Source organism: Corvus kubaryi, unplaced genomic scaffold (assembly GCF_017639235.1).
Source record: "Corvus kubaryi isolate FWS band 111438036 unplaced genomic scaffold, C.kubaryi_AGA036_p1.0 69, whole genome shotgun sequence".
In the NCBI taxonomy this organism is placed as follows: Eukaryota; Metazoa; Chordata; class Aves; order Passeriformes; family Corvidae; genus Corvus; species Corvus kubaryi.
Genome location: NW_024582057.1, coordinates 6855640 through 6927488, shown reverse-complemented (window position 1 = coordinate 6927488; position 71849 = coordinate 6855640). Strand labels below are relative to the sequence as shown.

Genomic DNA, 71849 nt, shown 5'->3' with positions numbered 1-71849 from the left:
GTGCCAAGTGATTTGCTAGTTCAGCTAATCTGAATTGGCTGTGGGTACCCGAATGCCAAATAAGCACTCTCCCCTCTTTAATTATAGTCTTTATGTTTCATGATTTAGGTTGCTCCTGTCATTGTTTGCAAGGAGGATGGAGTTGCATAACAGTGTGTAACACGATACAGCTGCAGACAGGGCTGCTCAACCAGCACAAGCCCGAATAGAGAACAGCTTCTTCTGTTAACCAGCAGCTGAACAACAGCAGGGAAATCTCACCCATCCCTTTTTCACTGGTAGGGGAAAGGGAAGGCTTGTGGGCTGTCCCTTTACTCTTATGTCCAGCTCATTACAGCTACCAGCATATCACTGAGATTCAACAAAATTCTCTCTGGTGAGTTCTGCCTAGAAAAGGAACCCAAACTGATTCTGTGTGGAGAGTTGCTTTTGGTGAGAGTTTTGCCATCTTTATTTGAAGAAAATGGGAAACTCACCCCAATAATTTCACTTTTCACTCACCAAGTGTCAAAGCTAGTAGGTCTCCCTCAGGCAAAAATCCAATCTGTGTCAGCAGGACTGTTGGGTTAGTCTGTTTTGTTTTGTTTTATTTTGTTTTGTTTTGTACAAGGCCTGTAGGATCCAGTCCAGCAACTCTTCAGCCATCACGTTTGGGCCCAGGATTAGTCCATACTTGACCAGATCCTTGTACTTCTGAGGGAAATTCAAGAAGGGACAGCATTACTTTACACTTTTCTGTGGCCTACAGGAGGATCTGAGATCAGAGTCTGGGACCAAATTTTTTTCTTGCATTCTTCAATGTAGTCCCTCTGAAGCCACTGTGAGCAGATAAGCTACGGAACAGAGCACAGCCTTATGTGGACGCTTGGACTGAGTGACTTATTTTTAGCTCAATGCTCTACCTTAATGCTTGTCTCTTTTAACAATGCAGAATAGCCCTTGCGGGTACCTGAGAAAATAAATGAGTTTAAAATCCTACAACCGCTTTGGAGTGTTGCAGATGTGTGTGGATGTTCATGTTAGTTTGTAAGGCACCTTGAATCCCAGTTTTTTAACAAAGGAAGCTGCACAGATGTTGCCATTTTTAAAATCAGTGCAGCTTCTGAGGTAAAAATTACACTGCAACTTCCTGGTTTCACTGTTGTACCCAAAATAGAAATTTTAAGTATGTTCATTGTGATTCTGGAATATGAAGTGTAGGATTTGTCAAGTGAAATGAACAGCTGCACATGTTCTTTGCTGTGCAGACACAGACTGAGGAATTTAGAGGCCGATGAGTGCTACTAGATATAGAAAGACCACCTGAAAACCCCACGGGTGCAAATGCTCAGCAACAGAGATGTGACCTAGAAATCCTTTCACACATGGCTCCTAGTTCAGTGTGTTGCACTGACCTGTAATGGCAGCTTAGGAAAAGCAACCCGTTTAACAGAGCAGTTTTTTAACTTGGTGCATGCCCAAACCTGATCCAAGCACATCCCATAGCACTTTGGCTACCAAGTGCGGATTGCTATTAAACAGACTGCTGCCTACATTAGTCAGGAACATTGCTTACTAAGTATGTTCAGACTTCTGGTTGTCTTGCACCAGCCTATTATCTGATCTTAAAAAGCTACCCGGCATTCCCCTGCCGGTGAAGGCATTGCAGATGGCTACGTGTCAGAACTGCAGCCATCTGCAGATCAGGTTGGTCTGCAGCTCATCATTCACAGTTCAGGCAGCGAGAAAGGAGATGGAGAGCACAACAAAAGCATCCAAAACACGGCCAGCTAAACATGACTTCTATGCCAGTTCAATTTCCTTGGGACTTTCCCAGCATTCTTACCCCAACTGTTCGCAGCAGTGTTAAGATTCAAGATTTCTTTTTCTGGCCCAGGCATCCTAATAGTTCTTCAGCCTGGCTGCAAAACTATATAAACAAGGATGAAATTCTGGCCCCTGCAAATCATGGCAAAACTCCCACTGATTTGAATGAAGCCAGGCTTTCTCCAGACCACCCCCCTCCACCTTCCAAAATGTATGAACCCAGATTTAAAATACATTTTATAAATAGAGCACTGAAACTGTACTTTCCAGGCTGAATAGAAGAGGGAATATCAAAGATTGTATCCTTGCTGTTTTCATTAAACTTTCACTGCAGCTGGTTAACTGTGGTGGAACAACAGTTGTGATCCTGTGTTCTCACCGAGATTGTTACCAAAAATTAGCAAAAGTAGTTAAGTCAAGAGAGAAAGCTGTGAACAAAGTCAGGCCCCAGCTCCCGGAACTTTTTTCCAAGTGTTCTCAGAGTGCCTGTTTGTCTGCTTAACTGCAATTCATCTTTCATTCTTCTCTGTTGCTTATGGACTCCAGTCCTCAGTAGGATGCTAGATTCCTTGGCAAAGAGATGCAGGCTGTGTCGGTACCATTCTTTAAACTCCACTGATCATTAACTCATCTGCAAAATTCCTTCCAGCTATCTTACTGCTTCCCCTGTGCTGCTCCAGTACATCAGCGTACCTCCAGACAGTCTTAAAGATTTTGGTTCTGGGGAAAAAAACAGAACTCTACAACACTCAGTGAGTACCAGGCTTTTCAGGGAGCCTGTGTTCATTCAGGGAATGCTCCCAAGGGAGCAACATGCTGTACCTTGCCCGCTGATAAGCAGCAGCAAGCCATTCAGCAGGGAACTGCATGGTCCCACTTCCCAAGAAACGTAATCCCTCTAAGTCAACAAGGCAGGCAGGGCACAGATAATTTTCTCCAAACAGAGCAGACATTATTACAGGTCTGGTAAAAAGCAAGCAGAAGTTGACACTATGTGTCTTCGTTACCACAGAAGAACTTTTCACAAATAGAGCTGTCTGAACTCTGTCCAAGTGTTTGGGCAAGTCCAGAGCAGTGTCTCTCTGACCAGGTCGCCTGTGGTCTGCAGAAAGCTGATGGAATTCAAGGGATCTGCTGTTGCTATTCTTTGTCCACCCTCTAAATCACATCTAAAGCTGTTAGGAAAGGCAAGTATTTCCCTAACAGGAATCAAAGCAGGATGGGATGTGGCAGAAGCAAGGAGCAAATGATGGGGCTTGCACCAAGTGCAGGGAAGAGGCACATTAAACCATGAAGAGTAGAGAAGAGATCTCGCCACACTTTCTCTCCAGAGATTTGTCCCATGCTATAAAAACACTGGAAAAAGCTCTGAGCTAAGCAGATTTCTTTCATTGAATGCACAAAACCCGTGCTGTTCCAAGGCTCACAGGGACCGACAGCCATTAGAGGGCAGCAGGTATCTAACGCAGGCATTGGTGGATCCCTTTCTGATACAGGATGACCCAGCCTGCAGAACTCACTGGGCAAAACAAGAGAAAAGGTATTTACTTTAAAAAAAATCTCCTTAAAGAAGCATTGTCAGCCAAGCACCTACCCACAGGCAGTACAGCCACATACCATCCTATGCCAGGAATAAAAGTGTTGTAATGTCTCATCCTGAATGAGCCATCCACCATCCTACCCAGCTATTATCCTGGAGATATAAGAAAGAACCGCATTTCTGGCAAACATCCTGACTTAACAGCTGAATGGAAGTCTGGAGTGAAATATTCATCCCATGGGCTGCCCTTGGCTTCCAGCAATGAAAATAGAAAGGGGAGGAGGGGGAAAGCCCCGAAACACTTGAGCTGGGATACTTGTGACTTGAGCTGAGATACTTGTGACTGTGACGTTATTTGTTTTGCAAGGAGGAATAAAAGCTGACCCTGCCACATAGGTACAATCTCCATTGCTTTATGTCACCTGGTTCTCAGGTGAGTGACCTGGCCACTGAAGGCGGGGCATACTCAGAGCACTTTATCAGCAGAGCATCCTGAGAGCAAGCAGCAGCATCTGCCTGGGGAGGAGAGGCAGGGCTCTGCCCCTTGCTGAGCATGCTTCAGCAGGAGGCACAGTTTCACTGGCAGCTCCTCTCCATCCCACTGATCCAAAGGTGAAGCCTCTCAGCAAGCATATGGCGTAGAGTGGAAATAAAACCGGCCTGGCAAGCCAACAGGCACCCCGCTCCCATCACTGAGAGCAACTCACTCATCTGCTCACGTTGCCAACACTGAGGCAGCAAGGGCTTAAGCCCAAGTCAGAGACTTGAAGCACAACATGATGCCGGTGATTTCAAGTGACAGACACACCCAAAGAACTCCTCAGCCATGGCCCGACTCCAGCAGCCAGCCACGCACAGGCACAAAATGTCTGCAGGACCCTGGAGATGCCCCGAGCTGTTGCAGCACTGCCCTGGGGAGCCGACCGTACTCCTGGGCCCCAGCCCGGCAGCCAGCAGCCAGCCAGGGAACTGCCTCCTAACATACCCCAAGATTACCCTGGTTTTAACAGGGGAAACTCCTCCTCCCCTGGCCATGAAACAAAATGGGTGCCCTGTCTCAGTGGAGCTTCCTTCCTCTCCAGGCAGGCGATTTGAGACTACTGTGGCTGCTGTAACCCACAGGCCGGTGAGAGTCCTGCGTAGAGATCAGGACAGCCCTGCCAGCAGGACTAACATGGCTCGTGGGGGTCTGCCCACGACTGTGCCAGCCCCAGGCATCTCCTGTAGGGCAGGGCTGTGAGGAGCTGGAGACAGGCCCTGCTGCCACATTGTTTGGGTCAGAGCTGATGGCCCTGGCGGCTGACATGGGGTCCCGACTGTGAGGGAGGCCTGGTCGGCCAGGCAGGACCTCAGAGCTGGCACTGCCCCCAGGGTCCAAGCGGGTGGGAGCTTTGGATCCGCTGGGCCTCCTGCCCGGCATGGCACCGAACAGCCTTGGGCAGGTGTCTCCTGCGGGATCTGGCAAGCCCATGGCTGCTGCGCCCAGCCTGCTTGCACAGGCAGGGACAGCCATGCACCCTTCCTGCGAGCTGCCTGAGCCCCCTGCCCTCAGCCTGCCAGCGGCAATGCCTGACATCGACCTCACTTCCCATCTCGGTTTCTGCATGCCAGGTTTATGATGGCCATTTGCTTTTGTGTCAGCATTGTCCTTTAACTGAAATAGCTCCTCTTCCTCCTTAGCATTAACCTCCAGGATGTATTTATAGAGAGCGATCATATCCCTCTCTCAGCCTTTGTGGTGCTGGACTAAATAAGCCAAGCTCTTTTAGTCTACTTTTATAACCTCAGCTCTCCAACACCCTAATCCTCCCGCTGTCTTTCTTTGCACCTGTTCCAGCATGAATCAATCTTTTTGAACATGAATGACCATAACTGCCCCTCATTGTGCACATGGCATGTCACATTGCTTTCTACAACAGAATTAGTATTTTCCTCTCTTGAGCACCAGAGCTCTACATCAGGCAGCTGGGGACCTTGCCTGCCTTCCTTCCTCATGGATGCAGAGTCATCCTGAATAACAAACTAAGTTTTGAGAAGACCATGATATGCTGGGGCAAAATACCGCTGGGTAACAATGATATGGAAAAGCACATGATATAAACCCAGGAGCATCATATTGTAACAACTAGAAAAAAATACTTTGGACCAATGCTGTGGACAAGATTTTTTATAAGTTCAGGAGATGGAAAAATCCAAAACTCTTTTTCTGTGGCAATCTTGCACTTAAAAAATCTATCAAGTTTAATATGGAACAAAACATTGTGAAAGGGCTGCATGGAAAAGGACTGTCACAAAAACTGTTCACAGGTGGTAAAATTATCCTTATAACAGAAGAACTAACCAAGTAAAATGTGTCCTATATAGAGCAAATTATGGCCACTGTCCCACATGTCTTTTGCAGCATCTCTCAGTGCCTGTATTACTGTTCCTGTGTGGCTGCTCTACTCCTTTATCTTCCAGCATCTCTTTTGGCACCCATAACAATCAATCCCAGTATTACTATCTTTAATCTTTCCACACTCTGGTGATAGGAGACGTTTTGATCTCTGTATGTGCAGGATTCTGAAAACCCATTACTTAGAGCAACTCCAGGGCTTTTCTGTACTCCAGTCTTCTGTGGTGACCAGCTAGGGATGCCAGTCACAGCCCAGATACACCACATTGGAGCCCGTATCACATCTGACCACACAGCTCTGTTCCTTTCTGAGCCCCCCAAACACCAGATGCCTGTACTGATAAAGGAGGATGACCGTTCCATATGCTTTCAGCTTCTGTCTTTATGCTATCCATCAGGATGTTTTCAAAGCCATGCAACACATGGGCTTTGCTCTCCAGCAGTGCTGGAGAGGAAATGGGGCAAGGGAACTTCTGCCCAGCCTCCTGGAGGCCTCCCTGCACCAGGAAACAGTCTTAGTGCCACCAAAAGCATTTAAAGGTAAAGCGAAAAGCCACAAATCTTCAGGCTCTGCAATTGAATAATCAACCCTTTCACTTCTCCTATTTGTTTTCTGTGCTAGATGGGCCTCCTCCGTTTACAGAAGGTGGCCCCAGGGAGCGGGCGCTGATCTCCCGAGGGGAAGCCGGTGTTCTGCCGTGTGGCCATCCGTGCCCAACGCACTCTGCTGCTGGGCACTAGGGGCCACTCTCAGAGCTGCTGAGTGCGGCCAGCAGCTGTGTCTTGTCACTGTCCTCCCCTCCCGCCCCTGCCTGCTGCCCTGCTCACTGGAGCTTAGCTGGGAACCGAAGGGGAGAGCTAGGAGGGAGGCAGAGACAACTGGCAGGGACGAGAACCTGGGCTGGTACTGGTTGGGAGCGGTGGGAGGGGGGAAAGGAGATGAGCGGAGCCTGGGAGAGGAAGAAGAAAAACATGCTGGGCAGGTCCTTCCCCCATGGAGTCTGAAGAGAAGAAAGCTGATTGCTGACAGAGAAGATTAGGATGCCCTCCCTTGCTCATGCCAGCCCATCCCTGCGAAAAGCTGCCACTTGGGTCCTACCCTGGGACTTGGTGTCAGAGCACAGAGCTGGGCCAAAGTGTGGGAACAGGGGTGCCTCCAGTTCGCTTGAAACAGACGGGGCACAAGCTTCATACACCCAGGATTCATCTTCCCCCGGATTCCAGCTTGAGGTAGCATCCCTTGGGCCTTGCATCACCCCACAGCTTCCTCAGAGAGGGAGGACCTGTAAGGGAGATAAGGGCAGAAGAGGAGGAGGTGCTGGGGAAGGCAGAGAGCAAGTGAGGCCAAGACAGACCCTTGCCCCTGGAGAATCCCAGCAGACAATTCTGAGATGCTCTTCCCTTAATTTAGCACCATCTGACCAGCTATTTTCTCCTCTGGCTCACGCACAGGGATCTCCACATTGCAATCAGTGTGTCTGGCATACTTGAGCTAGCTGCAGCCCAGCGGGGTCAGGCAGGGAGCGATCACAGCAGGGGCACAGCAGCCAGCCCTTCAGCCTGGGCTCACAAAGGCAGCCAGTTCGCCAGGCCCCTGAACTGCTTTTTGCTGAAGGCCATGCTGCTCCCTCTCCCCTGCTTTGACCTGTACTGACTAGATCAGCCAGTATGTGCTGCCTTGCAACGATTTCAGAGCAGCCTGGTCCCTGGGGAGCATGGCTCCATGCAGCAGGGGCTGGTATGCTGGATAAAGAAGAACGGGTACACCTGGGCACTGCTCTGAGAAACAGTTTGGCAGGTCTCATGATTTTGTCACAAGTCACGTTATTCCATATTTTTTCATTACACCTCAGAGACAAGAGCTTCATTCTTCAACACAAACCTGACCTTGCATAAGAAGCCAGTAAGAATACCACTTTTGTACTCACTGCTTATTTACTTCTCTGAGCTTTGCAGTTAGGAAGGTGAATTAATTTTTCTCTGGTTCAGGATGGTGGTAGAAGGAATTTTAAGAGACAACACATCTGTTCTCAAAGGGTGTCCTTGCCTACCTCTTTTTCTATCTTTTTGTGTTCTTTATCTACACAGGCTTTGTGGTCTCTGATGCAGAACCAGGGCTTCACCGGATACTGTTTTTCACAGAGTTTGGGCTGCCATGCAAATAATAATTACAACCATTTATATGGCTGAGCAAAAGCCTTATTTTTTCTTTTCCCTGAAATGGGTGTGACACAGGGACAGACTGGGCAAAGTTTGCAGAACATTTTGTACTGTGTGCTGATTGCTCCAACTTTTAGACCAAGTTAAGGCTCCTGAGAAGAGAGGGAATTTGCCAGGGCAGATCCAACGAGGACCAGTGACTCCCCTGGCACAGTAGAGGCCTGTGCTTTCCCTGCAAAGACAGCACGATGTCCATCTATGTACCCTGAAACCAAACCCAGTGATAAATTTCCTCCCCTATGAAGCAATCCTACAGCACAAATCAAGATTAATTGACATCCTCGTGCCTTCCACAGCTGCACAAATGGTTGGTACAGCACAAGTGGGGCCTGTTCGCTAATCGTGAAGTAGCTAAGAGCAGACCTTGGATTACTGTGGTCTATAGTAATATATCACTTTCCATAAAAAGAAAAGAACATTGTGCTCTCTTTCCCAACACTCTTTCACCCCAGCTCATCAGTTGCCCAGCAATCACTCTCCTCTCCCAACACTTGCATAGCAGACAGAGTGGCTTTTAATCCTGGAGAAGTTCTGCTGTGCTGAACTAAAGCAAAAGGAGCAGGGAGAAGCAGCTGGGTGCAGGGGGAGGAGTTCTTTTTGACAAGAGCAAAAAGAATGCAGTACTAGGGGAGTTTCCAGGTTAACAGAAGTCTAAAGGCCACTCTGTCTTTCCTAATGGCTCCAAAGTGCTTAACTGCCACAGGGAGAGGGAGAATATCTGACGGAGGGAGCAGACTCCTCTCTCTTCAGATGAATTCCATCTCTCACTGCACACTCAAAGGTGCTGTTGAGTTATGCTTTGTTTCAGTTGCAGGAGCCTTCTAAGGCACATACGTTATGTTCTCTGTTGTGAAACCTGTCATTTCGCAAACTGGCTGAAGTTTTCAGTCATTTTGCAAAATGCCAGGAGATGATAGGTATGCACATGAAATCCTCACCCTCTGGCTATTACTAACTCCCTAACTCAAAGAGAGATGCAAAACTATTCTTATGTTCATTTCTACAACCAGGCAATCTTTTGTAATTACTTTTAAAGCCAGTCAGCAACACCCACCCCCTGACAAAGCTAACTAGTATTTTCACAACTGAGCATTGTAACATCAGCCATTACATGTCAGTCTTGCCAGTAACATCTGCCTCTGACTCCCAGTGCTCTGGTCCACCACAACTCCACCGCCCAAGCCAGCCTCCCTCAAACGAATATTGATCAACTGTCTGAGTTCAACAATAAAAGTTCCTTTCCATTAATCAAAGGAAAAATAAAGAAATGGTCACAGATAGAATTTCAAGCAGCACAGCACTATATGCTATGGGAAATACATCAGTTCCCAGATCAGAATGGTGACATCACTGTCTCGGTACACATTCTGCAGAGGAAGATCAGGGTCATATGCAGAAAGTCAGTCAACAGTGCACACCACTAGGAAAAAGGCAAACAGTGTGCTGAATGTATAAACAGGAGAATACCCCTCAGGACAAGTGAAGTAATCCTTCCATCCAGGACTATCCAGGCTGGAGCTGGACTGCTCTCTGGTTTTGGAGACAACTCTTCAACACCAAACAGCTGGAAAAAGTCCAGAAGAGAGCTGTGAGATAGACAAGAGGCCTAGAAAACATGATCAAGAACTGTGTCTGAGAGCATCCCAGTCAATACAAAGTTGATGCAAGCACAGCTGCCCACAGACTAACCTATTTCTGATAGCTGTAATAGCTGTAGTGCGCCAGGGTGCCCAGGATGCCAATTTTAGCACAAGCAGTGCAACAGGCAGCTTGCAAATGACTCCAACTTTCCATCACTTGGCATATTGATGGAGAAGAGAAATAAGGCAGTGAAGTAAAATGTCTGCAATTCCTATTCCAAAAAGACTAAACTTTTAGTCATCTTGTGAATAAAACATGTTGCAAAGTAAAAAAACCTGCAGTCATTCCATGAAATTATTTTACAGGATGAGTAACTCCCATATGAAAATATTTTTTAAAATCATTCTAACCAACTAGGCCACGCTGTCATAATACGTGAACAGCGTGCAGTCTCAGGGCCCTACGAAGACTACCAAGAGCTGCTCACTTCTTTTGAAAAAGGGCAGAAGGCTCCAAAAATGGTTTATATGATTTGACCACAGAAACCACAGGACTCTTTGGCTGAATCAAGATCCAAAATGAGATCGTGTAAGTTCAAGGCCATAGCCCTGTCTGTGCAGTCCCCATTTTTCATGCTGGTTTTGCTCTTGCTCACCCCTTAGTACAACTAGAGCCATACCTATATATTACCTAGCACAGGAAACTACCCGAATCCTATGGGAAATAACACAGTTAATTCCCCCAAAATAGGGCTAAACCCAGTCACTTTTGATCTTGCAGGGAAATTCAGATTCAGAATCCAGGCTTGAGGCTGAAATCACCTCCTAACCTAGGCCCTGCAAGGCTGAAGTCACCTCCCACCCCATACAGTCTGCATCAGATCAGGGAAAGCCTTTCCTCTCTGTTAACAGGCAGAAAAATAGCATGGAAATATCAAGAAATATCAAGAAAAAATATCCAGTTATCACAATTCTTGTTGTACAGGGCAGAGAAGGCCTGGCTGCTTTCTGTTAAAACCCTTGTTTGGCTCAAGGCCTGTGTGTACACAATTTTCATTTCCTCTTCTCCATCTTTGTGTTCACCCAAGCTCACATTTCCCTGGAAGAGGGCTGCCTGGCACTCCTTGTAGTTGTTTTTTGATTACCACGAGCAGCCTCTCCTATACGAAAAGGATAGGACTGTAGACCAGTTTTCCTAGCAGCTCTCCTCTGGTGCCAGGTGGACCCTCTGATCAGAACTACTTCTCTGCGGCTACTGGCACGGCACTGCAGTGCAGCGGTACCCAGGTCGGGTGCGTGAGGTGTCAGGGAGGTGTAGCTGCAGTGGCAAAGGGCAGAAAGGGCTGAAAAACCCTGTCTGGAAAGCCAGGTGAATGCCCTGGCAGCAAGTCCTCACCCCTGTGCTGTGCTGCCCTGGCTGTGCTGGCAGGTGAGCCTGTTCTGGGAAGGATGAAGTTAACTCCACTCCCTCAGCACAGCCTGCAGCATAGATTGATTGCAGTGCAAAGGCATCCCAAATTTCTAAGCCTGCTGGTCAGCCTCAGGACTCGGCACTGATGCATCCCCAGAGAAATCTGAAAAAATAACTGATTCCATAAAAGTAGCCTATCAACGTTAACTTCTCGAAGGCTTTTTCCTCCAGTTTCCTCCATTTGCTGACAAATATGAAGATTCTTCCCCCTCAGCTATTGCAACGGTCTTGTGCAGTCAGGACCCTCTGCTGCTGAGGCAGAAGTGTGGATTTATAGCACTGGCTTTTGCATAGTATAATGCTGAGCCTCAGGGATCAAGGGTTATGACATTTTTATGGCCTCTCTTCTCCTCCCTCATATGAATATGAAGCAACTGTAAGGAAAAACATCTGGTTTCACTTTTCTTTTCTCCACCACTGTTCCCATCTGACAAAACCTTAAAAACTTGCCAGTGCTCTAGTGAGCTGTGTGTGCCAGCAGCCTGCAAGGAGCCAAAGATTTTCTGGTGTCATCACAAGCGAGAGTACACTGGTCTGGAAGCACTGGCTCCATCATTGCTAGAAGGCAAGACTACCCAGATTTTGTCTCACTGACAGATGCACTGGCAGCCCTCCTCCTTTGCTAGAGCAGGCTGAAGGGTTGTTAAAAGACAGTCCCTCCATCTTGATCTCATTACAGGCAGCATCTCCATGGGGAAATGTGGGCCACTGTGGAGAACACTGTGAGACGAGCCAACCCCTGCTGTGGGCAGGGAAAACAAGGTGCAAGGAGAAGTTCTGCCTCACCTCAGAGTCTTCAGAGGGATTCTTCTGGGGTAGAAAAACAGTCTTGCTCAATTTCTGAACAGTGGCATGCTGAGAAAGGCTTGTGCCTGGCTCTGTGCTCAGGGCTAGGCTGCACCAGAAAAGAGAGATGAGCCCAAAAATCCCAAAAGCTCCTAGGTCCAGGTGGGACCCACACTGTCAGTCAGGAGGAGAAGCACAAAATACTACAAACTCCAAGGCCAGTCTGGCAAAGGTGGCCAATAGCTGGCCAATAGCCTGTTTCCACAGCTGGACACTAAGAAATATAATCAGTTCCCTCATGTTATCTTACTTATCCAAGGAAAGACAAAATTGAACTGTTTCCAGGAATCTGAAAGCATTTCTCCTTTATCTATAGAAAAGGAAGGCATCTATGCAACAGGCGGTGTTGTGGCTCTGGAAAACCTCCAGAAATAATCTCTTCTCAAGATCCCCCATCTTTAAATCCCTAGAGGAAACCAAGTGGACTGTTTGGACTCATCTTACAATAGAGGGACAACTGCTGAGTGCTGGCCCCAGGGACATGCTGCTGAGTACTACTGCCATGGAGGCCATGAGATGTGAAGGTGCTTTATGGGGATGAAGTCCCAGGACTGTGTAGCAACCAGGATCATATGTGAGGCATTAGAAACAAATCCTAAGACTGGAGCACCCAAATAAACAACACAAAATAAACAAATAAACAACCAAGAAATGTCTCCAAGGGACAGGAACCAAAAGTGCTCATGGCAAAGGATATTGAACATGAAGGCGCACAAAGAAAATGTTCTGTGCTGTGGGCTGCAAGAGAAGACCCAGGGTATTGTTTTCCAGTTTCTTTCTCTCTTTTTGACTGTCCTTCTTGACTATGCCAATAAAAAAACCACCACTCCCTCCTCTTATTCTTTTTCTTTGTTTACTTAACTTCTTTTCCTCGTAGCAACTGCATAAAGCTGAAGCCATCTGATATTTCCAAGTAACCAAGACCATTATTCACTGAAGGCACTGGCCTGGATCCTAGTTGCTGCTGGTTTCATACTCAATACAAGCCTTGCAAACAGCTGTAAATATCTCTGTACAGTACTCCACTCATGTCAAGCCGACCCTAATTCTTACAAGTCCCCTGGGATGCAAATAAAAGTGCTGCCAGAGAAAATAGGTGTGCTAGGTACACTTTGGAAGGACAAACAGCAGCAAAAGAGGAGACATTGTAGAAATACCATTTTATACCCTTTTCCAAGGCATGCAAAGGGGAAGCAGGTGAAAGGAGTTGGTGGTGACCAGTGTTTGCAGGCCATGTGATGGTATGAAGAGACCTTACATCTGAGTGAAACTAGGACAATGAAGACTTTCTGGATCATATCCTAGCACCCAGAGGATGTTTGAGAAGGAAGCTGGAGCATCCCCTTCCCACTTACTCTTCCAAGCCTTTGTTCCAAGAATGCAATTATTCTGGCATTACCCAATTTACTCATCTTCTTTCCTTCTGTTCACACAAAAGGCCTGTGTTTCATGTGAACCTTTGTTTAAGGTTTAAGAGCACCATAAGAGCCAGGTAGCAACATTGCATTACACGGATGATGAGGTCAGGGTAAAATCCCTGTTAAGGAAGAGAAGTCTGTGCTTTGCACCTCTCCTTGCCAGAGTCACAGAAAGGAGAAAAGGACAGGGCACAAAAGCATGTGACAAAGTGCAAAATATGGTACTTTGGGGATTTTTTTTTAATCTGCTTCACTCCCATAACCAGAGGAATGCAAAAAAAAAAAAAAAAAACCAAAAAAACAACACAGTGCACCAACCTGTTTCACTTAAAAAAAAAAAATAGTCACTAAAATATCTTTTGAGTTTCTTTTCATTTCAAAATACAGTTCAAGTCAGAGATGGGGGTGGGAGGGACATCCAATCTCTTGAAAGCTCCCCAGAGAGTTAGGCACTCATAACACTCCCTCACCTTTTATTGCCCCTATTCCTCAAATCCTGCCCATCCCCTGTGTGATTTTATGCTGCCCTTCTGCTTTCCTTCCCATCTATCATATGGTATCTCCCTTTTCCGCTCATTTCCTCCTCTTCTCTGATCCACTCATGCATTCCAGCTTCCCTCACTCATCCCAAAGGTTTTTGGAACATCAACAGTCCTCCGATGCCTTCGGCCCCTCATCCCACATGGCTGGCTGCCCACTGCCAAGGGGCTACCCTCCTGACAGCAGGGCTGCAGGGGGCTAAATCCTCTGCTTCTCATGGCCAAGTCAGTTCCTCCACAAAGGAGAGCAGAAACTGTGGGGAGAAATTTCAGCCTAGCTGGGGGAGGCGAAGAAGGCACAGTGTGAAAGTCCACAGCTACATACCAGGAGATGGAAATCAGTACAGCTGGTACTGTGTGTTCAGCTCGCAGCCAAAGTCCTTTCTCTCAAGGTTGTGCTGACAGACTACAAAAACAACGGCTGAAAGCACAGCATGAAAGCGAGCAATGGGGAACTTGCCCCAGCAGAAAGAATCCGTGAAGAGGAAGGTTTAATATGTTTGTTTAGATGTCATCCCTTGGCAGGGGCTTGTCAGGAGGGGCAATGAAAGGTGTTAATCCAATGCACACCTAGTGCTTCTTGATGCACATGTGTATTTCTCCCAGCCTTTCCACCTAAGTGCTCTCCTTAAGACTCAGCCCTTTCAGAGTGACATTTAAGGACACCCCAGACCACCCCCCATCTGCTCCAAGACATGAGATATGCTGCAAATGAAGACATGTGGCAAGCAAATTTTTTCCAGGAACAAATATTTGCCATCGTTCTGGATGGCTGCTACGTCACACTACATTCTTCCTGGCACACTAGGGTGGACAAATATTCTTGGAAAAGTAAGTAGATTTCTGCCATCAGAAAGGGCTGACAAACACTTCAGGCCACTGCACGCCAGGTCTTCATTTCTTGTCAAGCTGGGGGCCCTACCACAGGTAGGACTATGCACACAGCTGGGTTCTCTTGTGTGCTGGTGAGATGAAAGAGCCAGAGGGTCAGGTAAATACTAGTTAGAATGATATGGACACCCAGCACAGTGAAACCTGCACTAAGGGTTGCAGATACATGCCCTGTGCTAACCAGCCACCTCTTAAGATCTTTCAAGATTTCCACTGCCATTTCATTTATTCTCTTGCTCAAGTGCCACGTCTACCTGGCAAACTAATTCCCTCTTTTCCCTTATGCCAAGTTTCACTCCAGCATGTCAAAACCACTGCCCTACACTGCAGCATTCCTTTCCAAGTGAACTATTCCCCCCCTCCCTCCCACAGGTCCTGCTGATGGCAGCTCAAGGTTGTATAACTGTGCGCTCCCTCCTTGATAATAGCGAGAACCAGGATTTCCTGGTATGCCAGAAATGGTTTTGCCACTCCTGCCTGTGTGAAAGGGGTGGGACAGGAGGCGAAGCAGCCATCGTGTGCTACAGCTCTGGGTCGTGTCTGTGCACCTTGACATCCCGCCAGGCTACAAAAAGAGAGACCTGCAGGGAGCAACATATGTCAAAGTTGGTAATTTTCCTTCCTGCCTTCACTCCTCAAAACCGCCTCAACTGGATCAACGCCCGCCCAGTTCCTTCTTTGGACAGCCAACGAAGCATGCACACTGCAGGAGCAGCTGCCAGCTCTGCTGGAAAATGTACAGACCAAAAGATCACCTGTGAGCACGCAGCCTTGGCATGAGCTGTTCTGCACGTCTGCAGCTCGACAATGCTGCTGTGGCTTTGGGAGGCAACAGCAGCCGACCGCAGCGCCGGCCGGCCACTCGCAATCCACAGCCAGAGGCACCTCTGAAAACATGCTCCCTTCAGCAGGGAGACTTTGCAGAAGCCTCACAAACCTCCCCTCATTTTTATGCAGAACCAGGTCAATAATCCTCTCTGTGTCCCTCCCCCAGCAATTTTTAGCTTCCCTGGACAGCCATGGTGTCAGTCCACATCTGGAAAGGGCATTGCTGGGCCATTTGCAGCTGGATTGGAACCAGATGCAGGAAAGATTTGAAAAGTCCTTTGCACTGTCTTCCTTCAGACTTTCTTAGTGCTGCACTAACACCAAGACTGCAGGTGACTTCAAGTGCTGCCTACTTGTGCTCCCTGCCATGCCAGGCATTCAGCTGAGATGCAGCCCTGGCACTGGGCAGCTGGGCTTGGAGAACTAAGTGGTCTGTGGGGCCCACAAAGTTGGCCTCCCTCCCAAGAAGAATCATCAAAAATTGCACAAAAACCCCCCAGTTTCTTTAGGTTTGCAGAGGTTTTGATAACTCCTATAGCAGCCAGGTTTTTAACTGCTTCTATGGACATAATTCAGATGCTGCATTGTCTGAGGCTGTCCCATCCCTCATCAGGGCCAATCTGGCTTAAGATTCTTTCTGAAGAAAAACTATAAACTCACCTGGCCAGCGATCTTTGAGCTCCCAGAATTGCCAAAGCAGTTCTGCTTTGTCTTTCCTCCTTCCTCTTGCCTCCCTTCCCTCCAGCTACTTCACAGATGCATGTGGCCCACTTCACAGTTTCTAAGCCCCTACCTGAATATGGGATTTGCAGGCTGTTTATTTTTGTGACGTTCGTTTCAGGGAAAATGGGAGCATCAGTGTCATCACATTACCGAGCTCACCACATTTTCTGCATTGAGCACAGGCAGCCTGGCAGCGCTGCTTGACACTGGGGCACTCCTTTGACAGGAGCAGGAAAGACCATGTACTCACACCAACTAATTAAGCTGATTTATTTTTAAATGCTGTAATAAGGCAGGCACGGAGTGAATGGAGAAGTGCAAACCCATTGAGATCTAGAAGGCTCTCAGAGCTGTCTGTTGCTTTATGCCTCTGCCTTCCTCTCAGTTGTCCCTGCAAGTGATTCAGAAAACCCTGTTTAATCAGATTCAGCTCCTGCCATCTGTTAAGTGAGACACTATAGGGACTGAGTATTGTAACAAAATGCATATCAGAATTGCCCTTGATTTAGCATACTTTGTGCAACACGTCGTGTTGCCCTCATTCACAGCAATCAGAGCAAGGCTTTAAGGCTCCTTTTCTCTTTGGGGTGTAATGACTCACTGCAGTGGATGAGCAGGCCCCACCGACCCTCTGCATCCCCCCAGCTCTGAGTCACAGGCTGGGATTATAGGGACTTCTTAGGATTACAGACAAGCACTCTTCCAGAAATCTCCTTCTCTTGCACCTTTGCCAGTGCCTTGTTTAACAGAGGCTGTGTATGCTCTCTGATGTGGCAGAAAGGATGGAAATTCAGGGAATTCCAGACAGCTTGTGACTGTATGGCCGCGTGTCTGATCAAAGGTACATATCGATCAGCTTGGTCAGTGATACCCAGCACACGTAAAGATGGGATCACATAAGTCCATCCATCCTTGTGCCAGGGAGTCTCTTCACAGTGAAACAAAAGTGTGTATTGGCAGTTGGCAGAGGTGGGTGCTTTGCAGGATGCCTGGCACTGCTGAATGGCCCCTCCAGGTGGCATTGGAATAGGGGCTTCATTTTACACACCTTTTAGACGATGTGCTTTGTGCTTTTTCAAGCAGTCACAGGTCTGTTGTGGTGGGACAGCAACCTTATTTCTTGAAGACAACTCAGCAAGATGTATCACAGTGCCATGGGAGCAGTGCTGATTATCTCCTCCTGGTAGGGTGGTTTAGCTTGTCTCTCACAAAATCCCTGGCTAGGCAGTACCTGCCATTTTGGAAGAATATCTGCAGTGGCTGGAGGGGATGCATACCCCACTGTGCTTGGGAAACACCTCCCCACGTGCTTCAGTGTGTCGCCCAGGCTACTGCTGCCGAAATACCTGACCTGGTTTTACAGGGATGGATACAAACACGAACATTAACGTTTGGAGAGTGACTCAGAGAGTCAGGGACTTTAATGAAATGCGTTAAAAAAAAAAAAAAAGAGAAAAGAAAAAAAGAAGAAAATGAAAGAGGGAGAGCTGACATCAAAGTGAGCAACAGAGGACACAGAAATTGATGGATTTCACACTCGGTCGATTGTTGCAATTAATTACATAGAAGGAGCTGTGACAGTGTGTACCAAACTGCTCCCCCCACGCAGCTGGAAACTCCACAGTTAGTGAGGCCAAGGTAATCAGATGTTGCAGAGGATCCAGTTGCACCATGTATTTCCACATCTTGCTCAAGCTCCCCAGGTAAATGTCTGAATTTGGTTTCTGTGGTACCACACCATGTGCCCAAATTCGTCAGGACAGGCGTGTTTGTGCCTGCTACCAGCCTGCTGGGTTTGCCTCCCCGCGGGGGAAGCAGGGAGGAAGCAGAGAAATTGTCGGGTTTGCATTTCACAACCGCCTGCCTAATCCAGGTTGCTGTGCACATCCCGTGGCTCAGCCTTTCAGGCCCAGTGTGATGGGAAGCGGGAGGGAGTGTTTACACAGCCCGCTGGCTGCTCTGCAGTCGCTATAGCAACCCCAAGGGTCAGTTTATAGTAGGAGAGGAAGTTCACTTTTGGGGAGTTCAGCTTTCCAACACCAGCATCAAGCATGGCTGAAAAACAAAAGGCCAGGCAGTGGGAGGAAACACATTTAAAGGAGCTTCCTATGTGCAAAACCACCCGAGCTTTGTCAGTCACGGGGAGATGCTGCATTCCTTTCCTCTTGGTCAAAGGCACGCTGCCATCCGGCTGATGCCTGAGCTCTCTCCCACAAATGCCTGTGTGTGTTTGAGAGCAGGGCAGCTGTGGGGGAGTGCAGCGTGGTGCCCCACTTTCAGAAACACTCCTGTGCTGGAAGCCCCAAGCCAAGAGCCACAGGACCAATGTCCCGAGTGTACTCGTTGCACACTCTGGCTCTGCAGATGCTGCTTGCAGACCTTCACAATGTCTCCCATTCTTCCCATGGCAGGAAGAAATAACAGGCACCGTCCTTTCTGGCCTGGATGTAAACCAGCAAATGTCTGTGCATCCAGACTTTGAACTTATCATGCTGAGACTTAGTCTGCATGAGTGCTGCCAGTGGTACTGTGATTAAATCTGAAAAAACTGACAGACATCTCTGAGGTGATGGCTAGGGAAACACCCTCTTTCCAAACACTACCATCTACCCCAGAAAGCTTTTCTTGACCTGTACAGCTCCTTGCTCTGTTGTACCTCATTACCAAAATGGCCTGAATACTGACCAAGAGCTAAAAGAGCATCTGTCAGCCACTGTTAAAACAGTGGGACAGTGTCAGAGTGCAGTCACCCTGGGGAACTGTGTTTTCTCAGGGAAAGAGGTAATAAACACAGCATCCTCTGAGACACAAGGGAAAAGAGCCTGCAGCCTGAGTCCTTTTCTCTCCCAGCAGTTCCCATCACTGGAGCTCATTGCGGCATAGGGGGCAGAGGGCTGCTTTAAAGAAAGGTCCACCCCTAGCTGAACAAGATCAACACTAGATGGGAGAACAGGCCACAAACTTCCTGAGCTCCCAGTTGAGCTCCCCACTGTGCATCACACTCCAGGGTTTCAAAGCAGGGTTTCCAGTTTACCCACCCTGTGTACTACCCCTCTGTGGTGGATGTAAGGTTATAAAAGGACCCCTGCACTCAGCAGCTGCTGGAGAAAGGGCCCTGAGTAGACTTGTGCTTGGTCAACAACTGGGGACATGCAGTGGGTACTCCTGTGCCTGATCTGGGCTGCAGTGTGGAACATAGAGAGAAGGAAGCCTCGAGAATCCCAGGGAGGTGAACTGACTGCAGTGTCAGAGCAAGCATTCCAAGGCCTGTTTTCCCTTCTAACATGACAATTTACATCAGTGAAGTATCATTCCAATTAAAGCTCCTTCTTTCTCCTCGTCCATGAAGATCTGTCCACCAGTACTTGGCTGCTGGCTGGCTGGGAGATAAACAAGGTAATGCCAATGTTAATGGCTATGCTGGAGCCTGCTGTGCAGGCAGAGCTTGGGGGAGCTAACACAGGTGTTTCCCAAAGGAGGGAGTTCAACAAAGAGGCAGCCCAGGGTAAGAGAGGGGGATAAAGAGAGGATATGGGAAGGAGAGACTGCACAGGTCTGTGTGTAGGAAGATTGGGGATTGTGATACTTTATGCCAGAGAAAATATGCAGAAAGACACAGTGTCACGGAGAAACACAGGTTCAAAGGAGATGAGAGAGTTACACCATGAGGCACTATACAGGAGAAAGAAGGACCACATGGATGGGAAGGAATGATCCATAGATGAGGCCTTCAGAACCAAAGTGATAAAAAGAGAGGAAAGATGAAAACAAGTGTGGGTGCTGCAGGGGCAGAATGGCGATGAAGGCTACATAGATGAGAAAGGTGGCTGAGTGAGGGGAACAAATTCATCTGGCTATACAAAGATGTCAGATGTGCTTGAGAAACAGTTGTAATGAAGATGCAACTCATACCAAAGCAGATGTCAAATACATCGTACATCTATTTCTCTCTGAAAAGGGGGAGCTACAGTAATGATGCCAGAAGAAGGCATCCACCCCAAGCAAGTCAGATTTCAGTGAAAGAACCCTTTATGCCTAATAATCCTCTGCTCTTGGGTGGCAAGCGGAAGGGCAGAGCTTTGGGATGAAGACTGTATGTGTGTGTCTGTTTGAGGGTGATCTCCTGGGAGATTTTCCCCAGGGCTGGGTGTTACCCAAGGAAACATGAGTAGGTTTCAGCGCTGCTTCACTGCTGAACTCCTTAGCAGAGAGGACTTTCCCAAGGAAACTCCACAGGTGGGTTTCACTTTTGCTGGCAACACCCATCTCACACGTTTAACCCCACAGGCTTTGAGCGGGGGATGCTCATAGGGCCAGCAAGCAACAATATGTCCAGGAGAAATGAGCCAGCCTGCAGGACAAACTGCAAGAGCCGGTGGAACAGCTTGTGCACTGGGATGGCCCCTTACCCTGTGCCTATGGCACGGCAAGGATGCCCACAGGATTAGGCCTCTGTGTGCCCACAGCAAGCAGGCTTTGGCATCCTTCAAACAGGCTGCGGTTCAGGCCCTAGCTTGGGAAGCCCTTTCTCCATTGCCCTCCCCTTCCAGCCCTGCATGTGGATGAGTCAAAGCAACTCCTGGTGTCTCAGGGTCACCCAAGTCCCACACAGCCTGCTGCTAGCCCTGGTTACAGGACAGACCTGCCTGATCTCCTTACAGTAATTAACAACAGCCCTTCAGATGGTTTAATGTCACCAGGAGTCTTTCTACTGGCTCAGCTCATGTCCTAGAACAGTGCTTCCCACTCCTTTTTCCATGTCAGTGAGCAAAGAGGGCTCAGACTTCTGCCCTGGGTTCCATCCTGCAGCACCTCCAGCTCCCTGCATCTGCCTCACTGTACAGCCCACGCACAGTGCCTGGGGATGCTGCAATATCAGCTGAACTGGGCCACAGAGCATGGAAAAAGCAGGAGGGTACCCAGGTGACTGAGACACCAGCAGTACACACAATAATGGCTCAAAACTTTGGCAGGGCTCTTTGGAAATATTACTTGTGGGCAGGGGGGACAGGGAGGTGGAGGAAGTGTTGTCAGCATTCTTTTATTCATACTGTATGAAGAAAAATACCCTGAAACAATGCAGCTGGGATTGGCAGCAGTTGTGAGTCACTTGCCATAGAGGCAGAGGTCTGTGGGAAGCCCCAAGCAGGGCAGGAATTTAATCCATCTCCCCAGATGCTGCATAAAGGTGTAAAAATGTGAGCTTTGGTACTGGCTCACCATCTGCTTTGAGGTACATGTAACAACACAGTAAATACCGTTTGCATGTATTTGCAGATTTACTGGTCAGATAAGTGGTAAGGATGGTATGAAAAAGGCCTGCTTAGAAAGTAAGGTTAAAAAGAGGCGTCTTCACCTTTGTTGCTACCACGACTTTGTATGGAAATAATGATTACATTCATTAGACTGTAAGTGGTCATCACAGAGGGTAAAAATAATTAGGGAGGAAATAATAGGAAGGATGTTATTTAACATTGTAAATGTTTCTATATCCTCACCTGTGCCTGGATATTGCCACTGCACCCACCTCAAAGGGAGTTTATTCAAAGAGAAAGAAAAAATTAGAGAGAGAAAAGACAAAAATTGTATTGAAGGAGATTGAAAAGCCAAGTGGAAAAACCTTGTACCCCATAAAATCTTCTGGCTTATTAGAAAAGGTTTATCCCCCTCAAATTGAAAGGAAACAAAAACCTCCAGTTCCACAAAAAAGACTGGAGAAATTTTTCTGTTTGCCCACTCTCATCACTTCTGCCCCAGGGACAACCTCACCATTTTAAACTGATTTTCTAACTCTGCAGAGTTAACCTGACCCAAGGTACACCTCTTGCCATCAGCTTCAAATCACAGCGGGACAAAAAAGCCACTTCACTTCTGCCACATCGCTGTCCCCCTTCACTCTCCACTGAAGACAAAAGCCTGGGGGGTCATTTCTGTTTTCTCTGAGATGCTGATCCTGGGGGGACAATGAAGCCAACTTTCCACAAACATCTCAAGGCTAAGACAGCTTTCAGAAAGGGGATCAGGCATCAACAACACACCTGAATGAGGAGCCTGACCTTCTGAAAGGCTGGGAGGCAGGTCACCAGCATCCCAGTGGGAAGTGACATAGGTGAATCCTTATGAAAGTATGGCATCCTCAGCTCGTTCAGCTTACTCTAAAAGGCAGAGCCTCAAAATGAGTCATGTTTGAGACTCAAGTGGGAGATGGGGAGAGTCATATTTTAATGTCTTTGTTGCAGGAGCCCAGACAGCACTTCCTTGTGCTGATGAGGACTGGTACTTTGCTTTTTGCTTAACACACTGTCAAGAGAAATGGAGTCATATATCAGGAGAGAAAATTATCTACAATAATAACTGCAATAATTCCTGCTCAGTTTTGTCTTGTCTTCTTTTGCAAAAATGCCCTCCAAACAGAAAGGTTTCCTTATGCAGTATGTCTGATAGATCCTACACTTTCAAAATGCACTTCTCTGCATCTTCAGAGAGGGCATTTTTTTGTTCATCTTTTTTATCGCACTGGGGGCTCTAACTGGTGTCTAGGTCCTCCTGCCCCTTGAAGCAGTCACATTTCCACTTAAGAGAATAGCAGTCAGGTCCATTCCAGGCACATCTCTTATGGCTGAAGTGCTCTAGAGCAGCTGTGTTTTAACTTTTGCTTCTTTTTGCAGCTTTCTTTCGACTGTTCTCGTTATGCTTGGCTTAGCCTGTTTCCCAAACACGCAGGACCACTTCCCTTTCTGTCTGGGGACAGTTCCACTTTCTCACTCTCATCTGCTGGCATGCTGTAGGTATATTGAGGTGTCCAGCTCTCTACAGGAAAGAGGTTTAATGATCATAAGATGTCCCGGTGGAAAATGCACCACTTTTCAATCATGGGAGCATGTCAATATTCATACAAGGCAGGGAAACCCTTACTAAAAGAGAAAAATCCACTGCATTTTTGTTCATTCTTCTTGAGGGTGTCCCTTCAACAGCACTCAACAGCTGTTAAATGGGATAATCACCTGCTATCCTCATGTCACTAATTCAAATGCTAATGGCTCTTATCCATGAGAGGTTATTCAGCCATCCGGTATCCCAGGTACACTTTGCATGAGGAGAGTGCTGAAGGGATTAAGCTCCCTTCCGGGACTCTAGAAACATTGGAAAGAAATGCTTTCAGACTAATTTGGAGAGGAGATAATATCCAAGTGTATTTGGGTTGTATGGCAAGGTTTTTGTAGTGGGGTGGCTCCAAGGGTGGCTTCTGTGAGAAGCTGCCAGAAGCTTCCCCCATGTCCAAAGGAGCCATTGCCAGCCAGACCTAAGATGGACCTGAAGCTGGCCGAAGCTGAGCCCATCACTGAGGGTGGTAGTGCTTCTGAGATAGTGTGTTTAAGCAGAAGAGCAATTGCAGCTGGAGAGAGGAGTAAGAATATGTGAGAGAAACAGCCCTGCAGACACCAAGGTCAGTGAAGGAGGGGGAGGAGGGGCTCCAGGTGCCAGAGCAGAGATTCCCCTGCAGCCCAGAGTGCAGCCCGTGGTGAGGGCAGGCTGTGCCTCAGCAGCCCATGGAGGTCCACAGTGGAGCAGATATTCACTGTGGAGGGCCCCACGCCAGAGCAGGTGGATGCCCAAAGGAGGCCGTGAGCCCATGGGAAGCACACACTGGATCAGGCTCCTGGCAGGACCTGTAGCCCCACGTAGAGAGGAGCCCACCCTGGAGCAGGTTTGCTGGCAGGACCTGTGACCCTGCGGGAGACCCACGCTGGAGCAGGCTGCTCCTGAAGGACTGCGCCCCACGGACGGGACCCTCGGTGGGGCAGTTCATAAAGAACTGCAGCCTGCGGGAAGGACTCACCTTGCAGAAATCCATGGAGGACTGTCTTCCATGGGAGGGACCCCTGGCTAGAGCAGGAAAAGAGTGTGAATAGTCCCCTCCCCGAGGAGCAGGGAGCAGCAGAGACAACATGTGATGAACTGACAGCAGCCCCAGCTCCCTGTCACCCCTGCACTGTAGCCCCAGTTCCCCATCCCCCTGCCCTGTGGGGAGGAGGTAGAGAATTTGGGAATGAAGTTAAGTCCAGGAAGAATGGAGGAGTGGGGGAAAGGAGTTTTCAAGATTTGGTTTTATTTCTCATAATCATACTCTGATTTGATTGATAATAAATTAAACTAATTCTCTCGAGTCTGTTTTGCCCATGACTGTAATTGGTGAGTGATCTCTACCTGATCTTATCTCAATCAAGGGGCCTTTTCTCTGTCCCATCCAGCTGAGGTGAGTGATAGAGCAGGTTTGGTGGGGACCTGGCATCCAGCCAGGGTCAAAGACAGGAAAACCAGGCAGGGAGGAGGCCAGCAGGAAGGATTTGCATGTTTTGATGCCTCAGAGGGGCTCCATCCCAATGCTGAAAGACCCTAGTGCTGGTGCACCCAGCTCACTCAGGCTCAATGCCAGCCAACTCAGCCAGGGCTCAGTTTGATCTCAGAAAAGTACTGCTTGTGCAGTGGTAGTGCTCAGCAAGCACAGGTCATCATTATGCTCTCGTGGCTAAACCACTATCCCAGCAGTGCAGTATTGGCTACCTGCACAGAAACAGAAGCACCTCTTCCTAAGGGCCAGACACTGCCACAACTCTGCTCCTGGCCAGGTAACACCAGGCTCATTGACCCTCCAACCATACAGTGCAAAGTGCCAAGCTGTTGGTACCCCGTGGGGCAAACCCTCTGGTGCTCCTTGCCTCTGTGACAGGAAAAAGGCCGCAGCAAAACCTTCAAAATCAACACCACTTTTATGGAGCAGACCTTGCAACTTGATCCATGCTTTTGTGTGCGTGCACATCTGTGTGTGTACAAAAGGCAGTTCAGTGCATTAATTTATATTTCACACACGCAATTCCCAAAAAATCTCCTGCTCTCTACAAAAGTATGTATTGTCTTTTACATGGAAATAACCACAGATTGTATACTCACACTGTTAAGCAGGTCACACCATTACCTGTCAGTGGTATCTACACAAAAGCAGAGCTGGCATTAAGCCTAAAACTAGTCTGTTATGAAACTGCTGACAGTACATGACCCATGGGAGATGGGCCATCAGTGTCTGTCCTTCTCCTGCACAGCATTATGGTGATGACAAAGGAAAGGAACAATCGTCACTTTGGCTTCCACTGCAGGAACTGGTGGATGTTCCTTACCCATCCCTTCTGTTCTTCAAGGAGGGTACCCAGATCCCTGGTGTCTTCTGTCTAGAAAGCGGCAAGTAGGAAGAAAAAAAGGAGAATTAGCAGATCAATATCGTATGCCCGAGGGGGATATATAGAAAGTGAGGAGGGTAAATGGCTGGAAAAAAAGGATAGATCTTCCACAGTTCTCAGCAATGCTCCCCTGAAACACTTGTGACCACATTCTCCAAAGATATCAATAATCAATGAACATGCACTTTTATATTTTGAAAAAACTATTTTGATGTGAAACCAATGATGTGTTTCATAACTGGTCTTAAGTCCATGGAGGACACTATTATTTAAGGCATTTCACTGGCCAAAGCACTTTCTCAGCCTCACCATTCATCCTTGACTTTCTTTTTAATTTTGAAATGATCCTGTACTCAATTCTGCTGGCTTGATATCTCCAGTCTCCTCAGTATGTCATTCCCACTTCTAGTTCCTCAGCATCTTCTCCTCTGAAGAGTTACTTATGCACAAGAAAAGTTGTTCTCATTTCATGTTCCAAAAAAAATGTGCATGTATCTGTTGCCATGGCAGTGGTGTGGGTTCCAACCAACCATTTTAGCCACACTAACTTTAAAACGGTAACCAAGTTTGAAACTCTTTGGTTTCCTCCCAGGAAACACAAAACCAGAGCAGTCAGCCCAATAATGAGTACTGGAACACATCTGCCCTTGTGGGCTTGAGAGTGGCCACCAGGCAGCCATGACTGGTCCCCTCCACGGGCTGCAGGGATGACCCAGTTTCTCCTCAGAGCTGTCATGGCAACCTCCACGGTTGTGTTTGCCATTTTGCATGGAGAAATCTTCATTTTCTGGCTATGGCAAAGCAAGAACTCAACACCGGTGGCAGTGCAAGTTGCAAGTGGGAGAGCAGCTCAGCCCTTCACCCCAGGTCCTGGTCCTGATCAAAGCCCATATCATGTGGTAGCAAAGTAAGTTGGACACAGAAGGAAAAGCAACCTGTCTCTTACACTTTTCCATTCTGGTGCTGCTCTATTCCTCACCAGGAAGCACATTCAGGCTGGCTTGATAAAGAAATGAGGCACATGGAGCCATTTCATGTGTGCACACCATGAGGCAGAGCCTGCCCCTCTTCATTTCCAGTGCTCCCTGAACTGAAGGTCATTGCCCACACAGACTGGACTCAGCAGAGGTGTGGTACTCTCAGATCCACAAAATCCATGGGAAGAGTCCAAACAGGGGAGAGCAATCATGGATTCACACAGAGGAAGGCAACAGTGGGAACTCAGTCTGTACTGAGGAGTCTGCACGAGCATGGCACGGGTTGAGGGGCACCTGCCTGGGCTGCTCCCAGGACCTCTGGTTGTGCATTTACCCATTCCCAGCCACTCGATACTCTGAGAGGGAGCTGCCCACAGCAACAAAGAAATGCCAGCACTTTACACTAAAAACCTTGCCAGTGAAAGGGGAGAGAAAAATGTTCTGAACCATGAGGCAGACACCCAAAAATCCCTCCTATGTGGTGGGGAGAAGGTAAAAGAAGAAAAAGTCAAGAAAAAAAGAAAGAAAAAAAAGAAAGAGGGAAATGTCTGGGAGGTTTGATTCATAATGGGAAATGAGCTGTAAGATAATGTGCTTGGACTGGCCAAGCTGAGGCGGGTGCAAGAAAAGTGGGTGACAGCCAGCAAGCACCAGAAAGAGCCCAGGCAGTGGAGAGGGAAAAGCACAGCCTGCTCAGAGGGAGTGAGATGCACAGAAAGTGCATGCTAAGTAGGAGTGCCAGGATAACATTTGAAAAGGGGAAAATTTAGGCTGAGTGTCAGGAAAAGCTTCCTGACAGTGAGATGCATGCACTGGAGCCATCCCGCAGGAGAAGCCCTGGAAGCCTCATCACTTGGCTTGCAAGGGCTGAGCTGGAGGAAAGCTGCAAGTCCTGGAAAGGCCTTGCAGAAATCCAGAGCTTGCAGAAAGTCAAGAGCAAGGCTTGCATTAATTACAGGAGGCCTGGCTCAGAGATGAACTCCACAGCCAGGAAGATTGCCCAGGAAGAGGGAAACTCCCAGTAGGTGACTGGGAGGCAGCGGGTCCCAGGCACAAGCATTGCTCTCCCCATGGGAGCCTAGAAACAAATGGATGAGCACGATAGGGAAACAGATAGGGAAATAAAAAAATCCCTTCTCCTTTAAGGCAACATTATCTCTCAGCAAAGAGTTGCTCTGCTCTGGCCAAGGCACAGTCAGTCAGGGCTCAGGCTTCTGTTAGTCTGGGCCCCTGGGAAGCCCAGCTGCCAAAAAAAGAGGGAAATTTTGCTTTAGTCAGGGGGTAGGGCATGGGTGTATTGGGAGGGAAAGGAGAGAGCGAGTGAGGGAGCTTGCACAGCAGAGCGAGGGAGAGAAGGGGGACATATGTATGCACTGTCTCTGGATGTATAGCAAGGCAAGAAGCCCAGCAGGATGGCTTTGAAGTGGGGGAAGGAGGTAATGGCTGCAGGCAGAAGCCAAGGCAGGAAACTCCAGGAATGATGCTGTTTCTCTCCTATCAAGAAGAAGCCTTGTCTGAAGAAACTTGTGTTTAAAACAGTCAGGGCACGGACTCCATCCCCAGAGCTCCCTGAGCCACCAGCCTTCCCCATCACAGGAGGAGGAGGAGGCAATTTCCCCTGTGGGGAGGCAAACAGAGTAACTTCTCCTGCAGGGCACCATCCCTGGGCACACTGCTCGGCCAGCTGTGCCCAGCCTGGCTGGGTGGAGCCTCTCCATTGTGGCCCACGAAGAGCTACAGCATGCAGCTCCAGAGCTGTGAGCCAAGCTCACAGGCAGCCTGGTGTGAGCTGAGCATCATCCCACCAATTCCAGTGGCCTTACTGGGAGCTGACATCACAATGTCACTTCCACAGCCTGAAACTGAATTTGAAACTTTGATCCCTTGTGAGCTCCTTCTACCCCCAAGGAAAGCATCTCTGTGCCAAATGTAGCCACACATTCGTGCAGGAGATAGTCAGGCACGGGCAGTTAAAGCAGTAACTGGGCTGTGGCACAGCTGCCCTGGGAGTGCCATCCCTCTCCCATCCCAGCTTTTACTGCTGTGTTCCTTTATTCGGATACACCGCCCTCTCCATTTAAACAGCAAACCCAGCAGGGCAGGAAATGACAGCCCATGCTCTTGCCGAGCCAACAGAAACGGAGCTAAAGTGGAAAGCCTATTTTAAGAGTGAAGTACAATATAAAGAGGTTGCATTTATTTCCAGACCAGACGTTACAAACCCAGGGAATTCAGAGTTAAAGTTATGCTTAAAATAAATTCAAACTTGTTGAAGTGTGGCAGTGTGCTACCAAGGCATACAAATAGCCTTAATTTTGCCCTGCGGTGACACACAGCCGTATGACTGTGATTAAAATGCTTTAGTACTTGTGCTCCTGAACTAGATTACCCTGATAAATACAATTTTTTTCCATATTCGCTTGCTTTTCTCCTCCCCCAACAACCCTGTGCCCCAGATATTGCCACTAGCACAGATTTCACTGCCTACTAGGAAAAAAAAAAAAGATATATATCACAGGTCCTTCACATCTGTAATGGGAGCCCCGGGCTAAGTGTTGTCTTGGAAATACCCTCCCTCCTACCATCAGATCCGCAGCCATCCCTGCCCAAGGCTCTGGAGAGCACAACTGAAGTGTGCACCAAGTGATCATTTAGCCCTGCTGAGGAGAAGGGAAGAGCTTTCCTCACACCTTTGATACCACTGTAATCTACACTCATGTATTTATTTTACAAGCCCATTAAAACCTTGGGTTTAAAGTGTAGAGAAAATAAAAGAGAGAGAGAGAGAGAGAAAGAAACATCATCTGAATAAACAATTATAGTTTTTTGTCAAGGATTCAGGAGCTAATCGAGTCCAGATCTGTTCCACATTCACATTTACATGTGAAATTGTACTTACTGAGCTAGAAAAAGTCAGATTAACATCAGGAGTCAGCTCTGCCCTTCAGCTACGTAGTGCAAACTCTGGAGTGAATGAGGGCTCCCAGGGTGTAACAGAAGGCAAAGTTTGGCCCCAAATACTTGAGGGCCAGTTGGCTGAGATGCACATGAAAGTGGCTGCTCTGCACTTCAGCCCAGTTCGAAATTATTCTCCAGAAGCTGTATTTACTTAAGAGAGTGGGTGGCCCGAATTGTCACGATGTGTTCAAATATTTGGCACTAAATCACAGCTGTCCACTTATTTGCACTTCTGCTGCTGGGCAGCAGGAACACCCCTGGAATCAGTCAGCATCAGATGCATTAATGAACTAACAGATATATTATGGTTTACAGTTTGGACTTCTTTTGTTCACATAAATACACACCTCCTCTCTGCTTGTTTCCCAGAACAGCGTATCTTCTCGAGTATGTTGACTTTCAAAGCTTTATTTTATTTGGCCTTTATTAATGAGCTTGCAGAGTTTTCTGTTACACGTGGAAAAGCACCTTGCCCCTAGCAGCCTTTCTGAGCATTACACACAATCCTGGAGACGCTCAGGAGTGTGAGGGGAAATGGTCCAGCCTCTGAGAAGTTCCTCTTCACAAGCCAAAAGCCATCCTCTGCATGCAAAGATCCCAAGTAAATATGGAACCAATAACAACCACGAGCAAAGACCTTTACATAAGGAAAATATTTACAAAGTCCGTGTTACAAGTCACATTGTCTGGAGGGAAATGCTTGCACCTTTGCTCTGCAGAAAGCAAGTAATTTGTTGCACCAAAGGAAAGAAAATGTTTTAATCTGGGTTAGCACTCCCAAAATTGATTCATCCCACTTCTCCACTGCCAGAAACCTTTTATAAATCACAGCTATAGCATAGGTCATGATTTAATAACTTGCCAAGAAAATTTATCCTGTGCGAGAGGGCTTCATGACCGGTGTCAATTCTTTGCAACTTGTATGCCTAATGGATGCTAACTGCAAACCATAATCATTTTTATTAAACAAATCAACAGAGTTTTTACCGGGGTAATGCTCTAGCATGGAATCAGTGGGAGCCAGGTTCTTGTGTGTGTGAATAAAACAGTTTTTCAGAAAAAAATGCTTATTTGCTGACACTGGAGTTTCTTGTGGGAATACATCACATTTATAATTAAATTTTCATCTGGAAGATTTTTCAGGTCAAAAATGGAATTTCTGGTCAGAATCTTAGCAGGGAGGAACACACAGGAAGCCAGGCTCTCAACTGAGCACAGCCAAACCTCTTGCATCCCGAGGACTTGGCTTAATTATGGAGCAAGCAGCTCGTCTGCCATATGGCTGCTCCTTACCTGGTCTTGACCATTTTTGGCCATACTCTTCCAGCACCATTTCCTGGTTCTCCTTCCAGCCCCGCCAGGAGCAGAAGGTGCAAAGCCATGGACTGAAAGGATCTGCTCACTGTACAATTGTATTTTCCGGGAAGCATCCCCAAATGGGTGCCTGCCTCCAGCCGGAGAAGCACGAAGGAGCAACCCCACTGCCAGCAGCCGCTCTCACCCACGCAACAGGATCTGGAAGAGGATGTCTGGCCATATCTGCCTTCCCCTCCATGTGCAGGAACACACCATATCAACAGAAAACACCTTTGGTAAGGGCATAAATGCACCTCCCTCCCTGGGAGGCTGCATGGCGTTATCTGCAGCAGTGGAAGGAAGCAGGAGAGCCAAGCTGCTGGCAAGCCTTCCTATGCGCACAGCCTGATTCACCGGAACAGCCCAGCTGCTTTTTGCCACCATAATGACCATACACCAGAGCTGCAAGCCTGGTTTAGCCAGCCAGTTTGTGACACTCTTGTGCCCACAGAGTGGTACTGAATAGCTGGAAGGGGCTGGTGAGCCCCTCCACAAGCTCCTCTGCATTGCATACCTCAGCCAGGCTGCTGCAGCAGAGATTGAAACCGAGTTGTCACCAGCCCCACTGCACAGCCTCGTCCTCCGTTCACCTTCAGGAGGGCAAGTCAGAAGTGGTTCAGTTCAGCCACCACAGTCAAATGAGTCTGAAACACTGTTAGGAGGGATTAAAATCACATGTGAGTGTGTGTGTGTGTGTGTGGTTTCACAACACCTCCCTCTCCCCACTGCCAGCCACACCAGTTTCCTCAAAGAAAAGCAGAACAGTAGAGCACAGACCCAAAGTTATGCCGTGATGCATTAAAGCCTTGTTTTCCCACTGCTTAAAGAACTGACCCAGCCCCCTCAAATGTTCCCAGCATATTTGAATTGTGAGTCAGAGACCACAATGGAGATACTTGCCTATCTTGACAAAGTTTTAGTATCTCCTGCCAAACAGCAATCACAGATTTTTTGCTCTGTCACTCATGAGTCTTGTTCCTGCTTCTCTAACCACACAAAACACACTGTCTCATTGTGGAAGCCAGGATTACTGTTTGGATGCTTACCTGTAGCATCTCCAACTTTTCATAATCCCCTTCCTGAGGAGTGCTGCTAACAAACCAGATGGAAATTTGCAGGTATTGAAAGTTCAAGTCTCTGTACCGAGTGTGGAAGCAATAGAGGATGGAAAGAATAGCAATGCTGGAAAGTGAGGCCAGGAAACACTTCATCTTTGCAGGCAGGATCTAACATTTAAAATGAATAATAAATCAAGAACAAGATTTCCACAGACTGGTCTGGCACCTCACTTAGCAAAACACCCTGAGGCTTAGGAGTTAATCTGTGATGGACCCTTCCTTGGGCTTCATTCGACATAGCTAAAGCAATTGCCTGTCATGAGTTAGCATCCAGAGTGGCAAAATAACTCTTTTCAGTTGCAGTGGCAGGCCTGCAGCACTGAGCAGGGCTCCATTTTCTTCCATACCCCCCCCCCCCCCCACCACCACGTCATCCAAAGAGCCATACAGCCCTGCTCGGGGCAGAAAGATTATTATTTTACTCATTGTAGGTCACACTCATTTCCTATTTGTTCATTTTCCTACACAATCACGAGTGCTAGAAACATTTTTTCCTAATTAGCTTCCCCCCACCGGCCCTTTTTCTTCCATCAAAAGGCACGATTCTCACACAATCTGAGCACTCTGGCAAAAAGGCACGAGGGCTTCAAGGAAATCCCCCAGTAACAGAGTGCAAGGTTTGATCTGCAGTGAGCAGAGCTGGCAGCCCTGCAGTGCACCTCAGCATGCCAGCTGTTGCTCCAGTGGTGGAGCCACATTGGGAGGAATTCAAGGACCAGCAGCTGAGAAAAAAAGTCAGACACGACCAAACCCTCCAACATTACATGAGGTCGAGGTTGTGTGTGTGCACCTGTGTGAATTTGCTTTATTTTCCTTTTTTTTCCACCACAACTAGGCTCAGTATTTCTTCAGAGGATTCATGCTTGTACTTGTACCAAGAAATCATTCCCATTATCTCCTCCATCGCCTGGGCTGCAGTGCAGGGAGCAGCCTGCTGTTATCCATCCCTGCTGTCTGGGGTTTGGGACAGCTGGGCTGCAAGGCTGCAGAGATGGAGGAGTTTCCGGGCTCTGGGGTGCACAAGGAGGAGAGAGATCATTTTATGTGCTGCTAATCTGTCTCTGCAGGAGCACTGTTTTCGCCTCTGCAGCACCTGCCATGGGGCGCCTGGGGGTGGGACACAGAAGCAGGAAGAAAAATAACTTCAAGCAAGATTTACTCCCTTCCTTATTAGTTAAAGCTTGCAAAAAAAAATTACACAGAGGCAGGGGGTTGAATAGGTCTGAGTGGACTTCACACAACTGATGTAAACATTACACTTTGACATCTCTCTTCTTTCAGGAAGGGGGAATCTTTGACTGAAGCTGTGTCCAAAGCCCTAGACAGAAACCCAGGAGCTCTAGGATGTTCTTCCCAGCTCCGCCTCAGGTTTGAAATTTCAGGACCATGGTGTTTTGCTGACAAACCTGAGCCGTGCCAAACTGAAGATAAAATACCAGTGATGGTTTCAAACCTCCCATCCCCCCGCCCTCGAGCACAGCACACATTGCTCCGAGCTGTGCACATGTACTGACCTCTCCCAGCTTGGTCCTGGTGACAGGGTGATACACGGCCCAGACCTGCACTCCCTAAATGCCCCACAGGCTCTCATCTAGCACAGAGACAGGCACTGGATGTGCATAACATGGAACAAGGAAGAAAAAGAAGCTGTTGCACTGTGTAACAAATATAGATCTTAATACAAATCTCATATGAGCTGAAAGAAAAATCCTGTTATATGGCCACAGTAGGTCGGACCAGCTAATGCAGGGGGATGCAGTGCATTTTTAGAGCACGTTTTTCTGGACTACAAGCTTTGGAAAGTGTTTCTGGAGGCTGAGCCAACCTCTCACAGTGTTTGGCCCAAAAATATTTAAGGCGTGCTCTTCTCAGAAAAGGCGTTTTAAAGGAATCTGGATTGCAATCTGAATGCAAGCAGCTTCTTTCAGCTCTCCATCGTCAGAGGCAGTGCAAGCAGATCAGGCAATTCAAGAGGCATAAGCTGGCCCTGGTAAAGTCTCAGCCCTCAGCTTGCTCCTTAAGCCAAAAATAAAGAATATGTCTGCAAAACCATTGCATATTCACCCGGTAAGTTTGTAATGCTGTTTGTTGGAGCAGTGGCTGCCACCAGTGCACACCACAGTGCTCTCCCTGGTTTCATGCAACCACCAAGCCATCAGCTGGGCCGTGAGAGTGTCAGCTACTGCTTGCATTACAAAATCTGGAAGGGATGGAACCTGAAACCAGAGAAGCAGCAAACAAGGGCCACAGCAGAGCAGGATGGGCTGCTCACCAGAAGTACCTCCAGCACTTAGGAGATGACAGATTTTCTGGGCACTCAGAAAACCTACATGAGCACATGCATTTGCATGATGTGCAATGAACCACTGGCTCTGCTCTTTTGACAAGGGCATGTAGTGATGGGACAAGAGGTAATGCTTTTAAACGGAAAGTAGATTTAGATTAAATACTCGGAAGAAATTCTTTACTGTGAGTGTGGTGAGACACTGGAACAGGTTATTCAGACAAGTTGTGGATGCCCCATTCCTGGAAGTGTTCAAGGCCAGGTTGGACAGGGCTTTGAGTAACCTGGTCTAGTGGAAGGTGTCCCTGCCCATGGCAGAGGGCTTGGAACTCAATGATCTGTAAGGTCCCTTCCAATCCAAACCGTTCTGTAATTCTGTGATGGCACATGAGACTATGAGAGCACCATCTCCTCACGTCTGACATTCAGACCCGAGGACTTCAGAGGCCTAGAACAGGGGGTGCCCCTCTCACTTGCCCCTGCTAACTCACAGCAGTTGCAAGGGAGGCAGCAGTACATGTCCCTGCTCCAACCCACTGCTGGAATCACCAGCAATCCACCAGGCTGTTACGCCCTTACGAGAGGGCTTGGCAGAGCAGCTTCCCCAGCCAAGGCAAGGTTTGTATCAGGGGCTAAAGATCAAACTGTATCTATCTCTGAACACACCTTTGTTAGTTTTGGCTGCACCCTTTCAGGTATCACCTGCCTCCCCAGGCAAACACGTTCCTATCCCGGGTGCCAGAGGCCTGCTGCGCTCCTCCAAGGGCTGCATCCGCCTGCCAGGAACCTGTGCACCTACTGCATCCACACCAGTGGCCAGCAGCCAGGGAGGGAGAGCCCCAGCACTAATGTGGCTGCAGCAAGGATGTTGCAGGGAGCAGAGGAAGGAGCTGAAAGCAGATTCATGGTCAGGCTGCTGCTTGGCTTTGCTGGAAACTGGAGTGGAAAACTGGCACCGGCATCCAGCCACCCCAACAAACATTGCATTCATATGCAGAGCTACAGAGCAAACGATCTGTCAGTTGTTCATCTGGAGAACAGGTTTCACCAGCCTGGATTAAATGATTATGTTGCCGCAGCATGTGCTTCTGGCTGCTCTTGGAGATAAAGGAAGTAAGGCACAAGGAGCCTTACAGGAGAGAGGCCTGACCCTGCAACCCAGCTCCCAACACCTTTATGCTTGGAGAAGGTTCGGACCAGCACAGAGCATGGGGGATGGGGAGCAAGTGTGTTTAAAAGGATGAATTTTGGTGCTGATGCGCTGAAATCGCTAACGCAAGAAAACACCTCATTCAATCGAGAACAGAAGGTGCACACTTTACCTCCAATTACTGCCTCCAGATGTGCACCAGACTGGCTGTATTTCTGAGCCTGCTGCTCCTCGTTCCCACAAAGCTGAAGGCAGGGGGAGTGCAGTTGGAGGTCTAACAGCACACGTGCAACTCCACCAGAGCCTGCGTCCTGCCTCCACAAAACCCCTGTTGAGCGACTCCCTTAGGATGAAATTGCAGCCGACTTCATTCCAGGCCATGAGCATATGTCTGGCTACGGACATTACTGCAAGCACACAAGGAAAAAAAAAAAGAAACATAAAGGAGAAAGTGCGAAAAAACACTGGTAATCCAAGCCCAGTTAGGATAATGGGTGTTTTCCTGCACAGAAAAAGGCTACTTTGCTACCTTTGGCAGTCTGGCCAGCTTCCCCGCATTAGTCTTTTGCAAGACAGAAAAGAAAGGCTGGCACCAGCTTTGCAGACTCAAAACCAAGCTATTGCACCAAACCCATGGACCCCAGCAGCACCCCCTGAATCCCTCTGGAGCCCGCAAGGGCAAAAAGCAGAGGCCCAAAGAGCTAACACAGCAATTTTAGGACACTCACAGACTTCAAGGGGCCTTGAACCCTTCTACCAGGGAGCCCAAGGCATCTTTTTCCACTCTGTGGCCTTTGATGGGTCACCAGAGTTCACCCCATGTCCCCATCTTTCAGGGGATGATTTGTCTGTAGTGAGTGCAGTGAAAGGCACAGCGATGCAGTCACACCACAGTGTGGGCAGCAGGAGCCGGAGCCACCACCCTCTGCTCCCAACATGTTTCACAAAATGAGCAGTAGCAGCAGCACTGCTGCTTTCTTATTTGCCTTTTTTTCCCCTCAGAAAGTGCAAACCCGTGCTCTGAGCATTGGGAGCTGTTACAAACGCTGCTCTGGGGAGACGTCCCCACAAACAGCCTGCAGCGAGCATCCAGCACCCAACACTCCCAGCTCAAGCACATGCAGGCTGGCAAATCCCTGAGGCATCCAAAGTAAGGTCTTATCAATGGGAAGTGCAAGACAGGCCTAAACAACACTGAGCTGCCCTCCCCACCTCGAGTGGCCATGAAAACATATAGGATTTGTCCAGCTGGGATGGCTCCCAATCAGGCATTTATGTTTATGGCTCATGGACAGCTTTTCAAAAATATATCCCAGTGCATGCACAGATGTACTCCAAGATACACTTATATGCACAAGCACATGACCTACGAGGTGGGTTAGAGCTGAAGTGACTCAGCCTCCCCGTTACAGGAACAAAATTAGCAACCACTCACAGACGTCTTATGTCTTAGATGGGGCTAGATGGCACTGTAAGTTAGTTAATGTCCCTTTGCCTCAGGAGGTTTCACTTTGGCATTAAGATCAGTGGAAAACCAGGAAAGCTGGTACTCCCTAGGGTATATTTTCCAGAGCTGGGCGAGTAATTCACACCAACAGCCTGATTCAACACATTTTCAAGGTACCTAGTTAGGAGCTGTGTCCAGTAATTTAGTCATTCTCTGGAATTTACTTATTTTTTTGAGAAAATAGTTCTTGGCTTGACCACATTTAGACATATGTTTTCTTCAAATACTTGGCCTACATGTTCCCTTCTTTAATTTATCCCATTTCTAGTCATTAACCCCTGCCCCCCCACCCCCGTTGTTCCCATGCTGGATCCCTCTACCTCTCCCGGGAGAACTGTGATGAAATGACATTCGCCTCCCAGACCTCCTGGCACATCACCCCTTCTCTTCAGGATCAGCCCAGCGGGGCAAAGAGCCCTTTGGCCCGGAGCCCCTGAATCACTTAAGGATGCACAGCTGAAACGGAGCAAAGCAAAGTGGTGGAGGGAGGCGAGGACCGGGCTTGAAGGGACAGTGCCTGGCTGTATTCAGGTCAGAGCATTCCGGTCCCACGGCCTCGGGTGTCTGCCTGAGCTGGTTGGGAGACGAACTTGTAGGGATCTGCCCTAATCTCACACCCAGACCTTCCAGAGCCTCTGCACTCCGGCGAGCACGCTGTGGTTGATGGCACCGTGCCACCGCGAGGGAACGGCATCCACGTGGCTGGGGAGGAAGGGGGACGTGCAGTCCTGGTGCAGCGCATCTGCCCCTGGGGCTGGGAAGAGCGTGGCCACCTCTTTAACAGAGACCCTATCCATCTAGTACTCCGATGGGTATCTCTCTCCCATCAGTTAACAAAGGGAGCAACCCTCTAGGGAAGAAAAAAAAAAAAAAAAAAAAGCACACCAAACCCCCCAAAACCCCAAAACACTCTTCCTAGCACAGGATCCCATCAGCTCTCTGACCGCCTGGGTCATTCATGCCTGTGAATCGTTTCCCCAAGTAACAGATTAGTCACGTACATTTGCAATGGCAGAGATTCTGCCAAATAGCTGAGGAGCGGGGCAGGAGAACAGCAGCATGACAAAAACAGGCAGAGAAGGGGAGATGAGAAACAAAATGTTTCTTCCTTTTCTCCCATGCCCCTTTGGTTTTCAACAGCTTTTGCATGCACAAGCTGCTAAACAGCTGCATCACGTGGCGCTGAAATCCAGGCGCTATCTGGCCAGAGACTTGGACAACCCTGCCTTTCCTTTTTCACCCCCGGGCTGGCAGAAGCAGTGCCCAGCAGCCAGAACACTGACAGCTTCTCTAAAGTTGGGACCAAAAGCCTCCCATAGTAGGAACAATGTTTGGCAACTGGGAAAACCTCTCACTTGAGCTCCCATCTTCTGAGTGACTGACAAATGCCAGACCCCGGCAGGGCTGACATAGGCTCGGGCTGCAAAGTGTCCCGCTCAGAGGCAAGTCACTCGGAGAGGAAAACAAACGGGTAAAGGTCCCCAGAAATCCAGCTCCTGGTTAGTACGTGGCTTACTGCAAACAGTTACTTCCTTCTTCCAGTAACAGGCGTGAAAAATCACCACTGTCATCTGAGCAGCAGTGTGTGGAGCTGCGAGCAGGTCAGACTGCTCCTCTGTGCTGTGCATGCTTGTGTCAAACTGCCCCTGTCCCGACAACCTTCCAGCCACAAATGCCCCGGTAGGTAACAAAGAGGGAGATTCAAAGCAAGAACACCTGAGTGATCCAGTAACAGGGGGGAAAAATGCAGGCTGTTTCGTGTCATCTGATTTGTGCATACATTCCCAGACACTCAGTCTGTCCCTTGTAGTTCAGGGAAATGCTAAACGGGCAGCATGGCCTGAAGAAACTGTAAGGAGGGGAAAAGCAGACGAGTGCCTGGGGGAAAGCTGATGAGCTGGTTTTCAAGACAAGCGTTACTACTGCAATAAGAGATAGGGACACATGTAGGCGTTCCCTGTCCTGGTAATAAATAACAGCTACAAAACTCTTATTAACCTCTGTAAAATATGTTGGTTCTGCCAGTCCATCCATCACGAATGTATCTGTTACTGCAGTACTCACTTCAGCTGTCCCAGAGAAAGACAGAAAACACAGCAGGCCGGCCACAGCATCCCACATCCCAGCCAAAGGGAGTCACAATTGCGAGGGATGCATCCTTGTTGTCATAAAAATGATGCACCCCTCTTGTATCCTCTGCCTTAGGGGGCAGCACTGAAAAAGGAGACTAAAACACAAGCATCACTTCTGAAACAGGAACTTCACCATATCACAAAATAATGGTTTTTTTTTAATGACCTCAGGAATCTTCTACCTTTCCTTCCTAGGAACAAGCAATCCTGGGGCTTGGCCTGAGCATCTGGCCCGGTGAATTCACTTGCAGTCCAAAAAAAGCCTGGCCCCATTCATCAGCAGGGATGGGAAGCGCCAAGTCTCTTCTCCTCCCACCATCCCACTTCCTGGAGGGGAATTCAAGGAACAAGTGGCCTGATACTGCCGAGAGAAGTTCTGTCCCATGCACTGCCAGGCTTCCCACGCTGTCCCATTTCAGAAGCAGCATGGGGAGGAGGAAGAAATGCATAAATCAGAGCTCTGATAGTTGGCACTACACCAGGACATAGATTAGACTACTCAATCATTTTAATTGCTATCCAACAGTAATAATCTATGTAGTTGATTTACTCTAAAACACGCATAGCACTTTGGTATGTTTACAATGCTAATTGGGAAGGTCCTCAACCAAACAGCCACCCTGGGTAGAAAAGCTGTGTATTGGGGAGATTTATTTGGTTGGCTGTTTTCAGAACTGCACTAGAATACTGTTTCTCTTAGCTTTTTTTCGCTTCAGCATATATATTTTTGTCTATTTACTTGTCAATCTCATGTATTTGGCAGACATAAAAAAATGCAGAGCAGTAACCAAAATTACACACACTTCCCATGCAACACAGGGTTATTCTTCCATGTCTTGTTTTTGTCCTGCATATTTAATTTTGTACTCCTGTGAGGACTTGGGTGCTCAGGAAGAATGCCATTTTTAGAATTACCAGACCTAAGTAGCTGCAGCTACATAAATGAGGAGTATGTCAAGACCTGAGAGGAGCCAATGGTTTTACTAGGTCATCAGTTAACCCACATGGCCAGGAGAGCAGGGTGTCAGTGAAGGAGATAATCCACCTCCAAGACAGATCCCAGCATGCCTCCATGGGAGTTTTGTACTTTACAGAGGCACTTTCCTCTCCCTAAAGAAAGGTCATAAAAAACTCATAAAGAGTTCCTTCCCCTCTACCTGCACTGTTACCACCTGTGTTATTGCAGGTAGGCACTGGGAAGGATGTTTTGGGTATGTAGAAACTGTTACCTACCATATACTAAGCAAAACCACAGGGAAAAAGACGGTGCAGCCTCTGTTCTGGCTGTGTTTATCCCACATGTCAATGAACAATAAAAACAGGGCACTGAAAAATAAACCTCACTGCTTCAAAAAGCCCCCAGGAGAGTATCTTCAATGGTATCATATTTTTTCTGCTTCTTTCTGATCCTTTTTTACTGTTGAAGTTGACATCTTTTTCCTCTTGCTGAACCAGCATTTCCTGACAGCAAACCATAGTCAGAAATTTTCCATCCAGCCCTGAAGTGGATTTCAACATTTGGTGTTTGTGTATGCTTAGGAAAAGAGGTTATTGTCAATCTCAGAAAATTATCTACATGATGTTCAAAAGCGTACTACCAGTGTGGAGCAGCACCTGCATTTGGGAAAGTCCAGACACTCTCTGGTTTCTTTGCCTCAGAGCTGGGGTCAGCTCTTCTCTGGTCACATACATTTGTAATGGTGATTTTCCTTTGCATGTTTACTGCCCAACTGACCTGTCACTTGGAAAAAAAATCCTTCCACGGGGAACACTGTCTTTTGTGACACAGTACATCCCCTTTCAAATGCCCTGGGGACATTCTGATGGTTTTAAAACCAAACATCTTGGAAAAGAGCAGTGCTCTCGCAACAAACAGCAGTACAGTCAGGCCTCAGAAGGCAAACAAGCAAGGCAGGAGCTTGTGGGAGGAGATGGTCATAAATACAATAGTCAGCTTCTTAATCATCATCCCCAGTGCCTGATAACCATTACCTTGTTTCAGCTGCCCTGTGCATAACAGTGACAGGACAGCCCTCCACATTTGGAGGACTTTACCCAGCAAAATCTCCTCAGGGATGAACAAGCCCTTAAGTGTAAACACACCCAAGGACTTTTAAAGAAGATGGAAAAGAAAAATTTCTTGTGCTGTGAGAGTCATCAGGCATGAGGCAGCCTGGGTACAGCAGCCTCCAGTCTGCAGCAGTTGCACTCAGCAACCCCAACAGTCAAGGCTTTTTTTGGGAGCAGGGATGGGCACAGTGAAAACCAGCCTGTCCTCACTCAGAATTCCTGCCTGCAGGGCACTCAAGCCAAAGCTGTCTTAATATGCTTTTAAAAGCAGGCAAATGACAAGCAAGGCAACATTTCCTTCAAAGCCCAGCACTCCTTCTCTACTGCATCGACAACTGCTATCGTCAGCTTAAGGGGCAATAATTTCACCAGGGCACAAAGCTGGTTTATGAGGGGGAGGAGGAAGAGTTAAACCAAACTCATCAACCCACCCAGTGTCATCAGCCAGCAGCTCTGAGCACACTCTCACGGGGAAGCAGCAGAAAGACACGACATCCCAGCAGCATGTCCAAGAGAGGATGTGTCCTAAAGGACACAGCTGATTCATCATCCCGCTTAAGAATCTCGGGCAGTTTCAGCTGCAGAGGCCTGACCTGCTTGGCATCCAGCCGGCCGGCATCAGCTGCCTCCTGGAAAAGGGAAAGAAAAAACAAAAAGCTTTGAAAAGACAGAGTAGGCAGAGGAATGGGGAGGAGGGGAAAGGAGGGAGTGTGGGGGGGAAGCGGTGGCCTTGCAGGCTCTGGTTGAGTAAGAGGCTAATTCCCCCCCACTCCCCGACCGCGACTCCATCTAATTACCCTGTTTCCTCTGAGCTGATTGGAAAGTGGCCTTGCGTCTGGAAAAGGCAGTAAGCATCTTACATGCATCTGTTCCACCTAATCCCTAATAACTAGTGCCTGTGTGTTCCGGGAGAGGAGGAGGAGGAGGTGGGGGAGGACAGGCTGGGAAGGGCCGGGAAGGGTTTCCCATGTAGGCTACCATGTGGCAGAGGGCAAGGCAGCCTTGTGGCCTGGGCTGGGGGCTTTCAGGGAACTAACACTGTTCCTCTTCCGCTTGTTTCACAATCTGGAGGCCCCTTTCCTCCTTCCCCTTGCAATAATAACAAATTTTATTAAAAAAAAAAAAAAAGAGAGAGAGAGAGAGGGCTATGGCTGGGAATAAGGACACATTTTGCTGAGCCTCACTGCAGTTGGGATCTGTTTAAGCCACTCGTTTTCCCCTTGCCCTAATCCTGCATTATCCTTTAGGCGTGACGTTCAATTCCTGAAGGGGGGCGGGAAGTGCTCTCCAGAGCCCTGCCTGGTTTGCCCAGGAATTTGGATTGCACTTTTTATGTGCAGCTCCGGGAAGGGGCAGAGGGACAATTAGGCAGCCATTTAGTAGCCAGGCAGGCACATTTTCAGCGAGCTCTTCCTAGTGGGAGCTAATTCAACTCGAGGAGAGCACAGGGATAAACATCTCCATTTGCCAGTAAAAGGATTGTCACATCTGGAATTTACACAAGTTACGAGGAGCCAGGAGCCACTATTTCGTTTCACTTGCACGGCGTCATAAAATATGTTAGCACTTTAAAAATGTTGCAGGGCAGATGGATGCAGGATGACAACAACTCCCACAACCCTGCCATGCCCTCGCCCTCCCCTGCCACCATTGGGGGACGCCAGACTCAGCCCTGCATCTTGCTCAACACCCTCAACTTTGCTCCAGCCCCTGGGAAGAGAGGCTTTTGGCCTCCAACACAGCCAGCTGGCTTCACGTCTCCACATTACAGCCCCAGGAGGCTCCTGGCTGGGAGAGGGACCTGCTGTGCCCCCTGCACACCTCACAGGGAATGCCAGCCTTCCCCTCAGGCTCAACCCACATGGAGTGGGACTCAGTAACTGATCGCTTTAAACCAGTTTCAAAAAGATTGGCTGTGCCTCTGTGGGCTGTTTATTTCCAAGAGCTTTCCACATTTATCCAGCCAGCTTTCCACTGTCTTGCTTTCGGATTTTTGCAGTTGCAAGCTTTGAGCACTCCTCCTTGCAAGAGCCTCCTCACTCATCCCTCAGCACAGTAATGGTTCCAGAGCGGGCAATGAGCCTCATGGGCTGACTTCCCATAGGAAGCCCCTGTCCTCACCCCAACAAAAACACTGGGAAGCATGCTGAAAAGAGCAGTGGGATACAGGCATCCACAGGCTGAACCCATCCTATCCAGTAAGAGTGGATATAAAAATTAAGGGGAAGAAGCTGAAGTCAATGGCCTTTGACCTTCGGCGCTACACATCTGCACACAGGCCTTAAGAATGAGCAAGGCAAAATCCAACAGCCCATAATTCCCAATTTGTTTTTTCTCTCATTTTGTCTCATGGAGAAGTGGTTACCCAAGAAACCTACTGCCCACTGATTTTTATTAGGGACCGAGCCACACTGGGTGGGAAAACCAGAAAAGCACAAAAGTCATCTCTTGGCCCACCGTGCTGGTTGTGAAACACATTGCAGAGGTAAAGGCCTTCAGGTTACTGTGTGGAAACCTGGCTGCAATTTACACCTCCTCCTCATCCTCCCTCCAAGGGACAAAGGCCTGCCTTGGGGAGGCTCACTTCACCCTGCAGAGGACTGGCAGCATCATTGCTCACTTTGCTGCTTGCTGGCAGGGCACAATCCCAGCTTTTGTGAGTCATTCACCTAGCTCAACCAGTATGGGATCCACAGCCTGGAGTCCCAGCAGTGCTCACATGAGCCTGTCGGGGAGCAAACCACGTGCCAGGGAGGGCTGCCCTGCAGTGGAATACACAGTACACACCCTGCAAGGGTGATGGGAGATGGGGAGAGTTGGCTGCCTTCTGCTTGAGCTCTCGTGACTGACCAGAAAAGTGAAGTGAAAGAGCACAATGGGAAGCTGCAAGGTCACACTTTGCTTCTAGCATTGTCCAGATCCTTCTGCAGAGCCTTCCTACCCTCCACATGTATAGCATGTCCCATGTCACTCTAACTAAAACTTAAAGCCCCTTGAAGTAAATTGGTGCAACTTTCTCATGAGTGCAGGCTCCTGACACTGTAAGATTAGCAGCTGAAAGGAAAAAAAAACACTTTAAAGTGTCTTCAAAACCTCCATCTTTAGGTAACAGATAAGTGGCATAAACACTCAAAGCAATGTGCCCACAACCACAGGCAGTTTTCTGTTAACTCAGGCTGAAGTACTCTGAAAGGGGAGGTCACCTTCCTCCCAAGCTGCAAAGATGACTTCAGGGAGGAGCTGTGACCACAGGTGTCCCTGTAGCACAGACTTGCCTGAATGTGTGAGGGTTGGCATGGAATATAAACAGTAGCGAGCAGATGGTGTTTTAGGAGGAGAAAATATCAAATTTATGGCCAGAGGTTGTGCTTACAGTTACAACTGCAGCCTCACTACCTCCTCCTCAATATTCCTACCAGCCATGCCACTCCTCTGAACACCTTTTCCACGGGCTGGTCATTGCACCCTTAGGGAAAAAAAATCCAAACAGGCCAACCTGTTCCTCAGAAGACACACTGGCATGAACTCTGCTCCCCAGCTACACCTCCAAATGACAGAAGCTGCAGAGGGGAAAGAAGGAAGAAAATTTGGCTCAAACAGATCTCCTCTATTAAAGAGTCAGCACAGGAGGAGATTTGCTTGCACCAAAGTGCCAAAGACTGCCAAAACTTACCTAGAATTTATTTGCAGAGCTGGAGGAGAGCAGGGAGGTAGATACCTAGGCTTCCCTGGGTTAGTGCTTGCAGCAAGAGCAAGTGCCCACAGTTCAGGAGCTGTGTCTCATGGTCCTGTGGTCTACATAGAAAGTGTCAATCAGTCCCTCAATATCTTGTATTCTTTGAGATCCCTTTCAGAGCCTTTATAAGGGTATCTAAAACAACAGAGGTCTTTGCATGACAAGTTCCACAAGCTGCATACACAGACATGGTGGTTTTCAAAAGTGCTAAAGGAATAAATTCACTGTATCCTGATTCATGCTCTGCATATGGCACCATGCTCCCAGCCTAGAAGGAAATAAAATGATTACTATATTGTATAATATTAGCTATTTTCTACTCTGCTTTCACTAAGGTCCTGTCTTTCCAGGATGAAATCTTGGTATTTGGGAATACTGAGCAGATTTATTCTGACACCCATTCTCTGAGGAAAGTCTGCAGCTTCCCAAAGATGAGCTGTGGATGCAGCATCTTCATGGTCACAGCCCACTGGAGGGCATTTGTTATCACCCATCCCAGCTGAGCTAATTAATCCTCAATAGCAGTGGCTTCTTTTCATTTTCTGAAATCTGTTAAGGCAGGACTGAGCGCCCTTAACTCCTCTAATTCTAGGAGCTGGATTTTCAGCTCACTTCATGGTTTGCTTTTTTTTCTTTCACTCTTGCACTGTCTTTGCACTAAATCGCATACCACAGACCATACCTTGGGAAAACTCGTATCTGCAGGCCCCTGCCCTGCCCCAGGAAAAAGCTGATTTTACATGGAAGATGACCCTACTTTGAAGGTATCCCTTCCACCCAAAATGCCTCTGAGATAAAGGCATTATACTACTGGAGTGGTGAAGCAGAGCCAAAGCTGCATGAAGCTGGGCTGACCCAGAGCATGGCCAGGACACTCGGCTCCCCTGGGAGGAGCCTGGAGATGCCTGGCTGGGGGCCAGTGCCCATCCAGAGATGGTCTCCTTTGGGGCTGTTGATACTCAGCAATGAGTACAAAATAATGTTACATTAATGGGCTTGGGGACAGAGTGACCACTCCTGAAAATCTCAACCAAAAGTGCTCACCCAGGGCTACGTGGCGAGTGAACTGGCAGAAGCACAATCCTTCATTCTCCTTCTTGCCAGATCTCTTCTTTAGCCACAGTCTCTATGGCAAAAACTTACCTGCTGCAAATTTATGTAACAATTATGTCACCATTAGATTTCAGAAAGCACCTGCAAAATCCAGTTAACTTACCACACCAAAAAACAAGAAAAAACAAGGTACTTCAGATGAGAAGATAAAATGATGGTGTTGTTTTCAAGGGTGAAGCCTTTATAGTTAAATATAACCCTCTATTTGAGCTATTAACCTAACTTTAATGGAAATCCTTGAGAACTTTACTTAATACTCTTTAATGGGAAAATGTAAATAAGGCATTTTTAAAACAGATAACGAACCTCTTTTACAAACAACAGAAGGTATTTTGCCCACACCACAAATGTTAGAGGTGATCCAACTGAGGGGCCAAATGGACACAAACCGTACACTTTTCCCTTTCTGTGTGAACTGGTGTAAATCAGGAACAATTCGACTAGTCATTAAGCATAACAGAAACACAGGCATTTGCTGTGGCTGTAGCTTATTCAGCTACGGCTTTATATTTAAATATTTTTATAGTATCTTTCACACTGGTGCTTGGGGACTCCCAGGCAGTCAGAGGTGCAATTAGATAAAAGAGGCTATTTGGCTTTTCATCCTTAGTCCTTACTCCCTTGCTTTTGTGGGTGTAAAGCACAATCTTTCGACTAATTAAACACATTTGAATATTCTGTTGCATGTGCAGTGAATGTATAATTAGACTCAAGAGAAAGATTATGTGCTTTCGGGCTGACACTAACACTTCAGCATAAAGGTACCCCAGGCACCACTAAATGTAACCTATGAGCTCCTGCTAATAACATGCTGCCTCTGATCTACAGAGGATTATCTTACTCTGGAGCTCTTATAGGAGCCGTATACTGAAAGGGGCCTGAAACAGATACCCTGTAATTTACGTCCCTGCTTAGTGCCTCGGTGAGGAAAGGCGGCCTTTGCTCCAAATTGTAAGTGTTTCTTTCCTTCTCTACTTTTCAGGTCTGAAGTTAAGGCACATGATCTTCAGGATGCAGAATGCTGTAAGGAACCTCTGGATGTTTTCCGGGAAGAAAGTGTATTTTTTTGCCCATCTTTTTTATTTTTCTTTTTTTTTTTTCATATCCAGGACCACTTTTTTCCCCTATAAATACAGAGAAACCTGTTGAATAAACTATAGAAGACCCCATCTCTCTGCTCCAAAATTAAAGATGTCTGCTGTTTTATCCTCACCAGGCAATACCTCCTAGTGCTATTATCTACTCTAGCTCATAAATATTGGTCCTTTTCCTTTCCTCTACTTGGCACTTTTCTCATCACTTTTACGCTGCTGCATTTTGTTTTTGTTGTTGTTTTTAAACAGAGGTTATCCTCCCAGCCACCACATGATAATAATTTTTTTTCTTCCCCATTTTGTGGTTACACCAGCTCAGACAACTAGATAAATATTGTGGGGAGCTCACCCTTAAATACTGGGTTTGCCTGTATTTTTTCACAGAGGTCTTTATTTCCTTTAGTTGTAGGTGGTCTCCTTAAGACAGCAGGGAGACGAACCTGGTGTAGTGGAAGGAGGGGGGAAAGAAGAAGCAGAAAAATCCCCTTAGGACGTTTCCTGTGGTAAAACAGAGTAAGGAATATTTTCAGAAACACTAAGAAATATTTCAGGACAGCTCCAGACAAATTCAAATCCAAATTTTCTGTGAGGTTCAGTGAACTCTGCAAATTGTGTGTTTCCTCCAAAACCCCAAGCCAGGCAACATGAACCTGATTTTGGAGTGAGTAATGGGGACCCTGGCATTTCTGTACCCCTTCGCAGTTGTGAAGGAGGTTGTGTGGGTATTTTTAAGATGTCTGTTTTTTCAGAGTCAAGTTTGCTTAAAAAAACAGTGGGCTAGCTACTGAAAATCAGCCCCCATCAACTATTGTCAGACACAGATTTAGATGAGGGGGGAAAGCTCCTTTACCAGCAGTGTGGCTTTAGTGTAAGCAATCTGTAAATTTCCTCTCAAAAAGAAAGCAATACCTGGACAGGCCAGGAGATAACAACAGGCATGCGGCCTCAATGTCAGCAATACCTGTGACAGCACGGCAAATCACACTGTGCCATTGCAGTTCAGTCACTTTTCTGTAGGGTCAACCCCCTTAAAAAACTTCCTTCAGCAGGAGGCTGGGTTACCTTTTTTGTTGTTGCTGTTTACACTGTCAACAGGACATGTCCTCTGCTGGCACTGAGGAGAATTGTACCGGAGAAGGTGTAGGACCTGTGTCAGTGTACTTGATCCCCAGATTTCACCATACATAACATGCTTCACTGCAACTGCTTTGCTTTACCCCTTGCTCAACAACAAAGAGGTACCCAGACTTCAGAGTTTTGCATCTGTGCCCAAACTTCAAGGCTGACATACCTCAACATCGAGAATGAAGTGCAAAATCTCCTCTCCTGTTCCAAAAGCATGCAGTTTGGAAAGTTTAGGCATGAAGCAGGTGCTCAGCTAGGAAGCACTCTGTACTGGTCCCAGCTTATGTTGGCCAACTCCAAATAAAGATGTTCCTGCCCCTGGGCCACAGGTAGTCAGGCTAGCCCCACTGACACCCCTCTGCAGCCCAGCTGCTCTGTGCCACTCACTGCACGCTGCTTGTGAGGCTTTCAGGGTTGCAGGTACCTGACACAGGGCATCTGCTGGGACCATTCATTCACTTTTCTCAAAGCCCTTTTTTATTGGGAAGGAAAACCCAAAGTGTCTGCCTACTCACATGGAAACATACAACGTATCTCAGTCAGAGCTGCTGAGGCAGATTGCTAAACTTAATTACCAGTTCCAAGGGCAGAGACAGTGAATGACAGGTCAATTCATGCAGTGAGCTAGCAAAGATTGCTGATAAATGCTTTCTAATTGAAAGGATGATAAAACACCTATTAGTCACTGAGGAGCTTGAAGAATGAGTTAGTCCTGGGGTTTTCTACACTATGAAGAGTGAGAAGTGCTAATCTCATCAGCACTCTGTTGTCATTTCCTACCAGCCTAGTCACTCAAAAGGTCCAGGGGGGATCATGAGTGACATTGCAGAGGGGTGACCAGTCACTACTTCCTCAGTCCTATTAAGGAGACAAATAGAAATAATCATTAGTAACGTGGATAAAGTCTATTGTACTCTGGAGAATATTTCTGTGAATTAGGGAAAAATCAAAGAACAAAAACAACCTCTTGCACACAGCTCCCTTGGGAAATCAGCTGTGTTAACAAGACGATGTATCCATTGCACAGCACCTTTCAGCCCAAAGTGTAAGGTGGAGGCTGTGGCATCCAGAGGTCCAGGTGCTTGAGGCCCAGCTCCAGCAGTAGCAATGACCTGCTGCATACAAGCAGTTTGAAACTCGAAGGCAGAACTTTGCCCTAGAAAAACCTCTACATGGGCATATGTACCTGTTTGTCACTCGGGCATTAGGACAGTCACTCTGGCAGCAGGACACAGGAGTCGTACAGGATGAGAAATGCTCTTAGGTTGTCACAGCATGAAAAGCCAGAGCTGCCCTGCAAAAGCCCTGTGCCTAGACATGACCCAAAAGTTACCTTCTGCAGCATTAAGTGAGACAACACTGGTGGCTGGGAAGGCAAGAAAACAGCCACCACCCATTAGCAGGAACCTCTGCTGCCTTGTTTGCACGCTGTGCAGCCCTGGATGATTTTTTTCTGCTGCTTCTCTTTCCTTTCCTCCTCTTTTGCTGGTCTTTCTAGTCCAGGAGATGTTCAGAGCGAGACTGCCAGTGTATTTGCTCTGTGCCTAACGCAATGGGCTACAGCTCTGGCTTAAGCCTCTGGGTACTGCTGTCATGTAGATAATAACCCATGACACTTGCACACACCACACTGCTGAAATGTAGCCACACTAGAGGTGAGCTTGGGATGTGGCCAAGTGACACAAGCCACAGAACATGTATAAATTGAGGTTTTGCCAAAGGCAAAAGGTCAAGGCATTTTTGCACCCGTAAGAAGCAGACCTCACTTTCTGTGTTAGAAGGGGCCTTACTTTCCCCTTTCTGCCCCGCCAAAATCCACATGGAGTTCTCACTACATGGTATTTAATATCTACATTGTGAAGCCCAACATTTTCCAGGAGGTTGCAGCACTCCCAAAACTGTGCTTTCCATGTTCAACTAGTGACAGATTTGCTGCCTCTCTATCAAAAATTGTGTAAATTCTATCCCCAAAGAAGACCATTTTCCACAGGAAAGAGTGTGCCTCACTGGCGCATCTGACTAGATATTGTCATGAGGGGAGAGGGACAATACTTACACTAACCAGTGTGTGAAAGTAGTCCAGTGAGGGAATCATAACTGTGCTTGTATTTATGTATTCAAATAGTTTGTAAAACTCTAAGACCCTGCTCTTTTAATTTCAGATCCCCAAACTCTTGAAAGTCCAGATCAGTCTTGATCACCTCATTCTTGTTGTGCTCGACATGTTTTGCCTCTAGTCAAAAGCCCCAGGCTTCTTCACAGTCAGATGTACATGTAGATATTTTGACAGAACTGCATGAGACAAGTCAGATCAGCAGCTCTGCCAGTAAAATCTTAGAGATGTAACTTGCAAAGGAAGGACAGTGATACGCAACTATGGGCAAAAAATTCCTCCAGCAACTGCGTCCAAAAGGTGTATCAACCAGGAGCGTAGTGACTACAGTATTACATTAGCATTTAAACCAGGAGCCTCATTTAGTGCCTGGCCCTGAATGAAGGTCACCTTGGGCCATTCACTTTACACCACATCTCAGACCTGATCTTCATACACTCTCCATGTTATAATTATGTATCAAATATAGTTATGCATACATAAGTATGCATCAAATATATATTGGTTTAGTTTATGTAGTCTCTAAGAGTACTATCCCTGCTGTGCAGGCACCTATGTTGGTATAAAACTTCTCTTTATTGACTAAGTAAAATATATTTCTATAATATATTTTATTATGGAAATTTATCTATTTATTTATTTATATTTACATAAATATTTCTAACTTAGGGATAAGCTGTGCCACTCTACATCCCTAGAAACTACTACCTACCCGTTCTCACTGCAAGACTTTCTGCTAGGTGTTTGGACAAGTGCACCTGCTGAAGCAGCCTAGTCCGTGGTTGTGGTGGTTATAAAGCTTCAATATACATCCCAACAAAGGCTCCCTAGCTATTCTCATACATAGTGTGGAATAAAAGACACATATCTCAATGCCACAGAAGCTTTTCTCCCTCTCTCCATGTTCTCATCATTAGTGAACATCCTTTGGATCGAAGATTGTTGTTTGATCCCAGGAAAAGGTTAACAGCGACAGCAGTGCTTAGGCAGTTGCTCCAAATGGCTTAACTAGGGATCCACTACAAATCAGGTTAGGCAACTGATCCTTTTCTTTAATAAAAACATATTTAATTTTTCAGGGCATCTTTTTTTTCTTGAAAAACTTTTTCAAGCCAGCTGCAGCTGCATCCTCCATCTCCTCAAGCCACAGCCTGAATTAGCATCCTTTCAAATTAATAAGACAGCTATCCCAAGTTTTACGTTTCATGCTTACAGACAAGCTGAGCAGATGTGATGCATGTTTACAAATGCAGAGACATTTTGGGAGTTGCCCTGTTTGATGTCTGGACATGTTTTGTACACACTCCTCATATTGCTGCAAGTTCTTGGAGGAGGATCCTTCCACGGTGACTTTACTAAATGAAATAAAATTTAGCCTCTTTCTGATTAAGTCAAAGGGAACTTGGCTTAAAGTTTTTATTTTCCTTTTTTTTTCCAGTTGCAAGATATCTCTTTAGCTTGTATCTAACTGTGTCATCAGTAATTAGGCATGTACAGGAAATCAATCTCAACAGGGATGTAAGATTCAAAACCTGCCAGTAAGCAGTAGATAACAAATCTTTTTAAACAAAGGCTCTTCAAAATTATACTTATTAGTGAAACAGAGTCTCTGAGTCCAACTCCCAGATAACCTAACAATAATTAATTTTGTTCAAAAGAGTAAGCCTGAACTGTTGTGGTGACCATAGGAATACAAATCACTAAGATAAAGCCTGGACAGAGCTCCTCTGGGCTGGGAAGTATGAACAGCAGCATGACAGGAGGGACGGCAAGGTAAAAAACAAAAATACCAACAAAACCCAAAAAAATCCTGACAGAAATTTAGGCCTGGGAAATGCGTGTCAGCCAGTAAGGAACTCTGCTCCTGTTGGCCTGCAGATTCAGGATGTCCTGACCAGGTACAAATCACAAGGTCCACTTTGGGGGCATTTGTTTCTTCCAGTGGTTGGTTGCATCAAAAAGTTTTCTCTGATAAAGTTTCTGATTTCTAAGATTTCCCATCTAAGCAGAGAGGAAAGCATGGCAAAGCATAGATATTTTGTGATCATACATGTGCTTCCATATCTCTGTAGACACAATCACAGGCCAACACAGAGAAGGTCAAATGTGGAGCTGAGAAGAGGCAGTGTCCCTTCTCTGGTTACATGTCTGCACACGTAACATCAGGTTCAGACACTGAGGTGATGTAAATTGGAAATGCTGTGTTTAAGTCAGCAGAGCTAGGCCATTTGATGCTGATCCAAAATATCTTCTCTAAGTATGTAGGCAGATCCACTGAGTCAGAGGTAGTTTACAAATAATCAAATTTGCTCTTTTTTTCCTTCCACCTGGAGCCTATTAATCCGTAAAATTTGGGAAACAATGAAAACCCACTGCAGTGTATTACTAGATTTTGAAAAGTCCTGCATTCAACAGTTGGAGTTGGAGTTACTTGCAGTCGTTAGATTAACAAAGTTGCTCTAGCAACACAGCTCTTGAGATGTAGTCAGCAAACCAAGACTACAAAAACAAAGGACCCACAAATCAAGTCCACAAGGACAGGCAGCTAGTTTCATTGCTTCTGACAGCAAGGTAGTTTAAGCTCTGCTTTCTTTCACCATGTGTGTCCGCATTGATTTTGAAACTGGGAAGGACCTATTAGATATGTTGCATTGGGGTATTGCCAGTAGCTATTGCTTTCAAGACCTTTACACACTGAGATGGGAAGAATGTGTCCATGAAATAGATACTAGAGCCTGTGTGTTTGTGCATGCGTGTGTCAACTTCAGAAGGAAAACGCCTGAATTCGTTAGATCTGTAAACTTAGCTCCCTTTGGGAAAATTCCTCCTCCAGAAACCTTCTACTTTTTCAGAAAACACACATTCTTGTTATTCCAGCTCTCTCATATATTTTGTAATTCCAACATGCAGTGAGATCAGTGTCTACATTGGCATAAAGGACTCCTGCAATTATGGCACAAATGAGGAATAAAATATCAAGCCTGCTGCACAGATACACAAACTGATCTATAGGAAGGCAGAACATGCTGCTTAACATTCACAAATAACAATGCAGGTGTACCCAGATACATCTTTATCTTTGCTCTTACAGTTTTCACTTAATGGCTTTATTTCGTCAAAGTTCTTCTATATCATAGAAAGAGGCACTTGGAAGACACTTGGAAATTGAAAGGACATCACAACACTTTGCCTCTCTGCTTCCATCCTGCATCCATACCCTGTGATTTCAACTCCACCTCCAAGCTGGACTGAAGTGGGAGATAAACCAGGCACCAGTCCAGAGCATCACTCTGATAGGGAGACAAAGACGTGTGGATGGAGAGCAACTCAGAGGACACATCGCTGACCACCTCTCTTTGCATTGCCTGCTGCACCCCTTGACTCTGTGCCACTTCCAGACTTTCATTGTAGCAAGGTCCATGAGCCCTTTCATCAGCCCTAACTCCCAGCAATTGCCTGTCTTTGTGATTTTAGAGCTCCCTGCTCGCTCCACAGCTAGTAAAGGAAGCAGCCAGGCGCCTGGAACTATTAGCAAGTCCCTATTGCTCTCCCGTGGGGTGGGACATGCCCTCCCATCCATTTGCAGAGTTCTCTGGACCAGGAGTGGGGGAAGAGACAGGGGACCCACCCCACATCCAGCCATGGCAGCCAAGCTCAGATGGGAGGCAGCTGGGGCTCCCAGGTTCGACCCCTCCATGTCCAGCAACTGGGATTTCTCAGACGAATGCTCCTGCCCTGGAACTCACTCCCCTTGGCTGCTGCTCAGACCTTGAGTCTAATAACCCACAGGGCACCATACAAACTTCATTCATTTTGTTTAACCTTCAATTAACTGAGTTTCTTCTACAATTTTCCCCGAGATTGAGGCCTCCATGGCAAACAGGAATGAGAAACAAACTTCTTAAGTTTTTCTGCTAAAGACAGCAGGGCAGCAAAGTAAATACAGTTACTCCATGCTGTCTAAACCAAAAAACAGTACCGAAATGTGAACAAGAAAACAACCTTAACATTGATAAACCTGAAAGAACTGTCTGTAAAGAGCTGACTGCCTCTGCTTGTCTCTTTGGCAAAGAAAACATTTCAGATGCAGAGCAGGGATATAGCAAAGGGCCAAAATAAAATGCAGAATTAATGTCTTTTTAATTTGTAAAAACACCTGCTATGCTAAGGATGCAAGAGAAGTTTTTCTTTTTCTTTTCTCTCTGAACAATTGCTAGAGCTGCTGTAGAGACATTTTGCAACTGTGAATACAAAAGGAGGTGGTTTATCTGGCAGTCAAGCTGAGGTTCCCATGATGAAGGTCTGATGACTCTGGCACTGGCATGCACATGCCAGCTACTCCCTCCTGTGATCCTCTGTGCTGCAGCTCACCCAGTCTCTCTTTTTTTTTCCCATGTCATGATTTTGTCATAAAGTTTCTGAACCCCTTGCCTGTGGCTTCAGATTGTCTCCTGCCTCAAGTGAAGGGACTGCCTCTGGGAAAGACAGCCTAGCTAAAGGGTCATTGTCCCAGTTACCAGGATGAAGTAGGGGAGGGGAGAGATTTAAGGGATTTTAAAGTGTTCCCTCTAATTTGACAGTTATTAGTCATGTACCAGCCCTCCTAGTGCCTCCAGCTCCTTCATAACTAGGTACATACCTGCAGAACTCCAAGGGTTTCTATGGAGCTACATAAGGTGAAAAGAAAAAAACCCGAATGGTTCCCAAAGTACTTCAAAATTAATTGGCTAGATTGTGGTCTTGAGGTTTGTTGAGCTTTTTCAAAAATCCTGACAATTTCTGTGGCCCAAAGCAGGGTAGAGCTGACTTTCAGAGTCAGCATGGTTGGAGCTCATTGCATTTCCTCCAAGATAAAAGAGAGAATCATTTCACACTTTGCCCGGATTTGCAGTAACACTGGAGGTATGTGAATCACGACGATAAATGTTGCAATGCACAGCAGACTCCTGATTCAAAGTCTTCTCTTTATGAATCTTTCCTATCTCTAAGAGAGTATGATGTAGCTCTTGGGTAGATCCCAGATGTGGAATCCCACTTCAGCACAAACCCCACTGAGACCTTTGTGGCAGAGAGGAGTCCTCTCTTCCTGGCCAGACAGTGCAAACACAGCTCAAACACGCTCATCTTCTTTGGGTTGGACCTGGTGAGGCCTGAAAAAAGGAAGAAATGAGCACTACACTTTTGATGCCTCAGCCACAGAAAAGGACAATCTGTGCGTGGTTAACACCTATTAACTCAACCATTAATGGTCCATACACTAGGCTTTCAGCTCTGCATATTTTCAGTTTGGTCCCTGGTAAGGCAAGGTAGCATCCACCACAGATAAGGCCTCAGTGCTTTGGGGGAACCAGGCAAAACCCTGTGACTTCAGAATCTAGATCTGCATCCATATTTTGTAGCTACCTCCCAGCCCTGCTTTGCAGTAACAGTTTTGGAAAACACCATTACAAGAAGAAGGGAAAATCAAAAGTTTCCTGCTCTGCATGATGAAGATCCCACTTGGGAAATCACCTACCTCACTACTCTTGCAAACAAGATGCCAGGCATAAATATTTCACCCAACTGAAAGTAAATACAGATCCTTCTGCTAAACCTGCAGTTCCAGAAAGACAAACATAAAAAGACTTAAATGAAGATGTGAGGCCAAAAATGAACTTCAGCAGCATAAGCAGGCACGGTGCTAGGGAGCACAGAGGAGTAGAGGTGAAATCATTTAGCAAGAGTACATGGTGGGAATTTGAGTGACTCACAGGAGCAGCAGCTTTCATTATTTCAAACCATTGAAAAACACCCTTGGTCCCCACACCAGGGTGTGGCCGCACATATTGAAGGTGTCTCAGGTTTCAAGTGGCAGAGGCATCCTTGGGGCACCTGGGTACCCCTGGGACTCCTCCCTGCCCCCTTGATTCCCGATAGAGTGGCAGGATCTGCACATGCTCTGGAGAGCTGCCCACATCCCTGCTGTTTCAGGCAATCCATGCGGCAGGGGAGGCAGCCCCCTGCCCGGGGTGCACTCCTGTGGGGGTACACTGGCAAAGGGGATCAGCCTGTGTGTTGCTGTGAAGACAAAACTTTGATCTTCCATCTTCTGAAAAAAGTAAAGTGGGAAGGATAGAGAGGGGAGAGGAGGTCACAGAGCACATAACCACACAGAAATATTGCCCATCACCTGGGAATCCCCTGAACATGGGAGAGGGCTTCCTTTGCCAGAAAGCTCAGCCAGCTGTTTTCCCAAAGGGCTCTTTGGGGTTACAAGTATCTACACATAACAAGGAGCATCTTTTAGCCTGCTCTGCTTTTTATTAAGGACTTAGTAAGCACTTTCTTAATTCATTTAGTGACATCTTTCCTTCATTTCCCAAAGCCAGTCACCCACTGAAATTACTGACCTTAGTAAACACCAAAAAAAAGAGTACCACTCTTTTAATGAAAAAGCTTGGCATTAGTTCGCAGTAACAACTGCAGAATCCTTATGGAAGAAGCCAATTAAGCAATAAAGCACAATAAAGTACAGCCTATTACGCTAACATAATAATTCACACCTACAGTATTGCTACTAGAATCACACCTGCAGTGTTGCATAAAGCCAAAAGCCAGGAACTGTTAAAACAAGCCAGCCAGTTTATTATTACGATATAATTTCTGCCTGGGGATACAGTGCAGAAAAGATAAAATATTGGTATGTATTCTTATTTGAGTGTGAACAAAAATCTGGATTTTCAAAGGGAAATGAAAAAGTGGTTTAAGAGTAAAGTCAGATGGAGCTTGATTCATTTAAAACTATACAAGGCCAAATGCTGACAATTAGCTAGTGGGGTGGGGGTCTGCAGTAGAAGAGGAAAGGAGTGGATGAGGTGACACCATGGCATCTCGCATCTGGTCTGTGGCCTGCTCTCATGGGGCAGGTATTTAGCTGACCTTAGCTGAAGGACCTCATTGAAGCCAACAGAGCTATTATGTACATAGAGCTAGCTGCTGGGCTGGAAGTAATTTGATAGAAAAAAAATTAAGTGCTTAGTCAAAATATCTAGCATGCTTTCCCTTTGAAATATCCCCCAGTGATAACTATCATAATTATACTTCCTTGCTCAGGTTGGTTACAGAGGAATTAGGCAGTCGTCACCCATCCTTGCTCTGTGAAGAGTTTCAGCTGAGTTAAAGGCATGGGACATGGCACTGCTCAACTGTGTCAGCAGCAGGTCATCCCATCCTAAAGCACTCCCAAACAAGGAATAATTAAAAACTAAAAAGATCCAGAGACAGTAGAGACCCCCTCTCTTACGGCACTCCCCAGATAGCTCAGAAAACAAAAGAAAGGTGTTGTTTTATTACAGCATGCATGGGGCTGGATGTTCCCATTTCACTTGGTTATGACCCTAATTGAACCAGTTCCAGGACATAAATGAGGGAGTGGTGCTCTGGTACTTGGGAAATACCTTTTCCATTTAGAATTTTGGCCAGCCAGAGAGCAGATGTAGCCTGCTCCTGCTCTAACACCTGGCAGTTTCTGGGGGCCATGGGGAAGCTGAATGCTGGCATTCAGTCTTAGTGCACCTGTAACAGTGCCTGGAGCTGCCCCTGGCATTACAGGCAAAACAAAGGCACTGCCCATTCCCACACACTGGCTAAGAAACCTGCTCCTTACTGTGGGCCCTGACTAACAAGCCCCACAGCTTTTGTGTCTCCTCATTGCCCTGATGGCCCGAGGCTGGTCACCTCAGCCCTGCTGTCACATCCTCCTCCTGCCTGGCCTCCCCTGCCTCTGCTTTCCTGTCTGTCTGGCAAGCTGCCACAGAAACAACTTCCCCTTCCCACTGCTCCGACCTTGTCCCCAGGTGCCCCTGGAGCCAATGGTCATACCAGATCTGCAGTATGGAGGCTGCAGCCACCTTTCCTGGTAACACTTTAACTCTAAGCAGCCAGGCAGGCAGGTGAAAGGTCAGGGTGGTCCCTGCATCGCCCCTGCTGACAGAGTCCATTTCCCTGGTGTGGCACACCGAGGTCCCACATACAGTCAGCCTCCTCAGACTGGATGGACAAGGGTGTCCATCCTGCCCATCTCCTAGTCTGCATTGTGGATCCCCAAGAGTACCTTTGGGACAACAGCCAGGGATGATCCTTGCCCACCACCAGATACAGAGGACTGGAGGGCACTTGACCTAAAGCCATGTCCCTGTGCCCTAGATGGCCACCTCAGATCTCCAGGCCATGGCAGTCTCCAGGACTCCATGTGTGACAAAACCCAGGGATCCAGGCGCTCCGTGAGGAGCTGAACATAGAACCTGGTGGAAACCCCATAAATTAAAGCCCACTGAGTTATTCAGGATTACCACTAATTAGTTAAACAAACCTTACCCTCTGACTTCCATGGAGACTCAGTGGCCCCAACCTCCACTGCTTCTCTCTGGAGCTGAGAAGTTATCAGGGGCACTTCCCTCAAAACTGGGTTGTCTTACAGCATTTTTCTGTGGCACTGTTTGCTTTGGTCTGAGGATTTCTGTGTGTAAAACAAACGAAAAAAATAAATAAACCCAAAACACAACAAATAAGTAGATAATTTCTAGGAACAAATTAATGGTTTTAGGGACCATTTAGAAGGGGGTGAAAACAAAAAACAGTGAGGGACTTTAGAAATGCCTGGAACATGCCCAGAGCTTGTGCTAAAGTGAAATGGGGTGAAAACGGGTCAGATATTTTCTTTTAAATTTGTATTCTACCTGTTTATTGGCTCCTTGAAAACTTGTAACAGCCAAAAGTGCGTTTCACAGCTCTGAACTCCGAAGGGAAGTAAAAGTTATCTGGTCGTCCTCTGCTTTTTTTTTGTGAAACAACTTCCCTTTACAGAGGTGTATGCTGTGCTCCACTCAGCTCCCAAGCTGCACTGCTGAACTACCACACATACATACAATTAATTCTAAAACCTAGGGAAACAGGGGAAGGGGAGTGACACTCTTTCTTTTTTCTTTTTAAGAAGCCATTTCTAAAGATGCAGCAAGGGGCGGGGAGGGGGGGGGGAAGTGCAGAAAGACACATTTGATATTAAAACCAGATGTGGAAAGGGGGAAAAAATTAGGTTTGTGCCAACCAGCATCAAGGAGAATTTTTTATGTTTGTGCTTCGGAGTTGAATCTGCAGCACGCCGCACCACATGCTGATATCCGTCAGTCTAATGACTACGGCATCTCAGCAGCAGAACACTCCTGCCAGCAGAGAGAAGGGAGTTGGTAAACTAACATCAACCTCTTCTCGCTGTCTATTACGGTAGAACCTTTGGGACAGTTAGTGAAAACTGGTTCAAACTGTGCTGCCGTCCAAACTTCAGACTCATTGAAAAGCCTGCCTTGGCCCCAGGCCAAAGTCCAGGGTTTTATTACCAGTCTCATGTCTTTCTGTCCCCTGCCTTCCATTACCCATTTATTTTCTTTAGCTTCTTATATTAAAAAAAAAAAAAGAAAAAAAAAAGAAAAAAAGTATCCTTATACTACAACTATCTTAACAAATCCGGGTACATGTCACAGACCTCGTTAATTGATTCCACATCCAAAACAGAAGACTTGGGCTATTTTTGTTGTTCAAAGCTGTACATTGGCCAACATCCTCTGCATATAATTAACCCCCTATTTCCATGGAATCTCTGCATTAACTTATTACAGTCTCAGCTGGTAATGAACTCCCAGGAGAAGTCCACACACAAACACTGGCCATTGGCTTCGCTGCCCACGTGGATTAAACAAAAATTAATCTCATCTATTTGGTTATTCATTTGGTGTCTTTAAATTGGAGGCGTTTTTCTGCTTCGTTTGATGCACACAAAGAAAGAGGGATCTGGCTACTGAACTTTATCCAGAAACATCCATGTGTGGAGCAGATTAATGGGAACTTTTCATACCCATAATAGCTTTACAGCAGTGAAGTAGAACACGCAGTTCTCCCCGGGTGACTATAATGCTCTAGGAGACAGGGAAAACAAATGTGGCTAGAAGATAGCAATGTTTTGCTCATCAAGTGCTGTGTAATTTAGACATCATTAAAGTGACATGTTTAGAACTGAACCTGGGGGAAACTCACATTTTGTTAATGTGGAGGTCTTTTTGTTTTGTTTCATTTTGTTTTGCTTTGTTTTTTGTGGTCCAGTCAAACTTTTGGACACTGAAATAAAAAGAAGGATGTGACAGATAAGAGATGTCCCAAAACAGCTGCTGGTATCAAGTGACCACATGTAAAATGGTAAAAGGGAATCGACAGGCAGACTAGTAAGGAAAAGCAGTGGAAGCAGCAGGAATTACTGATTCTGTCTCTACCTGCTTCCCACCGGAAACAGTGATTTCTAAATAAAGAGTGCAGAACAGATATTTTTATATCACTTATAGCTTAACTGGTAGCAACCACCTAGCTGAAATCCCAGAGAGGGAGGTCCTTCTCCAGGCTTTGCGCTGACCACAGCTCAACCACCTTACTGCTGTATGCCTCGTTTTCCCCATGGGATAAGCCAGGGTAAGAATAGCAGCGTCCTCTGGAAAATGCTCTGAGAGCAACTAGGGAAGAAGACCTCAAGTGGATAACTCTAAATAAACTCACATCTCCTCTGCCTCCTCTCCCCCTCTCAAACTCTTTCTCAAAAAGAGAAAAGGCTCTTGGGTTTTGGGGTTGCAGTCTTCAACAGCACTCATCTTTATACCATGTGGGGATCTCTCTGGTCCATGGGGATCACATGGAGGCGTCCTGAAGAGGTGTCATGGGGACTAATGGTGTCTTCTCCCTGCCATGGGCACAAAAGCTGCTTCTTGACATCAGCTGGCTTCGTCAGGTCAAAAGCATCATGGTCATTCCATCTGTGCTAAGGAACTTCCTCAACCAGACCCTTACAAATTCATGCTCTAACTTCCGTGGACAGTAATAATCCCATTTCTTGCATGAGATCCAAATGTAGCAAACCTGCCTTTCCCGTAAATGCCCCTCCCTGCCTCTCATGTGATTTTGGTTCTATTTAGAAAATACTCGTTACTTGGAAAGGTATTTATGCAAATTTTCAGTTGAGGGTGTGCCGTGTGCTGTGAAAACCCACAGTACTGCCTAAGTCACCCCTCGCACAATATTCCTGCTGTTGTAGGACCTTCTGGAAGAGGAGCAGACCTGGCCACATGCTTCAGGGCCCTCAGGATTTCCCTGGCCCAAACAAGTGCTCCTCTTCCTGCAAGCCAGGGATGGAGCCCCTCAGAGACCAGCACCTTGAGGCCACCTCAGAAGTGGCCTGAGCAGACTGAAGGACAACCTGCAGCACAGCATATTCCTCACAAGGGAGCTGCCAGCCAGGATGAATGCTGGACAAAACCTCTGCCTTTCTCTGAAATGCCATCATTTTCAGCCTGAGCTTTTCAGGCTCACCTGGTACTTGCTCAGGTGATTAAAGGTTGCAGTGGCAATTCCCTGCCTATCAGCACCCAAGCCAGCTGGATTAAACTTCCCTGGCATCTGTCCATGTGCGTCAAAGCCTTGGGCAGCCATGCAGACAATCGCCTTTGACAAGCAGGGGCAGATGGGCTTGGAGGAAGGTGAGTGTGGTGGCCTAGCTCCTTCTTGGAGGCACCTCTCCCCTCCCGCCCCCCACTTCTCCAGCTAGCATCCCCCCCAGGCAGCAGGGCTGAGGCAGCAGCCAGCTGTTTCCCCCCACATCCCCAGCAGCTGCTGTCCCCCTGCCACCTCGACATCCCGCTGGCATGGTGAGCTACATCAGTGGGAAAGCAGCCAGGGGTCACTGGTGTATGGCAAAAAGCAAAAATGATCAATGTGCCATCTCTGCAAACAGCCTGGAGCTCCACAATGCAGGAAGCACACATGGGTGAAGCCCCTCATGGAGGAGGGGACTACCTGCCCTGCACCTCAGCTTTACAGGAGGGAGCAGCAGGAGCCGTGTACCTTGGAATACTTGTTTCAGATGTACCTGAACAGGAAGCATTAAAAATCACTGAAGGGCCTGGGAAAAGGGGGTTTAGAGAGAGCATTCACATCCATGGCCTTAAGTGCTCTTCACCTGAAAACCACTTGCTGAGATGTTGCCATGACTCTCATGGCAATGCCTCTAGGGCGGTGTGTCCTGGGGTGTCCTTGCCACTCATCTCCTGCAGTTTGAAAGATGAGCAACAGGGCTGTGACTGGGCACCCCATGCCTTCCATGGTGTTTTCAGGCTGGACAGAGAATGGATAGGCTTTGTTCATCCAACGAAGATCTCCATTCACTTCTGATAGGCTGCCACAACCTACTGCCAAAAAAGAAGGAGAGCAGAAAGCAAACGGTGTACAGAAAATGGAAATCAGGCTTGAGGACAAATACCAAAGCCAGTGAGGATGTGGCTGAGACCCACCCACTTCTGCAAAGCAGCTTTGCAAGTTCTTTTGCCACCAATATTTAACCAGTCAACCAGTTCATCTAGTCAGCTACGTCAGCAAGCACCTCTGCTCCAACCACACTGCTCTGGTCCTCCAAGCAGTTCTGTTCAGCGCTGCTCAGGCACACCTCTGCCAGCTGGAAATGCACTGGCTCAGGTACTGAAGCCATGCAAAAGAGCAGCAAGGCACGGGGATCAGCTAGCTGCTGGAGGCTGACACAAGTTCTCCAACACAGCTGCCCAGCTCGCCTTTTTCCAGGCACAGGGTGTCTCTGGCTAGATTACAGAGAGCAGAGCACAGCTATGACCAGTCCAGGGCACAGCAAGAAGAGGAAGCAAAGCAGAAGTGTCACGTATGCTTACTGCATCAAACCCAACATCTGAAGGACACTGCTGTCATTGACTGCACATGGATAATTTCTGCAGGCAAACACACCAGTTGGACGTGTCCAGGCCCGTGTTCATTACCAGCGTGGAGATGAAGTTGGTGGGATTCCTGCAGTGCTGAATTACTTGGCTCATTACAAGCACACATTCTCACATACAAGTTTTTGCACCAGAGTGCAAAAAACATTGTGTAAGAATTGTGACTTTAAGATCAGGATTGCACCTAATCTAGCAGTCTTACTTTCACAGTTCCCACGAAAACAACAGTGTGATTGCCCTTTATTCAACATTTACTAATGCTTCTAAAATACTGGGAAGAATTTCACTAATCATCCATTTCCTTACGCTTCACAAAGGAGCTGAAATAAACCCTGAAAAATTACAAGACGTGCAACAACCAGCGGAGGTCTGTAAGCTGCACCAGTTAAGTAACCAGCCAGCAGATTACAGCACAAAAACCCTTTCAAAGGGAACTCGATAGCGGAGCATCGCTGAGAACTCCATGAATGAAGATTGCCAAGTTGCCTCTGAGGGAGGATTTTGCTGAAAGTCAATGAGACCCTAGGGGAGAGATTTAGGGAATTCACTTCTCATTCAGCCTGAAGTCTTCTCAAAGCAACTTGGATATCCACACCGATATCCAAAGCCTCCTGCTCAAGCACCCAAAATTCAGACCACCCACAGCTTTCACACACATTCAGGCCCCCCAGGAGAGTCGAGGTTTGCCTAGTGGATCCAGAGTTTCCCACTTCTCCACTTCTCATATTTCCTGACCCCATGGAAATTACCCTCAGCACAGGAGGGAGCTGCCTGTATTAGCAGGGAATGTGGCCTGGAGAGGAAGACGAGGAGAAAGCAACTGCTACTGCTCTTCAGCCGACCTGACCACCCTGCGAGCTCTGCAAGGCTCTGCAGGGAAGAGCATGAACCTCGGGGAACCCGTGGCACACGTGATTGTCAGGTGACATCTTCCCAGGAATCTGGTGAAGGGTCAACTGATGGAAACAGTGACCAGGCAGCAGACTGGAAACCCTGGGATTTCAAATGCTTCCTTGAAGTTTAAAACTTGATGGCATCCATCACACGCTTCCCAATTAGACTCCCGCGATCACCATGCATTTTTTCTTTACTGTCTATGGTGCCCTGGATGAAAGATACCAATCCATCCGAAATCACAGAAGAATGCTATAAAAAGTCCCAATAAGCTGTTGGGACCCAGTAATTTCTATGAATTCCATTTACTGATTTTAAGTTCAGGGAAGAAAAACAGGAAATTGATCTACAGTAAAAGCAGACAATGCTGTGTCAGGAAATAGTAGAACTTCCCTATTTATCAAGCTGGGAAATGTCAGCTGGGGTTTTATAACCCAACATTTATGTGTCAAAAAGTAAAATTCACAGCAGAGCCAGGTTTCCAAAAGTTTATCTACACAGTTGCAAGCCTTGTGTAGACATGAGGAAGTTCTCCCAGCTCAACAAAAAACATGATTTTTGAAGTGAGTTATTCAGGCCAGCTCTGTGAATATGTATTTAATTTTCAGTTTATTTTGGTTTAGCTTAAAATTCACTTCAAAATCAATTATTCTGGTTTCAAACCAAGCTGTCCACTTTGTAACAGTTTTAAACTTTGCTCTCAGTTGTGGAAAGCAACTTTCCCACAGAGCAGAGGACAGGACAAGTTTTAATTCACGCCTTTGTTTATTTGTGAACTCCTGTGTGGAACTAGTCTTATTTTAGAATAAAAGCACTCATGCAGGGACTCAAGTAACAAGAGAGTTAGAGCCCATTTAACTATTTCTGAACATTTTGTGTGTATGCCAGCTTTGTATCACAACACCTACTCTGTATGCCAGTTCTGATGTCATGACACAGCTCGTTGTAATAGATTATTTGGGGATTAAAACCAAAACAAACAGGTATTATGAGGAAAAAATATTGCCACATGAGGGCATGCTTCATCTTTTTCAAAAGCTTGCCTTTTCGACTCCAATCTTAGGCAAGTTGCATTTTAAGACCTAGTTTTAGAAAAAGGAAAACTCAGGTTTTATTTATGATTTGCTAGCTTTGTAACATACCAATTAAGTGCAAAATTAGCACAAACTTTGAAAAGGAACATTCTTTGCTTCCATCTGTGGTCATACTATTTTCCTGTGGTGACAGCAATATGCACTTTGGGCTCAGGGCAGAGGAGATGAGCTATCTCAATGCATAATACTCATGTTCTGTACCACGTTGTGCAAATAAGCACAGGACACAAAATCCAAACACAAAGTTATGAAAGACATAAATTTCACCTTTTGTCCAATGCGAACAGCTTCCCAGCCAACCAGGCACGTCAAGGCAAAAGGAGGCATCTCTTTGCTGTTCTCTTGCAAAAGAAGGGCAGGGTTGTGGGATTCCCCAGGGTTTCCCAGCTCTAACACATCACTGGATCTGTCTCCTCCCAGATAAGACTGAGTCTGCACCCCCTTGACTGTGAGACTGCTGCCAAACCTGCAGTATACCTTTCTGGGGATTCCTCAAGTCACATGATCCCCCCAACAAAGTGTGCCCTGCTAAGTCCCTCTTTCAGGCAAAACTACCATCATCGGGCTTTCAGAGCCTGCCAGGTCATTTGTGGTAACAGCCCAGAAATTAATTAGGTCTGCAGACCATACTGATGGGCAGCAAGAAGTTAATCTGTCCACCTAGACAGCTGCACCAGAGCAGGAATCCCGAGGGCCACAAACCTTCTCCGGCCCTGAAAGGAGGATTTTGGACCCATGGTGAGCACAGTGATTAATTAGGAAACAACAGCATCCAAGGGTTTGAGTCACTAGAAGTAATACTTCTTCTAGTGAGTCAGAGTAGCTGCACATTCTTGCTTCCTGGAAACTTGAGTACTTAAACATGCAACATCCCACTCCAGTATCATGTCTGTGTCATGGAAATGATTCCACAAAACCTTAGGTTTCTCCCAGCTAATTCTATTCTCTAGCCAGTATCCACTGATACTCAACATGCTATGGGATCTGGCTTGAGGTGATTTGTTAAAATTAAATGGGAGGGTGTTTTCCCACATTCCAGAGGAGCAGGGTCACACACTAAGTTTCAGAGCCTGCCACTCACCTGACCTGGGCTCAGCAATTCCTGCCAGAGGAGCACCAGATCCTGTAGCCTTCATCCTTGGCTGATCCAGGGAAGCAGGAAGCTGCAGAAGCTGTATCCCTCCCTCACAGCACACGGCTGCACAATTTTAGAAGTCTGAGCTTGTGCTGACTAAGATGTTCGCACTGGCGATAAAAGCCAGCTCACAGGGGAAATCTTTCTTCAGCTTCTCCCTTTATCCAAGAGATGTAAATTCACTGTGTGTGTCTTTCACCACCGCACCCATGCTCCAAGATGACTTCATCCAGCCACGACAAGACAGACGAAACACGAATGCTCTGATGCTTGTGAAGACAGGTGCAGCAAAAGCCAGAGGTGGAGCAGTAAATAAGTTGAGAGGCAGGCTTTTTATCCAATGATATGGACAATATTAAATTCCCACATATTTTTTGTTGTTGTTAACATATTTCAATTATAAAATTGAAAGATGCCGGGCTTTATGTTCTCACTGTAAAATATCACAGGAAAATGTGCTGTGGTATTGGATGGGAGCATCACAGGTATTCTGTACTAATGGTGACTATGATTTTTCTCTTTCTTCTATGATTGTACCAAAGTAGTTTTGAATTTATGCCAGAGCACATAAATACCTGGACATTACATTTCCACTATGCCCCTGGACAAACAGACCTGAAGGAGCAAAAACCCTGAATGTTTAGGCAGGGCTCAAGTTTCTCAACTCCTTTGCCAGGCCATGAACTACTTTTTTTGTGCACCTCCTGGCTTCTCCACCAGCTTTTGCACCACAGCCTGAACCCACACATTCTCCCAGGCCATCACTCCTCCAGAGCCCTGCAGCTCCTGGTGGAGCTGCAGCTGGGCACCCCTGCCCACTGGTTTCTGCTGCTGCCCCTTCCTCAAGGACTTTGCACAGCCACCCGGTCACCAGGACCTGGAAAAGCTGCACTGCAATTTGCTACTGGGTTGGAAAGAGAAGCTGGATCCCCCAGAAATAAAAGCAAGGGCAGGGAGATGACCAGGCTGTCCTGCTGAGTGTTAAGGGAGAAGAGAGGTTCCCCACTCGCTTGCCTGGCCCCTGATATGCCCAGCAGCAATGTTATCTGCACCTCTGAGCATCCCAGGCTTGCCTGGCATTGGGAGATAAAGGATTCTATCATATCTTTAAAGAGAGACAGGCTGTGTGAGAGGCGGCCTGTGGCCCCATCTCAGAACTGGCAGGAAAAAGTCAGAGTGTGTGGGAGCAGGAGTGAGGGACACCTGAGTCACACATGGTAAGACCAGCCCGGCACAGGCACTCATCCAGCTGGGGCAGCAGGATGGCCCTCCCACAGCTTCCTCTGCTGCACAGTTTTCTACATGCAGGAATGAACTCCAGCACCCAAGGAACAACCTTCCCACCAAGCAGGCAGGGAGCTGTAGAGAGCAGGGTGAAAGGGACTGTCAGTCTGAAGAGCACTCAGGGGAGAGAAGTAAAAATGATGGAGCTGAGATAATAAATAAAAGAACAAAGTGAAAATAAACAGAGTGAAATAAAAAAATTAATACCTAAAAAATAAAGGGGAAGGAGACATAGCCACATTCTCACTGGCTCCTTCCTCAGCAGCACAGTCCTCTCCTAGCTCATGGAAGGACAAGAGTGGGTCTCACAGGGCTTTGTCCCTGTGAGAACATCACAGAGTGGACAGATCCCACAGCAGGAGCCTCCTCTGGACAGTAAAGGAGCTGACCTCTACCCACAATGGACAAGGAGGCTGCCCCACGACCAGGTGGGTGACAAAGGGGCCTCCACTCTCCCTGATCTCCTGGGACCCAGCCTGACCCATGCCACCATTTCAGAGGTGGCTCTGGCTGAGAGTCAACAGGAAATCAACACCCCGGTCAAAGGCTGGAGCAGCTCAGGGGTGACAGTGAGCCTCCTGGCAGAGCTAGTGCCACTACTGCTCCCAGGAAAACACAGGAGGGGAAAACACTTCCTTCTTCAGTTCATGCCATCCTGGATTATGCAGGACAAGGACATTTGACATCACCTGCCCATCCAGGTGGCCTGTGTCACCCAGGACAAAATCTTCAGGGAACATAAGAAGGCACATAAGAAGAGATGCTCTCTTTCCTATGTCCACAATGTCCAAGGCATTGGCTGGCTCACCAGCTTCCCCAAAACACACTGGTAGGATGCCCCTGCAGCAGGGGCAGGATGGGAAATCTACAGGTCTTTGATTTCATCTGAGCTTTGGGGTTATTTCTGACCAGCCACCACTTCAGCGGGTGGCACTCTAGCCTGTGCGCCAGCATGTGCACTCTGCCAAAACCTGCCCCTTTTTCACATCACTGCAAGCACGGCCTGCCTGGGAGGGCTCACTGAGGGCTGAGGAGGAAGGGAAACAGCAACGTTAAGCTTAAAAGGCAAAATCACAGCAGGATTCAGGCACTGAAGTTCCTTTGGTGCCACTGAAAATCCCATTCAAAGTTCCAGCAAAGGCAGGTTATACAAGTTAAACCTGCCCACACACAGGCACCGCTGTCTCTGGGACTTTTGCCCCACTCACAACAATGTCTGTTTATAAAGCAGCAGCTTCCTGTTCCAGCTTCACCACTTGTAGCAGCGTCAACAAGCCCCCGCAGCTGCAAGGCTGCCCCTTGCCACTCATCCCATCTCCTGACAGGAGCCAGCAGGACAAAATCCTGCCCAGCCCAAAGCATCTCCAGCTGCTCCACCGACCATCCTCCCGCAGCATCGGAGGCATCGGTCCTCTTGGGAAGCTGCCGGGCTCCACGCGGCCACAGCCGAGGTGCGAGCACGTTTTGCTTGCCTGACGGCTGGGAACCTGCGGCAGAGAGGCGGCCAACAGCTGGGCTGGGAAAGCTGCTGCTGCTGCTGCTTGCCAAGACTGCGTGGTCGCCATAAAAAAAATACTGCCAGGCTTTTCATGGAGTAAGAGCTAAGCACAAGCTCCCACTTCAGCCCAGAGACAACTGCGCCTGCTTCTCTCTCTGCGGAGAATTCCTCTTTGACTGGAGAACAGGCATAAGGGAAACAGCACATGGCAGCAATCATGGGAGAGTGGCAAACAGCCATCAGAACTGGTGGTCACAAAGCTGTCCAGCAGCTGCAGAGAGAGAGGAGGGGGGAAAATGAGCCAGAGGGAGATCGAGTGGAGGAGGCGGGGAGGAAGCCTTAAAGACAGGCAGATTAAGGGCAGCCTCTCAAATGAGTCAAAACTCACTGAGACGTGGTTATAACTCCCTATTTAGCAGGAGGCATTCACAAATGAATAAAAAGGAATAAAACCTGGACAACTAGGAAGTCGAAGTCAATCAGATTCATACATATTTAACAGGGACATTCATCTGAATAGAGGCCTGACTGTAGCATGCTAGAAACAAGTCACACTGCCTGGGAGGCTCACACAGAAAGCTTTGCTCCAGGCCAGCATGGAACAGAAAGGCAGGAGATTGTTTCCTGTGCTCAGGGATAAAGCAGCCTCGATGTGAACAGAGAAGATGAAGAAGCCAGTGGTGAGGTGCGGGGAAAAGGTTATATCCTGTGCTGGTGAGATGCAGGGAAAGGGCATGATCTCTGGACCCCGACCCAGAAAGGACAGGATAGACCATGCTCTGTTTCACAGCTGAAACCCGCCTCCTGGCGCACACTGCTGGGGACAAGCAGGCCTGATGCCTGTGAAGCCAGAGCAGCTGAGCTGCAGCCCAGGAGACAGCACAGCTGCTCAGGGGCAGCCCCAGGAAAAAGCTTTAGCTCTTGTTTTCTGGTCCAGAGCTCTTGCTCTCAGAGCAGGAGCATGGCTTTGACAAGAAGCCCCAGAAAGCTTCTTGAAACATATGCCGGGATCATGACTGACATTAGGAGGATGAGGGATGGAGGGATCACATCTCCTTTAGTCTCTCTAGCAATGGCCTGGATCCAGGCATGGACTTGGGCTATAAACTTGTTGCCGCACATCCTGGTGGGCCCTTTCAGAACGGCATTAGTGGGAATTCAAGCCTAAGAGAACCATGCTGTATCAAACCACATGACTTCTGCTGCACCTCTGCCTGGGCACCGGCTGAACCAACGCCCTTGCACAGGGCTCTGCAATGGCATGTCCTTTACTAGAGTTGCTCCATGGGCAACCCTCAGCAACCTCGGCATTTGATGTGAACCCATTAGTATAAAAATGGGAACCCAAACTGGGTACTACTGGCTTGAGAAGTGTCACCAAACAGGATTCCCCTGCCTACTGTCCTCCACTGGCAACTGTATGAAACACAAAAACAGTTGTTACTAATGGAGTTCCCTCTCTGTCCAGCACAGCCTGCTGCAGGAGTTCTGCAACCCAAGCATCATCCTCACTGACACCTGCTCAACCTCAGAAACCCTCCAGAGGTTTGCACAAGCACAACTGGCTGAACTTTCCAGTGAGACATAGGAACACAGGCACTCTCATCCCAAAGGAATTGCTATGGCCCTATTGACATGGAGGCTTGTAGGTGGTGTTTCCAGAGCAGATTTCCCTCTCTCCTCAATGCAGAGGCTCTCCCCTGGGGCAGCAGCAATGGCTTTGGTCCACCCTGTCATCTGTGGCAAAAAGGCATCAGCAAGACAAGGAGAGGCTCTCATCAAACAGATGGGAGGCAGGACATAGCTGAAGAAAAAATGGGGAGCGCACCTACAGCACATGACAGTAGTACGTGATATGTTCCAGAGATACGGGAAAATGACGGTTATGAAAGAGACTAGAGGGGAAGGGAAAGGAAAAAAAAGCCTCTTGGCCCAAGTCCAGGGGGAAAGGTTCATTTCTGTCATCAGACTTAATGGTTCAGCCTGGGGAGAAATGCAAACGGCACCAGGTTCTTCCTTCCCAGAAAGGGAGAGCAGGGTCAAACGCAGCACCACCTTTCCTCTCCCTGTGCACGCCACCTGCCTCAGCCTGACCCGAGGCGGGAGTTGTCCTGAGCTGCCGTCGGAGCCAGGCTTGCAGAGAACAGCAGTGGCCTGGTGATCGCTGCATCATGTAGGGAATCAGAAGTACTTTAGCCCCAGGCAATACAGTAAGCTCAGAAGGAACCAGTTTTCATACATCAGATATATTACAGGGATGCCACACATCCCATTTGGCAACTCCCTCACGTATTGCAAGCTTCTGGACAAAGGGACTCCAAACTCTCTGGATCTGGCACAGCACTCACTGGGCTTGAATTTAGACTTACATTCTTGGCCAGCAGCCCCGAGCACTGGGAAGGAAGCATCCTTTTTCCCCCTCTCCTCCGCCTTCCCACTCCTGCCCCCGGACGGAAGGCATATTGGATCACTCCTCTTTGAGTAAGGGAGTGCTCTTCTTCTGAAATAACACCCTCTGCACGGGCAGCTCTGCTGGTCCTGCTTTTCTCAACCCACCAGGAAAAAAAATCTCTGCTGGAATACTGTTCTGCTGGAATCAAAACACATCACAAAATCCAGCTGACTTTAACAGGATTTTCCTTAAGAAGAAAATCAGGAAAACAAGGAGTTCCTGATTGGGTGCGTTGAAACATTTACAGCATGTTTAAATGCAGCATAGATGCTTTTTTACTCCTATTTCAAAGCTACTTTAATTTTGTCTCCTTGTATGCATTAGGTAAGCTGCAAAACTCAAACTCAAAGCTTCCAGTTATTCCAAAAGAAAAAAAAGGGTTGAAAGTAAGAAAACCGAAGATTTTAAAATTTGCCAAATCAAATTCTGAACAGTAAAAATCCTCTATAAAACC

General features: G+C 47.3%; 1 long non-coding RNA gene across 8 annotated transcripts; it reads right to left on the bottom strand.

Moving 5' to 3' along the window:
* Positions 1–25009: 25009 nt before the first annotated feature.
* On the bottom strand, positions 25010–66592 carry LOC121674618. 8 transcript variants are annotated; one of them, XR_006019725.1, is made up of 9 exons: positions 66108–66592; positions 58582–58723; positions 44719–44840; positions 44542–44605; positions 41477–41674; positions 35509–35743; positions 31831–33511; positions 29776–31436; positions 25010–25484 (listed from the first exon to the last, which is right to left on the bottom strand). It is a non-coding gene; the product is annotated as an uncharacterized LOC121674618 (long non-coding RNA). The 8 variants fall into 8 exon arrangements; XR_006019721.1 differs by having other exon boundaries at positions 29776–30010; positions 31299–33511; positions 66108–66590; XR_006019720.1 differs by having other exon boundaries at positions 29776–33511.
* Between the last annotated feature and the right edge of the window lie 5257 nt (positions 66593–71849).